The sequence below is a fragment of the Ranitomeya variabilis genome, chromosome 8 (genome assembly GCF_051348905.1).
Source record: "Ranitomeya variabilis isolate aRanVar5 chromosome 8, aRanVar5.hap1, whole genome shotgun sequence".
In the NCBI taxonomy this organism is placed as follows: domain Eukaryota; kingdom Metazoa; phylum Chordata; class Amphibia; order Anura; family Dendrobatidae; genus Ranitomeya; species Ranitomeya variabilis.
The window spans coordinates 156442646-156514734 of NC_135239.1; the positions used below are offsets into that span (position 1 = coordinate 156442646).

At 45.7% G+C, this 72089-nt stretch overlaps 1 protein-coding gene across 6 annotated transcripts; it reads left to right on the top strand.

Annotated features, from left to right (window-relative positions):
• The first annotated feature begins 921 nt into the window (after positions 1-921).
• Positions 922-29353, top strand: POLR3H (RNA polymerase III subunit H). 6 transcript variants are annotated; one of them, XM_077277960.1, is made up of 7 exons: positions 922-1058; positions 10481-10609; positions 17290-17386; positions 19834-19920; positions 23769-23832; positions 26851-27058; positions 29140-29353. In XM_077277960.1, the coding sequence occupies exons 1-7, from the start codon at positions 969-971 to the stop codon at positions 29191-29193; spliced, it is 729 nt and encodes a 242-aa protein (XP_077134075.1). In that variant the 5' UTR covers positions 922-968; the 3' UTR covers positions 29194-29353. The 6 variants fall into 6 exon arrangements, with proteins under 6 accessions (XP_077134075.1, XP_077134079.1, XP_077134077.1 ...); XM_077277964.1 differs by having other exon boundaries at positions 1034-1058; positions 10515-10609; XM_077277962.1 differs by lacking the exon at positions 922-1058 and adding an exon at positions 5199-5347.
• The last annotated feature ends 42736 nt before the right edge of the window (positions 29354-72089 follow it).

Genomic DNA, 72089 nt, shown 5'->3' on the forward strand with positions numbered 1-72089 from the left:
ACAAATGGAGTCTCTCCAACACCGGGGTGAGATCTTTCCATATTAATAGGTTCTAAATATGACGCATATTTGCACATGCTGGCGTCTTTGAAAAAGTGTTTCGTGAAAAATACATAATTACCACACAATAATGGCCATAGAGGATGCTCATAATGTTTATTGATGAGGTAGCATGATCCCATGTTTATATGGATGCATATTGGTGGTTTAATTTCATTTAATAAGCCTCTTTAGCACGCTATCATATGTACTGACAGTAGCTAAATATACACACATGTATGTTGAATAAGTAACTTTTGAAATTTGTCACATTTATGTGGATTTGACTATGTCGCTTACATGTAACCAATAATTTGGCTCCTTAAGGTACTTAAAAACATACATACAACCCTAGAAAGAAGGAATTGTTCTATCTTGACAAAAGGCAATTTAATAAGGGTATTTTTTGACGGTGCCATACAGGGCATGGGTATTTTACAGACAGGGGCATACCCATAAATAATCATAAGGAGTATTAGTGGATGCCATACATATAGCCGTTCCTTATAATGTGGCATTGTCTGTGTGTATTCTAACATGGTATAAGGAGTTATACAAGGTCACCATCTGTACTCTAGGGTCACAGATAGTGACTACTTAGCACTGTCAGCATATCTATTTTTACTCCTACCTCTTTCCCATTTCTGTGTCGGTATAGGGTTCACCACTGCACTAGGGTTTTTTCCCCTCCCTTCCCTTGTTTGACTTATGTTTTGTACGTGATTTGATTTTTATACATACCTAGTAAAGGTTAAGTTTTACATTTATATCCAATTGCTATTCCTATTTGATTCTTGTTGGATTTCCTACCCTGCTCTATAGCTGGTATACAGTATAGACTACCATGGCTGGTGCAGGGTGGTACGGCTGGTATACAGACTGGTACGGCAGTTGCAGGGAGTAACGGCTGTTATAGACTGGCACGGCCGATGCAAGCAGGTACGGCTGGTATGCAAACTGGCACGGTCGGTGCAGGCAGGTACAGCTGGTATACAGCCTGGGATGGCCAATGCAGGCAGGTACGGCTGATAATAATCTTTATTTATATAGTGCCAACATATTCCGCATCGCTTTACAGTTTAACAGTTTCAAACACAACAGTCATAGGTAACAACGTTAACAATACAATAATTAAAGCACAATAAGACGACCCTGCTCGTGAGAGCTTACAATCTACAATTAGGTGGGGGAGATACAAAGTACAGGTGCATATTTACAGTGATGTATTTACAATGATGGTCCAGCCATCTTCAGGGGGTGGGGGATAGATGGAGATAGTGAATTGGGCTACACACGTGCCCTTACACATAAAATGACTTTTATTAGGGAACGTGATAGGCCCCTCTGAACAAATATGTTTTGAGGGGGCGCCTGTGCAGGCAGGTACAGCTAGTATGCAGACTGGCACGGCAGGTGCAGGGAGGTACAGATGGTATACAGACTGGCACAGTTGGTGTGCGACACCCTCTAGGGCTGTGGGGTACTCGGAACAGAGTCCGGACAATTCTTAAAGGGATGGTCACGGCAGCGGTGACCCGGTCCTTGGCCCTGGGCACGCAATAAATGGATGATGATTGAATGTTTGTAGGTGATAGGGGAATTGTTCGTGACGCCACCTATGGTACTCGGCTAGGGATAGCCGACGCTGCTTAAAGAGACCGCTGGGGCTGATGGTGATGCAGCATAGTTGGCACAGCTCTCCATAGGTAGAGCTAAGTCCCAGGGCACCTATGATGTTACAGATGGTGATGGGGGATGTAGTGCAGGGTGAGTGGCGCAATAAAGAGAGAGGACACAGCAAGGTGCAGTCTTCACGTTTTACTCACAGCCGGGAGCTGTGTCCTCCGGGTTTAGTGGTCCAGCCAACTCTCCTGTAACTTGGGGCACTTGTCCAGAACCCCCTTTGTATGTGCCTTTCCTGGCTGACTCTGCACTGGCTCTCACCATTCCTGCCCTGTGCTTCACACCCAGTGTCCCAAGCCGGTAGTCGCGGGTCCTGTCGGGCGACGTCCTCACTGTCCCCTTTAACCCTATGACTCCCTTTTCAGCTAAATAGATGTTCATGTGGCCGTCGCACTTGCAGACACGACAGCCTCCAGGTTCCTAGCTGGGACTTGTAGTTCCTCCACTAGATCAGGGGCCGGTTCCCATACTGTGAACTGGTCCCTCCACCTAGCGATGGTCAGCGTGGATGTGGGCCCCATGGGTGTTTCCACACTTCCCATGCCCCTAGGAACCCTTCTTTCCTTCTGGGAGCTTCTTTCTTTTCCTCCCTCTCTTCAGACTGCCAGGAGCTCCAAACCCACACGTCTGCTCCACTTCACTTCTCCTCATACACTCTCCTTACTGTTCATCTAACTCCTCCCCTTCTTTACTTTCTCCACCCACACCCTCTACCTAATCCCTCTCTGGCCTGGAGATGTCTAGTGATGGGTTCTGTACAGTGTCCTCTCCTTGCCAGAGAGTTGGGGTTCCACACCTCTGGCTGAGATGCAGTACCTCTGTGGCGACTGGACCCTCAGGGGAGCCACAGGTGCAGGCAGGTACAGCTGGTAGACAGACTGGCACGGCCAATGCAGGCTGGTATACAGACTGGCATGGTTGGAACAGGCAGGTACAGCTGGTATACCAACTGGGTAACCAAAGGAAAAATTGGTCAAAACTATATCGCACTTCCAATCAAACAATATACTCAAAAAACATATGAAAGCATGAACTAACTACGTGAAGATAAAAGTATATTTTATTTGAAAGAATAAATAACATTTTTTTTGTTAAAAAAGATGATAAGAGTCAAGGAGTGTCAAATGACCAGGAACACATGGGGTCTACAAACAAAATGTAGACGGTAATTATAAAACAAATATAGGGGAGGGGAGAACTGATGGCACTAAAGATAAATGTAGGTGGAAGATAACAGTATATTTCTATAGATAGTTTAGTACAGGAATGGAATAATAAGACTATTTGGAGACAAATAATCGTGGCATCCGTAGAAGGCTACATGAAAACTGTTGAATATCACAAGGGGATCTCCTAATCAGAGCAAAGGCACTGTAGCAGTCACATGACCAACCCATCAGACTCCAGATGTAATATTCAATGTAAGCAGACCCATCAGCATATACAAGCAAAGTGCAGCATGCGTAACCTGGAAATGAGGTGCAACAAACCACAGACTGACACGGCAGATGCAGGGAGGAACGGCTGGTATACAGACTGGCACGGCATTTGCAAGGAGGTACGGCTGGTATACAGACTGACATGGCAGGTGCGCTGGAAGGCACAAGCAGAACAAATGGATACAGGCAGGCAGTAGCAGGTACTCACAGCCAGGGACCTGAGAAGTACCACGCGTACTGACTAAACTTGTTGCTCAGGCAACTCCCATCAGGTGGAGATGCCTTAAATAATGTGTCTCCCAGCTGGGGACACTTTAGGATGGCATGTGCTGTCCCTTTAAGAAGGAGGGAGCGCGTGTGTGCCCTAAGCATAGTTCCTGGGGATCTGCAGGTAGTGGACAGACCTCCGGCAGTAGCAGCAGGAAGTAAGGGCCATGGCAGTGAGTTGGCGTCTCTACCGGGGAAGGGAGGAATTGTGCAGGAATGCCGACGCTACAGTAAATCACATATAATCCCAATGACAAACATTTAAGTTTATGGGTGCAAAGTGAAAAAATGTGGAAAAGTTGACAGGGTATGAATAATTTTTCAAGGCACTGTGTATGTGTGTATAGACTCTATATTATAGAGCAAGCCATTTCTATGCACACATACAAATAGCTCTACGATGCTGGTCGGTTTCTTATTCGTCAGTTTCTTATTCAGCAATTTTGTTTCTGGTTTTTTTATAGGTTTAACAATAAAAAATAATCACAATAATAACGGACAATGCAGTGATGTGCCCTGATGAGAATACACTTAAAAACAGCTACAAAAATTATAAAACTGGCACAAAAATGGGCAACAAAGGGCGTTAATCAAGGGGTTAAATGACTTTGGGCCACTGATAACACACTGCAGACAGGGAGCCCCACATCAAAATCAGGTCTCTCCAGCCTGACCCAAATGGGTTCTGGGCATCAGAACTGGCATCAAAGTGGTCAGTTGATTTGGGCCATTTGAATACGTAACTGGTGTTTTTAAGGTGTTAAAGGGAACCTGTCACCCCCAAAATCGAAGGTGAGCTAAGCCCACCGGCATCAGGGGCTTATCTACAGCATTCTGTAATGCATTCTGTAATGCTGTAGATAAGCCCCCGATGTATCCTGAAAGATGAGAAAAAGAGGTTAGATTATACTCACCCAGGGGCGGTCCCAGTACGATGGGCCTGCCGGTATCCAATTGTTCTGCTTGTGCCTTCCAGCACACCTGCCATGTCAGTCTGTATACTAGCCGTACCTCTTTGCAAATGCTGTGTCAGTCTGTGGCCTCTCTGACCTTTCCCGGCGCCTGCGCACTGCAGTACTTTGCTCTGCCCTCAACAGAGAGCACAAAGTGCACCTGCGCCGAAGCGTGAAGACAAGAAGAGGACGTCATTGTAAGAAGATGGGAGGCCCCGGACCGGACCGCAACGGGACCGCCTCTGGGTGAGTATAATATAACCTCTTTTTCTCATTTTTCAGGATACATCGGGGGATTATCTACAGCATTACAGAATGCATTACAGATTGCTGTAGATAAGCCCCTGATGCCGGTGGGCTTAGCTCACCTTCCATTTTGGGGGTGACAGGTTCCCTTTAAATGACTTTGGGCCACTGATCTCACACTAAGAATACATAGTGATGAACCGCATCAAACCCAGGTCCCTCCAGCCCGGCCCAAATGGGCTCTGGGCATCAGAACTGGCATCAAAGTGGGTAAACAATGTTCACAGAGTTGAATAAGTAACTGATGGTTTTTTATGGGTTATACTTATTCAAATCTGGGAGAATTGGGTTTCAATGAATAAGAAACCAACTTCAGTATGGGAATAGCTCTGCACCGTGTAATGCAGCACAGGCACGTGTGGTTGCGTCCATGTGTACACACATATCCAGGTCCGGGCACCTCTGCACCGCCGGCATTACAGCAGACTACGCGGCACCCAGCAGCCTGCAGCACCTGCACTGTGTGATACCAGCCCTACAGCTGCTCCGCTCTGCGCACACTCCCGGCACTCCGGTTACTAAAGTGTCCGGACTCCTCCCACACACGTGATGGATCACATGGCCAACACATCATGAAAGGTCCTTCACGGGTAGGATCCTGCGGCTTCATGAAATCGCTGACACGTGTGTAGCTGGAGGCTTAGAGGCTGCGGATCGCAGGTATGGCAGCGGCAGTGCACTGGGTGATCCTCCGGGTGTGCAACTGAAGCGGCGCTGCCCCACCGTCTGCGCTGTCGTCCACGCTGCTCTTTCTTTCTCCGCGCTGCCCCTCCCCCCGCCGTCCGTGCTGCTCTTCCACCATCTCTGCCGCCGTCCACGCTGCTCTTTTCTCTTCTGGGCTGCCCCTCCCCCTGCCGTCTGTGCTGCCCCTCCTCCTAACGTCCCGCTGCCCCTCCCCCGCCGACTGCGCTGCCCCTCCCCCGCCGTCCATGCTGCTCCTCCTGCCGTTCACACTGCCCCTCCCCTTGTCTGCGCCGCCGTCCACGCTGCTCTTTCCTCTTCTGCGCCGCCGTCCACGCTGCTCTTTCCTCTTCTGCGCCGCCGTCCACGCTGCTCTTTCCTCTTCTGCGCTTCCCCTCCCCCGCCAGCCATGCTGCCCCCCCTCCCGCTCTGCTCTTTCCTCCTCTGCGCAGCTGATTCTTTATTAGAGCGATTTTCAGTATAATTTGTAACTATCAGAATCGGTGCAAAGACGTCACGTGACATCAGAAGGGGGACCGGTTCTGGTGAGTGACTGTGCAGTGAGGACCGCAGGACCCGCTGCCATTGTACAGTTTCTCAGCACCGGATATGTCTTGTACACCCATTCTGAGAGCTGCACCGATTTTCTCACTTCAGGTATAATCCACAGTGTCCGGAGCCCCCGGGTGAATTCCCACCTTCCACCATTTTACTCCATGAACTAATTTGCCATGAATTGTGACACATATTTGGGTGCGCTCTGCGGCATTATCGCTGTGACATTCACCGTATGCAGCATACACTGTTAAATCCACGGCTATGCTGTTCAAGAATCTACATGTGGGTTGTGGCAGAAAATGGCGGTATGTGAGGGCACAGCCATAGGTGTATCCGGTCACACCGCTGCATGTATGTCTGCACAGAGGTTATGTAGAGTGTGGAGCAGATCCTCCAGAGATGGTGAGAATCGATTCCCATTCCACCTGCCCTGACAATGGTCTGCGGGCGCTGTACCACCTCTCCCCTGCCCTGACAATGGTCTGCGGGCGCTGTACCACCTCTCACCTGCCCTGACAATGGTCTGCGGGCGCTGTACCACCTCTCCCCTGCCCTGACAATGGTCTGTGGGCGCTGTGCCACCTCTCCCCTGCCCTGACAATGGTCTGCGGGCACTATACCTCCTCTCACCTGCCCTGACAATGGTCTGCGGGCACTGTAGCACCTCTCACCTGCCCTGACAATGGTCTGTGGGCGCTGTACCACCTCTCCCCTGCCCTGACAATGGTCTGCAGGCGCTGTACCACCTCTCACCTGCCCTGACAATGGTCTGCGGGCGCTGTACCACCTCTCCCCTGCCCTGACAATGGTCTGTGGGCGCTGTACCACCTCTCCCCTGCCCTGACAATGGTCTGCGGGCACTATACCTCCTCTCACCTGCCCTGACAATGGTCTGCGGGCACTGTAGCACCTCTCACCTGCCCTGACAATGGTCTGTGGGCGCTGTACCACCTCTCCCCTGCCCTGACAATGGTCTGTGGGCGCTGTACCACCTCTCCCCTGCCCTGACAATGGTCTGCGGGCGCTGTACCTCCTCTCACCTGCCCTGACAATGGTCTGCAGGCGCTGTACCACCTCTCCCCTGCCCTGACAATGGTCTGCAGGCCCTGTACCACCTCTCCCCTGCCCTGACAATGGTCTGCAGGCGCTGTACCACCTCTCTCCTGCCCTGACAATGGTCTGCAGGTGCTGTACCACCTCTCACCTGCCCTGACAATGGTCTGCGGGCGCTGTACCACCTTTCCCCTGCCCTGATAATGGTCTGCGGGCGCTGTACCACCTTTCCCCTGCCCTGACAATGGTCTGCGGGCGCTGTACCACCTCTCCCCTGCCCTGACAATGGTCTGCGGGCGCTGTACCACCTCTCCCCTGCCCTGACAATGGTCTGTGGGCGCTGTACCACCTCTCCCCTGCCCTGACAATGGTCTGTGGGCGCTGTACCACCTCTCCCCTGCCCTGACAATGGTTTGTGGGCGCTGTACCACCTCTCCCCTGCCCTGACAATGGTCTGCAGGCGCTGTACCTCCTCTCACCTGCCCTGACAATGGTCTGCAGGCGCTGTACCACCTCTCCCCTGCCCTGACAATGGTCTGTGGGCGCTGTACCACCTCTCCCCTGCCCTGACAATGGTCTGCGGGCACTGTACCACCTTTCCCCTGCCCTGACAATGGTCTGCGGGCGCTGTACCACCTCTCCCCTGCCCTGACAATGGTCTGCAGGCGCTGTACCTCCTCTCCCCTGCCCTGACAATGGTCTGTGGGAGCTGTAAATCACTTTGTATAAGTCTTTATGAGCTTTCCACATCTTGCCACTTGAATTTTTACCCACTCCTCAAGGCAAAACTGCTCCAGCTCCTTCAAGTTAGATGGTTTCCTCTGGAGAACAGCAATCTTTAAGTCTGACCTTAGATTGTTAATTGGATTAGGATCTGAGCTTTGACTAGGCCACTCCAAAACATTTACATGTTTCCCCTTAAACCACTTCAACTTGTCTTGTTGGAAGGTGAACCTCCGTCCCAGTCTCAAATTACTGAGAGACTGAAACAGTTCCCTGTCCCTGCTGGCGATAAACATCCCCACATGATGCTGCCACCACCATGTTTCACTGTGGGAATGGTGTTCTTGGGGTAATAAGTAGGATTCACTAACCACCAAAATGCTATGATGCTAATTACATGAACCAAGCAAATCTTAATGCTCGGATTGTCGTTTTGAGTAATGAGTATAATGAGAAATCCAAGCATTTTTCCGGCAGACCTTACAAGAAGGTTTGGACGCCAGTGAAAATATTGAAATGGATGGAAAAAGTGCTGAATGGAAGGAGAATAGCATGGGGAAGACCCCTTGAATCATCTCTGACTCCCATATGGCTGCTGCTAACAGTGGTGTCACACTTTTAACCCAACTTTAAGGGTATGTGCACACGTCAGGATTTCTTCAGGATTTTTTGCGGAATTCCCCAATAAAAACGCTATAATACCACATAAAAAAGCATACATTATGCATCCTATCATTTAGAATGCCTTCCGGATTTTTGGTGCAAATGTTGCGTTTTTTTCCGCAAAAAAAACGCAATCCGGAAAAAGAAGCAACATGTTCATTATTTTTGCGGATTTTTTGCAGATTTCCCATGAATTTGGAGTGTCAGGAGAAAAACGCAAAAAATCCGCAAAAAAACCCGTACAAAAACGCGTAAAAAACGCGCAAAAAATGGAAAAAAAAAACCGCATGCAGATTTCTGGCAGAAATGTCCGGATTTTGTCAGGAAAATTTCTGCAAGAAATCCTGACGTGTGCACATACCCTAAGGACTGATTATGAGTCATTCAAAATTGACGAGAGATTGACGTTTACAGGAAAAAATGTTCAGAAACATTCTTTCCTGTACAAGGACTTGTATTTAAGTCAAAATTTAAGAAGCATTGGAAAAAAATTAAGTAAATCAAAGTTTATTTTTTTTACTTAAAAAAAATTTGAAATTTCAGTGTAATTTATGAAGGAAGCAAAAACTGCCATAAAGTAGATTGGCAATGGACTCAGATTCACCCTGTATTAAACGTAAAGTAGGGCTCCATACACATTCTGTTCAAATTGCCATGCACTCCTACACTTGTAAAGGCTATGCACTAAGTGCAAAGCCTGCCAAAAATTACAAGCAAAGTCATCCATACACCATTGAAGGCAACAGCTGTAATGCCTCATTCAGATATTATGAACAAAGTGTAGTAGTGGTACTCCTACACTCATAAAAGCTTTAGACACAGTGCAAAGCCAAAAAATATAAGGAGGGTCACCCATATACCCTTGAAGGTACCAAATGGAGTGCCTAATAAAAAAAAAAAATTGTAGTTGCTGTAGTCCTACACTCATAAAGGCTTTGCACAAGGTGCAAAGCCAGGAAAGAATAATGAGGGTAATACAGTTATCCTATTCAGGTGTTCGCTGCTTCTTCTCCTTCCTTGGAAGGCTGGGGGACTGCCTCCACCTGTTTCTTGGAGCTTAATTCCCAGGTGCCTGGGCTGTAAGGCTATGTGCCCACGTTGTGGATTCGTGTGCGGATTTTTCCACAGCGTTTTTGAAAAATTCACGGGTAAAATGCACTGCGGATTAACAGCGTATTTACTGCGGATTTCCTGTGTTTTTTGTGTGGATTTCACCTGCGTTTTTACACTTGCGGATTCCTATTGAGGAGCAGGTGTAAAACGCTGCGGAATCTGCACAAAGAATTGACATGCTGCGGAAAATACAACTCAGCGTTTCCGCGCAGTATTTTCCACACCATGGGCACTGCAGGTTTGGTTTTCTATCGGTTTACATGGCACTGTAAACCGCATGGAAAACTGCTTCGTATCGGCAGCGGCCAATCCGCTGCGGATCCACAGCACAATCTGCAACGTGTGCACATACCCTTAGTGACCTGGCTTCAGGTAGGGCTGGTGCCCCCGACATATTAAAAAGGGGTCCAGCCCCCTGTGTCACCTGCACCATCGCCTGCTTCCACATTGGAGATGGGGAACCTCAAGGATAGTTTGATCTCTCAGGGGTGGTAGCCCCATCTCGAGGAGCCTCTCTCATACATGATCATTTCGCCAGAAGGGTTCACCCTGCTCCCTTCCTTCTCAGATCACACCTGCCGCATACCAGCGATGTTGCCCTCCGTTTTGAGAAACGTGACCATCTTCTAGCCATCAGCTCTTGCAGCCTTTGAGGCAAGCGTTCCATTTTTACTGCCCGCTGGTTGTACAAGATGTGATGACTGGTCCCAAACTGTTCTATGGACCCCCCATCACTGCTGCCTGTCATACGTAACTGCCTCCCCCCCGAAATTCCACCTCTCGGTACCTTGCGGCTAGCGCATGTCTCCAGCCATGGTCCTGGCTCTCCTCCTTCTCTCTTCCGACCAGCCTAGGCCCTGCAGTTTGCTCACCAGTTGCTGGATCCTGGCTCTCCTAAAACCTTGGCACAGTACTGTGTAACATATATATGTTAATGTATATGTGTTTGCACCTATATGTTATATTCTATTTTTGTGTTTTGCTTTTTTTCTGTATTTGCAGCCCAGGTCAGCTTCCACTATGTTTGTCCTTGTAGAGATGGTGGACACTGTGCGGACTACTCCATGGCAGTTTGAACGGAAACTAAATGACTCAATCTCTGAGGAACTCAACAAGAAATTGGCCAATAAGGTAAAATATATTGGCAGTTCCCTTTTGGGATGAGGATGATTGTGAGATGAATTTAGCTGCCCATGTACATGAGTTAGAGGTCAGCTGATTGCTTATGAGGCTGACCTGTGCAACAGGATCACGTGTTTTTAAAGAGAAGACCGACGTTGGCCATTGTCAGACATCTCTGGTAGCAGTGTATTTTCCAGTCTGATATTTCTCTCCACCAAAATCATCTACCGTATATACTCGAGTATAAGCCGACCCGAGTATAAGCTGACCCCCCTAATTTTGCCACAAAAAACTGGGAAAACTTAATGACTCGAGTATAAGCCTAGGGTGGGAAATGCAGCAGCTACCGGTAAATGTCAAAAGTAAAAATAGATACCAATAAAAGTAAAATGAATTGAGACATCAGTAGGTTAAGTGTTTTTGAATATCCATATTGAATCAGGAGCCCCATATAATGCTCCATATAATGCTCCATACAGTTCATGATGGGCCCCATAAGATGCTCCATATTAAAATATGCCCCATATAATCCTGCATAAAGGTTAATAATGGCCCCATAAGATGCTCCATAGACACATTTGCCCCATACAGTACTGCATAAAGGTTAATAAGGGCCCCATAAGATGCTCCATAGACACATTTGCCCAATATAATGCTGAACAAACGTTGATTATGGCCCCATAAGATGCTCCATAAAGATATTTGCCCCATATAGTGCTGCACAAACGTTGATTATGGCCCCATACAGACACTTGCCCCATATAGTGCTGCACAAACGTTATGGCCCCATAAGATGCCCCATACAGACACTTGCCCCATATAGTGCTGCACAAACGTTATGGCCCCATATAGTGCTGCACAAACGTTATGGCTCCATATAGTGCTGCACAAACGTTATGGCCCCCATATAGTGCTCCACAAACGTTATGGCCCCCATATAGTGCTGCACAAATGTTATGGCCCCCATATAGTGCTGCCCAAACGTTATGGCCCCCATATAGTGCTGCCCAAACGTTATGGCCCACATATAGTGCTGCACAAATGTTATGGCCCCATATAGTGCTGCACAAACGTTATGGCCCCCATATAGTGCTGCACAAACGTTATGACCCCATATAGTGCTGCACAAACGTTATAGCCCCCATATAGTTCTGCCAAACATTATGGCCCCCATATAGTGCTGCACAAATGTTATGGCCCACAAATAGTGCTGCACAAATGTTATGGCCCCCATATAGTGCTGCACAAATGTTATGGCCCCCATATAGTGCTGCACAAACGTTATGGCCCCCATATAGTGCTGCACAAACGTTATGGCCCCCATATAGTGCTGCACAAACGTTACGGCCCTTATATAGTGCTGCACAAACGTTATGGCCCCTTATAGTGCTGCACAAACGTTATGGCCCCATAGATGCTCCATACAGACAATTGCCCCATATAGTGCTGCACAAACGTTGATTATGGCCCTATAGATGCTCCATACAGACAATTGCCCCATTTGCTGTTGCTGCGATAAAAAAATAAAAAATCACATACTCACCTCTCTGTCGCTCAGGCCCTCAGCACTTTCAATATTCACCTACTCCTCGTTCCGGCGCCGCTCCATCTTCAGCAGTGACGCTGAGTGGCACTAACCACATCACCGCGCCTTCTGACCTGAGCGTCACTGCTGAAGATGGAGCGGCGCCAGAACAAGGAGCAGGTGAATATCGCGCAGCGCTCCCCCTCCCCGTTATACTCACCTGCTCCTGGCACTGTGAAGTCCCTGCTTCCCCGCAGCTTCTTCCTGTAGTGAGCGGTCACCGTTACCGCTCATTACAGTAATGAATATGCGGCTCCACCCCTATGGGAGGAGGAGCTGCATATTTATTACTGTAATGAGCGGTACCATGTGACCGCTCAGTACAGGAAGAAGCTGCAGCGCCGGGGAAGCCAGGGACATGCAGGGATTGCGCCAGGAGCAGGTGAGTATAATTAGACAGCCCCCGCTCCCCCTCCCCTGACGACCCCTGGGTATGACTCGAGTATAAGCTGAGAGGGGGACTTTCAGCCCAAAAAAATGGGCTGAAAATCTCGGCTTGTACTCGAGTATATACGGTACTTTTTTATGGTGGTGAGGAATAAGTGAATAGTGCCCACCCAATGGGCGCAGTTCCCGCTGGTGCCAGCTGTGCATGACAGTTGTCACTCTTGCGCTGTCAGCCCCGGCTGATTTTGAAACTGATCTGGACAGATTAACCCTTTAAAAAAATCCTTAAATACTGCTATCAATCGCTAAAGCTGTATATAATGAGTTGAAAGCCGCTGTATGGCAGGATCAAACTTCCCCCACCGTGATCATAATCATGGGTGCCTACCGTTGACATGGTACCCTGTGGTCATCTGATGACCCTAGATCCCGGTGGCCTGTAAGATCCAGCTAAAAGCAGGGTCCCACAGGCTGAGTCAGTGAGACACTGACAGTCATGCACTGCAGTACACGAGTGCTGCAGTGTATGAGACCAGTGATCAAAGTAAAAATTATACATGTCCCACAGTTGGAGTTCGTGAAAAAAAAATTGCATAAAATGTGTAAAAAAAAAAAAAAAAAAAAAAAAAAGGTTTAAAAAAAGGTTTAAAAAAGCAAAAGCAGAAAAAGTGCACTTAAATCACAAAATGTCCTTTTACCACTAAAAACGCAGCCTTTATGATAAAGCAAAAATAAGCAGAAAAACCTAATTGGTATCGCCGCATCCAGAACTACCCAATCTATAAAACCGGCACGTTATTTATTACATACGGAAAACGCCATAAAAGAAAAAAAAAAACGCACCTTTTTTCATCATACTAACACAAAAAAAGTAATAAAAAGCGTTCAAAAAGACTTATGTAAAAAAAGGTATAAATGAAAATGCCAAGCTGTCCAGCAAAAAACAAGCCCTAATATGTCGTCATCAGCAAAAAATTAAAAAAGTTACAGCTCTCACAGTATGATGATGCAAAAGTAATTACATTTTGGCTGAATATTGTTTTTATTCTGTAAAAATAGCCAAGCATGGAAACACTATATAAATCTGCTATCGCTGTAATCGTACTGACCCGACGAATAAATCGGTCTTATTATTTTTACTGCATAGTGAACGGCACAAAAAAATGTAAACAATTTATTTGCTGAGGTTTTGTTTATTCTACGTCTAAACAATCTGAATAAAAAGTGGTGATAAAAACATGTTAGGTGCCCCAAAATGGTACCTAAAAAATCTCTTTGTTTGTAGCACACAAAATAAGCCCTCAGACAGCTCTGCTCGCCAAAAAATAAAAGTTACATTCTTCAGAATATGGTGATGGAAAAATTATTTTTATTAGAAAAAAAAAAAAAGGCATTTTTACTGTGTGAGAGAAGTAAAACATGAATTTTTTTTTACATAAATCTGATACCGCTGTAATCGCACAAACCTGAAGAATAAAGTTGTGTAATCACTTATACCGCACTAGGGAAAAAATAAATAAATAAGAGCTATTCTTGTACTGCTGTCTATTTGTTCATTCTACCTCCTAAAAATCGGAATAATGCTTAAATCACATTTATCCTGTGTATAAATGCCAAAAACCACGATTCAGACAACACCCACCAAAGGAACCGCTAGCCTACGAGGCAGAGTCACTTTCTATTCTGTCCGGTCTGTGTTCCGGCAGTGTCCCATCATTTTACGTGTCTTTTTAGCGTGCTAGTGTAGTCGACCAAAGTTCTGTTAAAAAAGGTATATGGTAGTCGGCTCACCTGGGAGGCAGAATTCCCTTATGTCTACAGCTCGCATGAATGAAGGCTGAGCAACCATTCATGAACCAAACGAAAAACAGATTAAATCCAGCAACCAACTGTGTCCAGATAAAATATAGCTTTTAATGAGCCATATAGAAAAGGAGAAAAAATATTACAATGGTGTTCCACAAAAAATGAACGCAGCACATTGCAGCAGCATACACATAATGCAGCGTTATAACCAACACGTTTCGACTACTGTCTTAATCATGGTATCATAATAAGCCTTATTCTGGAAACTTTCAAAAAATTATGTACCCCAACATTTTGCCAATAAAAACCCAAACTCATCCTGCATAAAACCAGCCCCCACTCAGGTCCGTCATCTGTCACTGGAACTATAGGGGGTTCTCATGTCACTGGTAGAACAAACTCTGGGAAAGTGACATGGCTCCCATCCCCTCAAATAAAATCCAGTGAATTCTGAGCTCCAAATTCCAACTGCATCCATCGTGAGCCTAAGCCACAGTAAGCGGTCACATGTTTGGCATTACTGTAGTGGGGAGGGTAAACTTAACAATTTACGGGGTTCGGATCAATATACGGGGGCACTATACAGTATGGGACACAATGTATAGGAACTAGACTGGCAGATTTTCAATTCTCCAGCAAAAACCCTGGCGTGGATGTTACTAAATAGTCACTGCAGCCGTAGATGAATTCATTGAGAGGTTCAAATTCTACAGTGGGGTCACTTTGGGGGTTTTCTGCTGACAATTATGTGGGGGCAGCACCACGTTTGGGAGAAATTGCGCAATAAATTGTGGGGTCCAATTTCACCTAAAACCCTTGTGTACCTGACAAATTTGTAAAAATAAAAGTAATTACTGTATTTTTCTTGATTATAAGACAAATTTTTTGGGGAAAATGGGGGTGCATCTTATAATGCGGATATACCTTATCCAATACCATTGCCGCAGCTTGGGAAGGGGGTGTCCGGTGCTGCTTGTGTCCGGTGCTGCGGGGGTGTCCAGTCCTGCGAGGGGCTTTGGCGGCATTTTGTGAAAGGCCAGAGTTCCCCGCAGTTCCATAGTTTCCTATGCGGTGCATGTGCAGATGGAGATCTCGGTACCAAGATCTCGGGAGATGAGCAGCAGCACCGGACACCAGCAGCATAACCGGACACCCGAAGTGGCGCATCACACATCGGAACATCCCCTCATCCCAGCCTGTGGTCTGCAGCATCACCCCACTCCTGCCTCCTCCAGCAGCAACCTTGGGACCCCGCTTCACCGCCGCCACTACCCCGGGAAGCAATAAGACGCATGGATTATAAGAAGCACTACCATTTTATTAAAAAAAAAATTCCTATTCTCCTCAAAATTTGGGGTGCGTCTTATAATCTGGAATATACGGTACATTTTTACCACTAAAATGTCATATTTCCATTTCCCAATATTATAAAATTCTGTGAGGCACTGTAGGTTCAAAATACTCACCTCACCCCTAGATGAATTCCTTAAGCAGTCAAGTTCGCTCTATGGGGTCACTTGTGGGGTGTTACTGGTGTTCTGGCACCTCAGGGGTTCAGCTTATTGAGCACACAATCTATTCAGACGGCATCTGCCAAGTAGCGCTTCTTCCTATCCAATCCCTGCCGTGGGCTCAAACAGTAGTGTACTGCCACATATGGGGCACTGCCAGCTTCAGTAAAGATTACATAAATTGTGGGGTCCAAATTCTCCTACTATCCCTCATGTAAATATAAAAAAATATTTTAGTGGGAATTTTTTTTTCCACATCTAAATGTTATAAAGTTTTGTGAATTACATGTAGGTTAAAAATGCTCAGTACATCCTTAAATGAACGCCTTGAGGGGTCTAGTTTCCAAAATGGGGTCACTTGTGGGGGGTTTTCTGCTGCTTTAGCATGTCAGGGGCTCTGCTAATGCAAGGTGGTGTTCCCAATATATTCCAGACAAATTTACGCTTCAAAAATCAAATAGCGCTCTTTCCTTTCTGAGCCCTGCCATGCACCCATACAGCCAATATTGACCACGTATGGGGTATCTTTGTGTTCAGAATAAATTGTGTAACAATTTTTGGGGTCTGTTTTTTCCTATTATCTATAGTGAAAATTACAAATTTGGGGCTAAAACAACATTTTAGCAGAAAAAACTTAATGTTCACTCTCAAATCCACATTTTAAAAAATTTGGTGAAGTACTTATGGATTCAACAAGCTCAACACCCTTGATGGGTTTAGTTTCCAAAATGGGGTCACTTGTGGGGGTTTCTTCTGTTTTTTTTGGTACCTCAGGAGCTCAGTTAATGAGACATGGTGCCTGCAATCTAGTTCAGCCACATTTACATTCCAAATACCAGAGACATTTGACCTCAGAATTGAAATTTAGGCAACGAGCAGTAAACTAGAGGAGGTTTTATCAAATTTTTAATGTTGAACTGTACACCTCTTGTAAAAGTAACTGCAGTTTGGAGTAAAACAAAACCTTTTTTCTTAAATTTTTTTGCCTCTCTATTGCGCATATATTAGCATTCAAAGTATTTGGCCCATGTATGATGCTGACCAATCATAAGCGCTAACACTGAATAGGAAGAACACGCCCCCACTGTAGCTTAGAGCAGGTTTCTCAGTGTGTGAGATGTACTGCCACAGCCCTGGTCTCCTGGTCTAACCTCCTGTATGAGTTGTGTGGGGGGAGGGGCAGCACAGCTTCAACTTGCTTAACTGTTCACAAGAGCAGTGATTTTCACAAGGGGTGCCCAAATTTTTACATGTCACTGTAAGCATGGGTGCTCATCTACAGATAGACAGGAACATTTGGTGAAAGGTCTTCTTTAAAAATCTTTGTTCTTGAGAGGATTTTTAATAAGTGATAAATTGAAAAGTTGCCTGTTTTTACACGACCCACTCTTTTCAACCAGGTGGTGTATAATGTGGGCCTCTGCATTTGCCTGTATGATATCACGAAGTTGGAGGACTCCTACATTTTTCCTGGTGATGGAGCTTCTCACACCAAAGGTTAGTCCTACATGTTATATCTCTGTTCTTTTTCTCAGACAAACCGACCATGAAGAGACAGTCTGGGATGAGCTGCAGCCCTGGCTTCCCCTTCATGTTCAGCTTGTCTGAAGATGGAGATGGTGACGTCGGGCATCACGTGTCATTCCACCGCACCACAGCCCCGGGGAGAGCGAGTGCCGATGTCGCTGGAACTGCACGGGAGGAGAGTATAGGCTGTAATATTTTATCAGGACCGAACATCTAGTTTAAATGCCCTAGTAGTGGACAGTCCCTTTAACAAAACTCTAGAAACATTATCTCTGTAACCTACCCAGCACCGTTTCAGCAAAGAGAAACACCGTCCTGCAACGGCTTATTGTCACATCTGATTTTTATTTTTACGCGTTCATTTTCTCCTCCCCTTCAGAGAGCCACGTCAAAAAAATAAATAAATAAAAAAAAAAAAAATAAAATTTCACTATAACTTTTCAGATTTTATTTTTACACCGTTCATTGTGCAGGTTCCTTCTTTAGGCCCATACGAAAACCGAACTTATCAGGAATTTTTTTATTTATGTAGTGAAAAAAAAAACATTTAAATTTTGTTAAGAATAGTTTGTGCCGCCATTTTCTGAGAGCCATACATTTTTTTTTTCTTCTTCCATTGAAGCAGCGGTTTAGGGCTTGCTTTTCCATGTGTTCAGCTGACGTTTTTATTGTTACCCTTTTGGGGTACAATGTTTTGGCGGCTGATGAATGGCAGTTCTGGTGATTTTTGCTTTACGGTGTCATCAGCACTTGGTTTTCAAAGAGGCTACCAGAAGGTTTCTATTCACTGAGAATGTATCTTCAGGACAGGGCCCTTATAAAGTATATTTGTAGTCACTGGTGGCTTGTGTCTGTACAAGAGGAAAATCGCTTATTCTCCATTACACAAGTTGTATCCTGCGTTCTTCACTAGTTTTCCTCCGGGAACTTTTTATTTTTCAGTTGTCTCTGAGCTAGTAGGTAAAGTGTAGCTGTCATGATGTCTCCCAGACATGAATGATTCCTACACACGGGTCGCTGTATGTGCTCGTCTTTTACTCGGCTCCTCACTCTGCTCCTCACCTTCTTCTCTCCATAGACTGGGGTTCCATACCAGCTTTTGCATTTGAAAGTAGCTCCTGTCAATTGGGGACCACTGCTGTATAACCATACATGACTGTGCAATACTATGTATTCCGCTAATAAACTGCATATATAACTGATGGTTCCCACGTCCCGTGTGTGAATGAGGTGCTAGTGGACATGTCCGACCATTGCTCCATAAACAATCTGTGCACAGTACAGGGGATTAATGGCTGCACACAGGGCTGTGGAGTCGGTAAGCCAAACCTCCGACTCCTCAATTTCCATAACACCAGCTCCCGACTCCACCATAATGGGCTCCAACTGCCCTGCCATGGCTGTGGAGTCAGTAAGCCAAACCTCCAACTTCGACTCCTCAATTTCCATGACTCCGACTCCACCAAAATGGACTCCGACTTCACAGCCCTGGCTGCACATGCTCACTAGCACTTCATCCAGACAGGAGGCTTTATGTCCGTCGCTCCCTGGATCTGCGGGGGTCCTCAGTAGTTGGATCATACCTTTCTCATCTACCCAGTAAGTATGTGATGTATGTTAGTTACAGGAGACCACACCTAGTACCTCTACCATTTCTCTATATGAGGAATGCTTTCATTACATTGATTCTCTGTACGTAGCTGTCGCCTTATGGATTTGTTGCTTGTTTCTGTTACCTAAACTGTGAATATGTTTTTAAAAAGTATTTTATAATGGATAATTAGTAGTTATTTGTTCTGGTGGGAAACTTTGGGACATGTATTTCCTGTAGCAACCAATTAGATCCCGGCTCTCGCTTTTCAAAGGCCTTTATTTTAAAAGGAATGGGTCACCAGATTTTTGCTGTTCCATCTTAGAGCAGTGTAAAGTAGGGGCAGAGACACTGATTCAAGTGATGTCACTTACTGGGCTGCTTGCTATAGTTTTGATGTAATCACTGTTTTCTCTACTGCAGATCTAGCAGTCTTCTGAATGCTGAGCCCTGTATAACCCTGCCTGACCACTGATTGGCAGCTTTAAGTCTATGCACAGTGTACCCACAGAAAGCTGCCAATCAATGGGGGTGGAGTTAAACAGAGCTCATGAATATGGAGGACCACCTGGCAGCAGGTTTACTAGTCCTCTAGTGATAATCTCCTGCTGATAAAATCACTGTTTTATCTAAACTACACCAAGCAGCCTAGAAAGTAATACATTGCTGGAATCAAAGTTTCTGTCACTACGTTATGCTGCTGTCAGATTAGGTGGCAAAAACCTGCTGACAGATTCCTTTTAAATGATAGCTAAGACATGATTGGTCACCATGGGTAAGTCCTTTGATTTTCCTTTGTCCTGATTTTCTTGTTTTCACTTTTTAGTCCATTTCCGATATGTTGTCTTCCATCCTTTCCTGGATGAGATCCTAATGGGAAAAATCAAAGGCTGCAGTCCTGAGGGAGTTCACGGTGAGTGACGGACCATCATTATGGATCACAACCTGTATGAAGAGGCCTGTAATAATCCGGGGGCCATGATCATAATTATTCACCACTGTAAAATGTATCATCGGGCTGCTTGTGAAATAACTATTCTGAAAATGTTCCAAGCAACGCGGTTCATGCCCCTGTTTAATGACTCTGATACACTGAGATCCAGTATTTCATGTACAGTCATGTGAAGGGAGGGACACCCCATGGAAAGGTTCTGACAATGTGCGTACGTGACTGATCTGTATTCACACAATATATCAAGACGTTTATTAAACAGGGAGCGTCTCCTACTTTTCACATCGGCAAGTTGAAGTCTTTTTCCTTTGTAGATGATTGATGTCCAGCCCCTTGCCGCCTCTTGCAATGTTAACGCATTGGAGAGATCTTTGGCTCCATGAATGGTGATACATTTTTAGCAGCAAAGTACAAACCTTAAAAAAAAAAAAGTCTGAGGTTTTAATTAAGGCTGTGTTCACATCCAAAGGATAGGTTACTTGACATATGGCAGAAGAGAGTGGGAGAATACACCCCTGAAAAGCTTTTTTTCAGCTGTTTTTTTTTAAGCAGAAAAAAGTCCCAGTACAATATTCACCCGTCCCATTAAATAAAAAGTTTAATTAAGGGTTATGATTAATCATTAAGGGTCTGCAGCTGTGGTGGTAAGTAGACATTTTCAGGATTAACTGTGTGTTCGGTTCCTTTCATATTGTCTTCAGTCACCCATATGGTGGCCCTGTCGAGGCTTACGTACGAACCCCCCCACAAAACGGGTTTCAGACATATGTGCTAACTGGGCCATATACTATAATGGTGCAGACACAGTGACCGTGTGCGCTGTCGTGCATCGTTTGTGGCCGTGTACACCTACTGGAGGCAGTCTACTACGTCAGAGTGCCAGTATGGGTATATGTCCGAAAATTATGCACAGCAGAGCACTCGTTCACTCTGTCTGCACCATTGGCGCATACATCCGAACCCCATTTTGCTGGGGGAGGTGGATATAAGTCCCAACGCAGCCACTGAACAGGTGCCTGAAAACAAGGTGAAAGCACCCAAACGCACATTTAGTCAATGTTTACTTGCCACCATCAGAGTAGAATTGTTGAGATCAAAATGACATTTGATTCGTGAATGTGAAGAGCACATTTTCCAGAATGTGTGATCCCATATTTAATGAAGGCATATTTGTGGGGTCACAAGCTGTAGAACTGATGTGCGCTGTGCCGTGGGCTAGCTTGACACTTATACCGTGCCTACACTGAGCAATACAGTACAAACCACAAGTTTGGACCCACCTCATATAAAGATTTTTCTGTATTTTCATGACTGAAAATTGTACATTCACACTGAAGGCATCAAAACTATGAATTAACACACGTGGAATTATATACCTAACAAAAAAGTGTGAAACAACTGAAATAATGTCTTATATTCTAGGTTCTTCAAAGTAGCCACCTTTTACTTTGATGTCTGCTTTGCACACTCTTGGCATTCTCTTGATGAGCTTCAAGAGGTAGTCACCGGGAATGGTCTTCCAACAATCTTGAAGGAGTTCCCAGAGATGCTTAGCACTTGTTGGCCCTTTTGCCTTCACTCTGTGGTCCAGCTCACCCCAAACCATCTGGGGTTCAGGTATAGTGACTGTGAAGGCCAGGTCATCTGGCGTAGCACCCCATCACTCTCCTTCTTGGTCAAAAAGCCCTTACACAGCCTGGAGGTGTGTTTGGGGTCATTGTCCTGTTGAAAAATAAATGATGGTCCAACTAAACGCAAACCGGATGGAATAGCATGTCGCTGCAAGATGCTGTGGTAGCCATGCTGGTTCAGTATGCCTTCAATTTTGAATAAATCCCCAACAGTGTCACCAGCAAAGCACCCCCACACCATCACACCTCCTTCTCCATGCTTCACGGTGGGAACCAGGCATGTAGAGCCCATCTGTTCACCTTTTCTGCGTCGCACAAAGACACGGTGGTTGGAACCAAAGAGCTCAAATTTGTACTCATCAGACCAGCACAGATTTCCACTGGTCTAATGTCCATTCCATGTGTTCTTTAGCCCAAACATGTCTCTTCTGCTTGTTGCCTGTCCTTAGCAGTGGTTTCCTAGCAGCTATTTTACTATGAAGGCATGCTGCACAAAGTCTCCTCTTAACAGTTGTTGTAGAGATGTGTCTGCTGCTAGATCTCTGTGTGGCATTGACCTGGTCTCTAGTCTGAGCTGTTGTTAACCTGCGATTTCTGAGGCTGGTGACTCGGATAAACTTATCCTCAGAAGCAGAGGTGACTCTTGGTCTTCCTTTCCTGGGGCGGTCCTCATGTGAGCCAGTTTCTTTGTAGCGCTTGATAGTTTTTGCCACTGCACTTGGGGACACTTTCAAAGTTTGCCCAATTTTTCGGACTGACTGACCTTCATTTCGTAAAGTAATTATGGCCACTCATTTTTCTTTAGTTAGTTGCTTTTTTCTTGCCATAATACAAATTCTAACAGTCTATTCCATAGGACTATCAGCTGTGTATCCACCAGACTTCTGCACAACACAACTGATGGTCCCAATGGTGAAAACCATTCTCGGTGACTACCTCTTGAAGCTCATCGAGAGAATGCCAAGGGTGTGCAAGGCAGTCATCAAAGCAAAAAGTGGCTACTTTGAAGAACCTAGAATATAAGACGTATTTTCAGATGTTTCACACTTTTTTGTTAAGTATATAATTCCACATGTGTTAATTCATAATTTTGATGCCTTCAGCGTGAATGTACAATTTTCATTGTCATGAAAATACAGAAAAATCTTTAAATGAGAAGGTGTGTCCAAACTTTTGGTCTGAAATGTACATCTGGGGTTTTGTGCATGTTGGAGGGAGGCCGTGTAGTTTCTTAGTTCCTCCAACTGCTCTACACAAGTGAATGGCTCTGGCTGGATTCCCGTATATATGAATCTGATCTACAAGAATGTTACCGAAAGCGTTTTGGAGAAATCTACTGATGGTGTATAAATAATGGAGTGTAACGTCACTAGAAATCCATGGTTTGGATTCTCACCTTGTCTTTTCCCCGTGACTCTTTCCTGCTATCAACTAATTTCACCAAGCTATTTCAAATATGGAAATCCAGTACTAAAGAAAATGGTGCCCGAATGCCTGGCTGCTTACTGATGGACCCTCAAACTAATCAGGGGCTAAACACTCTAGAGACTTGGCCAACTAACATTTCAGGTGGCGTGCGCAAGTTTTAAAGGGAGTCTGTCATCAGGTTTTTGCCACCTAATCTGAGATCAGCATGATGTAGGGGCAGGAACCCTGATTCCAGTGATGTGTCACTTACTGTGCTGCTTGCCATAGTTTTCATATAATCTTTGTTTTAACAGCAGGAGTTTATCACTAGGGGACTAGTCCTGCTGCCCTGTCATCCTCCATGTGCATGAGCTCTGTATCTCCGCTCCCTATCACTGATTGGCAGCTTCCTGCCCATGCACAGTGTACACATTACACATGAAGCTGCCAATCAGTGGTGTGGGCGGAGCAATACAGAGCTCAGCATTCAGAGCACTGCTAGATCTGCAGCAGATTAAACTGATTGTATCAAAATGACATCAAGCAGCCCAGTAAGTGATACATCTCTGGAATCGGGGTCTCTAAAATGGCTAAAATAGCATTTTAATGTAGTAGCAGTAAATCTGTGACAACTGGATGCTTTCTATAAACATTTGGTCCTCTGAAGAAATGCTTTTTTATCTTGGGAGGAAGCATTGACCTGTTGTTCCACTTGGCATCTGCCTTATTTTGTGTCTTTCTGGGCAGTAATTCATTCTTATTTCTCCTCAGTTTCGCTTGGCTTTTTTGATGATATCATTATACCTCCTGAGTCCTTACAGCAGCCTGCAAAATTGTATCCTTTTTTTAAACTGTCAGTTTGATGGATATGAGTGTAATTATATTGTTGGCGTTATTAGTAAATGTCAACAATAGTTTGTTTGTTTTTGTGTTTTCATGTAAATTTTGCTATGTATTCTGCAGCAAAATCCGGGTGAAATTGCAATAGCAAATACAAATGATTGTTCTACACAGCCTGCGTTTTTAAATCTGTGTTGCAGAAAAAAATGGATGGTTCCTTACTGAGAAATCCACACAGAAAGACAATGGCTGTAAAAACTGCTCCCTTCTTCTGACACCACTACCAGTTTCTCTGAAAGGGATCATTAGTGGGGCAGTGAGAAAAGCAAAGTGACAGACAGTAACTGCTGATTTCACCTCTCTGAAATGAATCCTCATTGGGGGTGCTGCTGTTTCACTACTTCTATCACCATCCACTGATATTCGTTTCAGAGCGGTAATAGATGCTCTGGGGCGACACTGCTGTCACTCACACTGCTTCTATCGCCGCCCCCTGTTGACAATTCAGCGATGCCAAAAGCTGTGGTAAGTGACGGCAGCACCTTCCACTGGTGACGTCTTGTCTCAGTTGGGGTGGTAAAAGCTGTGGAGACGTGACTGTATAGCTATCCTCCTATGACATCCCTTTTGAGACTACCCTCAAACTAAACATCACAGGAAGTAACGGGGGGAAAAAAGGACATACAGGGTTTAGCAGGGTAAGAAGAATAGTACAGGATGTTAGAATAAAGCCGATTTCAAAAGTGGTTAGGGCTTCAAGCACCACTTCAGAATTGTTGATTTTTATTTTTTTTTTAATACAGTGCTGGAGTGGTGTTCCTAATCTAAGTTCCCTGCCCTACTCTCATACTTGCCCACGGCCGTCTTCACCTCCTGTTGCCCCTTCTCCTGTTGGTCTCCGGCAGTTTGTGATCTGCCGTATTGCTCTAGTGTTTCATGGAGCGAGCCGGAGGTCCCAACTCAATACAGGTCTATGATAGCCTCGTCCTGGCCTTGTTCTAGCTCTCGTAGACTTGCATTGAGAGCTTGTGATATAACTTATGACTTCCGACCGGTCAGAAGTTACAATCACTAGTTGGCGCGGCAGGACAGAAGCGGCGCTGCAAAAAGGTGAAGATGGTGGCAGAGGAGTATAATACTCAGGTCAGGGACCATACATTAAAAGCACCATTTCAGCGCTGGAAAAAAATGCAGGAGTGGTGCTTTAAAGATAAATATTCATAAAGCGCATTACAGGTATCAGACAACCCCTTTAACTAGCAATCATTTGTGCTATAGCACATGGCCTTTGGGCTCTTCTCCACACCAGTGCTACAAGCTGTGCGGCCATATGTTTATGTATGAACATGGATTTAAAACTTGCTCACTCCCAGCAGCCACCATTTAGGGTACATGCCCACGATCCGGAGTTGCTGCGGGTTTGATGCTGTGTATTTTTGCAGCGTCAAACCCGCAGCGGCCAGATGTGACAGCATAGTGGATGGGATTTATAGAAACTCCATGTCCAATATGCGTCCATAGTCATCTGCAGCTCACCCACGGAGACTGACATGCAGCGCGTCATTCCAGACCGCAGCATGTCTATTTCTCTTAGGGAAATGGTTGTCTCCGTATGAGAAACTTCACCAATAGAATGTGTTGGATGCGGTAAATCTGTGTTCAATAGACAGCTGCGGTTTGAATGCAGAGAGCATGAGCTGCTACTTCCGGATTGTGTGCACCCAGCCTAAAAGTAGCGTGGGGATCTTGCTGCATGATGTCTTATCACTGACAAAAATGTTTGTCTTCCCCTTGTCCCCATTTTCCTCCCATTCCCTTTTCTTGCTAAGTGTTGCGGTGACTGCTTAGACAATATATAGCTTCCTTTACCATTCTAAACATAAAGGGAAGCTGTCAGGTCCCCCATGTCCTCCAACCCAGCAGCATCACCTATGTATGATTAATAGTGATGAGCGAGTGTACTCGTTGCTTTGGTCTTCCAGAGCACGCTCGGGTGATCTCCCGAGTATTTGTTAGTGTTCGGAGATTTAGTTTTCGTCACCTCAGCTGAATGATTTATGGCTACTATCCAGCCTGAGTACATGTGGGGGTTGCCTGGTTGCTAGGGAATCTCCACATGAGTTCCGCCTGTCTAGCAACCGTAAATCATTCAGCCGAGGTGATGAAAATTAAATCCCCGAGCACTAACAAATACTCGGAGATCACCCGAGCGTGCTCTGGAAAACCAAAGCAACTCGCTCATCACTAATGATTAAACTCCATCCCTAACAGCACTGTATAACGTAAATCAGTCAAATAAATGCTATAAAAAACCATTCATAATGAGCCGTTACCTATGGTAATGAGGGCTCTGACTAGTCAATGGGACGTTAGTTGCCCCAGACTAGCCAGCCTTCATTCCATGTTATCACAAAGCTGTGGGCCTGGTAACATACCGTAACTTGCACAAACTGCGCCATCAACAGCTCATACAAATCTAGCGCATGTGCACTGCTCATGCCGGCAGCGTCACTGTGTCTGTGGAGCTGCGTGTACACTTCCCGGCTTCAGAGGCATACCGCACATGACCGGAAGCCATCTTCAGAACTTAAAGTCATCCACACTGCGTCTCTAAAGCCGGGAAGCGTACAGGCGGCTTCAGAGACGCACGGATGCTGCCGAAATGAGCGGCGCACATGCGCTAGGTTTGCATGAGCTGGCAATGACCATTCTGTAATGACAGCTGCAGATTAATTTATTGGTTAGTAGTATGTTGTAACTGTTGATAAAATGTAATCCAAATTAATTTATAGCAAAAAAAGAATGGAAAAACATTGTTCTGGTACAGGAGTACCTCTCCATTGAAGTGAATAGGATTCAGCTACAAAAGCATCAGCAACCTGTGTATGAGTTTGCCACAGTTTATGGAATAAATCGTCCATATTGTTTCCAATCTTGGGCAACCGGATTATGGAAAGACCCTTTAAAATGTTTAAAGATAAGCCGGTGTTTTTCCATTACATGTTTACTCCAGTGATGAGGCAGAACAAGTCTGGGTATGGGAATATGAAACTGAAGAAGGAGCTCATGACCTGTACATGGATATTGGTGAAGATATCAGGTTCCGTGTGGTAGATGAAACCTTTATAGACACCTCTCCAACTGGACCAAGTACTACTGAGTCCTCCTCTGCCACAGCTACAGAGGAGCCACAACGCAAAGAAGCACCATACACATTAGTGGTAAGATGTGACAGCATGGATATAATGAAAGGGTTGGTTCAGTGCCTAAAATGTCCTTTCTGAATATCTATTTTTACTCCCTTAACACTTTTTAATTTTTTTTTATTATACAATACCCTACATTTCGAACACCTACATGTGTTTGTTTGTTTTGTTTTTTTAATTCTTGTGACGTTTTGTTTGAGAGGTATCTCAAACAGGTTGTCACAGTAGGATGGGGCTGCACTCACTTCTCTGCAGCGTCTATCACCCATTTGGAACAGGATGTCACGAGGGTCAGCGCTGCTGTTAGGCCGGTTTCACATTAGCGTTTTGAGGAGCTGCGGAGGGCTGCGGACTTCTTCCATGAAGCCCCGCCCTCGGCCACACCTCCGCCACTAGCTCCGCCTACTTCTGCATGCGGCCTGCGTACCTACCTTTAACATTAGGTACGCAGGTCGTGCGGCTGTATGCGGATGCTTCTGCATGCGTCATTTTGACGTGGAGTAGGCGGAGGTAGCTCCTCAAAACGCTAGTGTGAAACTAGCCTTACTTACTACAGTTTCTTACATTGCCACCCTCTGAAGAAGTCCTAAAAACATAATGATAGAAGCAGAGTGCAGGTGCTGCACTCGCCTCTCTCGTGGATTCTGTCTCCACCGCTGCTGCTTCTAACTGTGAAACAAGACATTGTCAAGGGGCGGAGATAGAAGCAATGAGTGACACCAGTGCCCCCACAGCTTTTAATAGTGCCCTCAAATGAATCATCATGGGGTGGGGATAAAGCTGTGAGTGACACCAACGCTGCCCCACTGCTTCATTATCTTCAAACTAATCATTGGAGCAGTGATAGAAGCAGTGACTGACACCAGCATCGATCCCCTGATGGTGATTCGTTTGAGGGGGATGAGGGGCAGCACTGGTGTTAATCACTGCTTCTCTCGCCGACCCCTGATGATGTCTTGTTTCACAGAAGCGGTGACAAGGACACAAGAAGGCTGCTGGCGCTGCGCTCTCTTTTCCCACAGCTTCTATTACCATGGATCCAGGACATCTTCAGAGGGCAGCGATGTAAGAAACGAATAAATGACTGCAGTGCCACCCCATTGATGACATCCTATTCCAGGAGGGGCGTTAGACGCTGTAAGGAGTGAGTGCAGCCTCCTGGGACGTCATGTTTGAGACTCCTCCTAAACAAAACGCCACAGGATGTTAAGTAGAAAAAAAAAAAAAAAACACCTTTAGGGATTAGCTAGGTGACAGAAGTGTATTGTATAATAAAGCTGATTTACAAAAGTGATTAGAGTGTAAAAATAGATATGTAGAAAGGACATTTTAAGTACCGTGATGCCATCAGTTTCCAAATAACAAATATGGCGTTTGCAGTGGCCTTCAGCAGTCCCTTAGCTGCTATGCCAACCTTTCTGCCACCTACCATTGCGGTTGCATTACGGAGAGACATGCCAATTGGAGCCAGTGCACACACAAACATTATCGCACAATTTAAATGCTGTAGTCATTGATTGAAATGGTTAGTCAGCAGCGATTGGATATCGCTTTGTTTGCTGTTACAGCAAGATGTCGGCTGTCTGCCATTAGTTATGTCATGAGTAAAGTGCGGGCTCATTTCCTGAGCCTGCTCCCATACACTGACAACCGGAATTTGATGTTCCATTACCCCACATGTCAGTAAAGGGTTGAATCAATAAAGGGCAGTAAAACAAAAATGTCTCTGAGTGCACAAAATCATACAGTGGGTACGGAAAGTATTCATACACCTTTAAATTTTTCACTCTTTGTTTCATTGCAGCCATTTGGTAAATTCAAAAAAGTTCATTTTTTTTCTCATTGATGCACACTCTGCACCCCATCTTCACTGACGAAAGCAGAAATGTAGAAATGTTTGCAAATTTATTAAAAAAAGAAAAACTGAAATATCACAAAATTTGCATGAAGGGGTCTTTGCGTATGTGCTTAGTGATCTTTTGACCGTGTCTTATTCTGCTTACACAACATTTTGGTATGGAGGTGTCGCATTATTCATTTGACTTTTTTATAGTGATGCAATTCTAAATCTTGACACTTCTTTCACACTTTCTTAGGGTTCCATAAGTGAGCCTGGACTAGGTCTTCTGTCCTGGTGGACTAACAACTGAAGATTAAGGAACCTGTTTGCAGCCTTCACATTTTCTCCGACTTGATGGGGGGGACAAAGTGCTTTTTGCTTATCTATTTTGTATAAGTATTTATTAATTTAACAATTCTGATGACTTTTGTGGAAAAGCTTATGTATTGTAATAAACTTCTGCAATAATTTTTCATGTTTATGTATTTTTTTTTGTTGGGCTAACAACCAGGATTGGCCAGTGTAAAGAACCATAAGGAAAACCATTGTCTTCCTCCTGTCCCCCTGCAAGGAAAGTTTGACTTGGAGTCAAAGAATATAGTGGGGAATAGAAAAGGGCTAGGACTAGACCAGTGCGGTGCTGTCAGTAAGCCAAACTTCTGTTCTTCTACACTCCAACACTATCACTAACATCTTATTGAATGGTTCATGCGTGATAATTACTGATAACGAATGTCCTGGTAATTACAAATGTTCTGGAAATAATGGCATGGCTTTGGAGCAGCAGCATGAGTACGCAGTACAAAGAACCTCACATATGTTTATTTAGCCAACCACGATCTCTCCTGACTCCCCCGTACTCGGAAATGTTTGACTTGGTGAAGTGTTCCTGTGCTCTTTGAGATCCACAGCCAGAGTCATCGGCTGTTCGAAATCTTAATTTGCCAGATCGTCTCCCCCAGCCCCCCTACATCATCTGCCGCGGAAGAGGAGCTGTACCTTTATCAAACTACATTAATCAATAGTAAAGGTGATTGTAATGCATCTTATCAGAGAAATCTTCTTTCTTCCCCACTTATCAGAAACTTCTTCCACTCTCACCTTCCTCCTGAAGTGGTCACAGACAGTCCATTATCCTCTGTGGAGAGGAGAAGTGATCAGTGGGGAAGAGAACAGCGAAAGGGAGACAGAACGATATTGTGCATGATTCTCTAATAAGTGCTTTACCTCGCATCAAAGCTTCATTCAGATCAAGACAGCTCAGCTCTGCTGTATAATGGCCTCCATGTTACTGCAGCTCATCTCTGAGCTAAAAAGTGAATGAAAAGCAAAAATACCTCATGTCTGTGCTGAGCTGTATGTAGGAGAGACCACTACACTTTCTCTCCTTCCTGCTCTTAGTGGATTGCAAGTTGAGGGGAAAACTGGTGAAAATAAAGACTATACAACAAAATGGCCAGAAATTGTTACCACTCATGTACACACAGGACCATTTATTCCGAAAATGTCTTTGAAAGAACAGTTACCCTTTTAAGACTTACTTGATATAATTTATAAAACAGTAATTTTTCAGTCAGGGAGAACAGATTGAAAGATTTCATCCATATCTTTCCTGATGAAGAGAGTGATATGGCCATATAAGAAGTTTGGAGGGGGTGGATATTACTGAATGATTTCCTTTTAACAGTTTTATTTTCTTTTTGCACAAATAATCAAATTGAATGTTTAAATTTCATCTTTGCTTTAATTCTAGTAAAGCACCAGAGTTCTTCAATACCATTTTGAATACCTTGAGGAATGATGGGGTTTTTTAACCTCTTAGTGACCAAGCCAATTTTGACTTTTTTTAAAATCTGACCATTGTCACTTTAGGTGGTAATCTCTCTGGAATGTTTCAACAAATCCCAGTGATTCTGAGACTTATTTTTTTTTCACGACAGTGGTGAATTTAGTTCAATTTCTTTTGTGTATATTTGTGAAAATAGTGTGAATTTTTCAAAATTTTCCCCAAAATTCCAACTTTAAAACTTGCAATTTTTATGTGCTTAAACCAGGACATGCTGTACAAAATAATTAATAGACTACACAATATCACGTATATACAGTACATACGTATATACAGGTTCGTGCTGGAAAGGAGCCAATTGCTAAAAAGGTGTCCACAAACTGATATGTGTGAGCACCAGTCTAAATTAAAACATAGTACAGACGCCTAAAAAACTTAGTCTTATATAAGTGATCGACCACAAGTAAAATCAAATAAAATAGCAGAGCTAACCAGTGGTGACCAGCCAGCGGGCAATGTTAGTGTGTATCGGTAAAAGAGATTTTCTCTTACCCGCCGTGCTGAAGTTCTCCGGAATATAGGTAGCGTTGTCCTGCCATGCAGCAACGGGTCTAATCCAGAATTAGATGAAGTCTTTATCAAAGCTAGTGGCTGCCCCAGCCGGTGGCAGCCACTACTCATCAGATTGCAGGTGGAAGCGGGGTACAGCTACGCCAACGCCGCGTGTAGTAAGAGCGGTAGGTCTGGCTGGTCTGCAAGACCTGTGTGATGTAGTGACCCACGTGACCACTACTGCAACCCGAGTGAAGTGTACGGAGTGCGGTAAGGACCTCTATCCTACGCGTTTCGCAGACACCGGTCTCCTTCCTCAGGAAATTTATCAATTCAGTTGTTATTTTATACTTTTTTTTTGCATGGTTCACCTTGGGGTAAAAGTGATAAGACAGAATTAGTCTTCAGGTCAGTAGTAAGGCCCGATATAATTCTGGTATGGTTCTAATGCTACTTTTAGGGTATGTTTCCACGGTCAGGATTACATCCAGATTAGCTGCAGATTGAACGCTTTGTAGAGCCACAGCGTTCAATCCGCAGCGTCCAGATGTTACAGCATAGTGGAGGGGATTTTATGAAATCCCGTCTCCACTATGTGTGCGAAGATGCATCCGGCGTCCCTGTGTTTCCGGACATGCGACGCGTCTTTTTAGAATGCAGCATCTCTGTTTACCTTGCGGCGACGCTCCATCTCCACAAGATAAATAACACTGTCCTATGTATAGGGTACGGGATTCCGGATGTGTTCAATGAACACATCCGGAATCACCGCGCGTACAGAAGGGGGCGGCACTTTGGGCGGAGTGGGATTTCCGCTCCGTCCAAAGCGCCGACTGTACTGCCCGTGGACACATACCTTAACATACTAAAAACTATATTTTACAAAAATTGATTTGTTTTTGAATTCTCATATACTATGAGCTGTAACTATTTTTTTTACAGAATGAGCCACATTAGGGCTTGTTGTTTTGCGTTACTGTTTGGTGTTTTCATTTATACCATTTTTTTTACATATCGTTTATTCAGGTTTTTGTGTCACTAAGATGACAAAAGCTACATTTTTGGTGTTTTATTTTATTTTTTCATGGTGTTCGCCAAACAGAATAAATAACATGAATGTTTTAAAGATCAGGTCGTTGCATACGCAACGTTACTAATAATGCATACGTTTGTTTATTTTTGTTTAATGCAAATGTTTGTGAGGATTGTTTTTTCTTTTTTTCTTTTTTTTTTTTTTACACATTTTCCTTTTTTTTTTTTTTACTTTTTCACTTAGGGCTCATACTCACTTGCGCGAGACTCGTATGAGTCTCGCACGGCAATACCCGGCGCTGCACCTAGCACAGAGGAGCGGAGCGTGCGGCTTCATGTATTCCTATGCGGCCGCACGCTCTGATCTGAGTGCTGGCAGCAGCGCCGGGTATTGCCGTGCGAGACTCATCCGAGTCTTGCGCAAGTGAGTATGAGCCCTTAGTCCCACTATGGGACATGAATATTTTTTTACTGTGATCACTGATATCATGCATTGCAGTACTCGTGTGTTTGAAGGCTTACTCACATACATTTTGGCAAACTGCAGTTTAGCTTTTTTATATCTTAGGGTTTTGTGTGAAATTATTTCCAATTTGACTTTTTTTTTCTCAGTTTTTTGTGTATTTCTACCCAGCAAATAAACATGTGTATAACAAAACATGTGTAACTGCAGTAATTTTATGGGAGAAATACGTCATTTTCTGGAACAATTTCAAGAGTGCCAACGCTTTCAGCCATGACTGTATATCCCCGATCCTCATACATATGTCCCTTATTCTGGGCCCCATCCTGGTATATACAGTGGCATGTCAAAGGTTGTGCACCGCTGGTCAAAATTACTGTTATTGTGAACATTGAAGCAAGTTGAAGATGAAATGATCTCTAAAGGGCCTATAGTTAAAGATGACACATTTCCTATATATACAAGACTCTTGTTACCGTTAGAAAATAATTTTAAAAAATCTTACCATCGGGATCGTCATCCACTCTGGTAGTGTCTGGAGAAATCACATATCACTCGCCTTCCTGGATTATCCTGGTGTATATGTCCTTTATCCTGGTGCCCATCCCGGTGTATATACACTGCTCAAAAAAATAAAGGGTGCACTAAAATCCTACATGCTAGATATCACTGAATTAAATATTCCAGTTGCAAATCTTTATTCATTACATAGTGGAATGCGTTAAGAATAAAACATAAAAATTTAAATCGAAATTAATATCCCATGGAGGTCTGAATTTAGAATGATGCTCAAAATCAAAGTGGAAAATCAAATTACATGGAATCGGTTTCTAACCGTTTGTGCAGGCACATGCACATTTGTGGCCTGCTTGAGGTCATTTTGCAGGGCTCTGGCAGTGCTCCTCCTGTTCCTCCTTGCACAAAGGCTGAGGTGTAGCGGTCCTGCTGCTGGGTTGTTGCCCTCCTACGGCCCCCTCCATGTCTCCTGGTGTACTGGCCTGTCTCCTGGTAGCGCCTCCATCCTCTGGACACTACGCTGACAGACACAGCAAACCTTGCCACAGCTCGCATTGATGTGCCATCCTGGATGAGCTGCATTACCTGAACCACTTGTGTGGGATGTAGAGTGCGTGTCATGCTACCACGAGTGTGAAAGCACAACCAACATTCAAAAGTGACCATAACATCAGCCAGAAAGCATTGGTACTGAGATGTGGTCTGTGGTCCCCACCAGCAGAACCACTCCTTTATTGAGTGTGTCTTGATTCTGCTTAGAAAATCATCCAGGTCTTTTGTAAATGCTGTTATAGTGTCTGCCATTACTACCTCTTGTGGTCGGCATTCCACAGTCTGACTGTTCTAACTAAAAAGAACCCTTTCCTGTTTAGCTTCCGAAATCACCTTTCTTCTATCCATAATGAGTGCCCCTGGTCCTTAGTAAGATCTTTGGAAGTAATTTGTCATACGCCAGTACTTTGTACTGGCCACACATATATTTATACCGTACATATAAATGAGATCTCTGAGGCATATTTTTTTCTAAGCTAAATAAGCCCTACTTTCCAACCTCTCATCATATGAGAGGCTTTTTATCCTTTGTAATAATCTAGTTGCCCTAATAATCTAGAATCTTCTTTTTTAAATGTGGAGCCCACAATTGGATCCCATATTCTAGCTGTGGCCTCACCAGTGATTTATAGAGGGGGTGATAATTAATGATCCAGATCTTTTTCTTGAGATACTTGATCGAGCATCGGGGTGCTCAGGTACAGTACAGACCAAAAGTTTGGACACACCTCATTTAAAGATTTTTCTGTATGTTCATGACTATGAAAATTGTACATTCACACTGAAGGCATCAAAACTATGAATTAACACATGTGGAATTATGCTTAACAAAAATGTGTGAAACAACTGAAATAGTGTCTTATATTCTAGGTTCTTCTAAGTAGCCACCTTTTGCTTTGATGACTGCTTTGCACACTCTTGGCATTCTCTTGATGAGCTTCAAGAGGTAGTCACCGGGAATGGTCTTCCAACAATCTTGAAGGAGCTCCCAGAGATGCTTAGCACTTGTTGGCCCTTTTGCCTTCACTCTGCGGTCCAGCTCACCCTAAAATATCTCAATTGGGTTCAAGTCTGGTAACTGTGGAGGCCAGGTCATCTGGCGTAGCACCCCATCACTCTCCTTCTTGGTCAAATAGCCATTACACAGCCTGGAGGTGTGTTTGGGGTCATTGTCCTGTTGAAAAATAAATGATGATCCAACTAAACGCAAACCGGATGGAATAGCATGCCGCTGCAAGATGCTGTGGTAGCCATGGTGATTCAGTTTGCCTTCAATTTTGAATAAATCCCCAACAGTGTCACCAGCAAAGCACCCCCACACCATCACACCTCCTCCTCCATGCTTCACGGTGGGAACCAGGCATGTAGAGTCCATCCGTTCACCTTTTCTGCATCGCCCAAAGACACGGTGGTTGGAACCAAAGATCTCAAATTTGGACTCATCAGACCATAGCACAGATTTCCACTGGTCTAATGTCCATTCCTTGTGTTCTTTAGCTCAAACAAGTCTCTTCTGCTTGTTGCCTGTCCTTAGCAGTGGTTTCCTAGCAGCTATTTTACCATGAAGGCCTGCTGCACAAAGTCTCCTCTTAACAGCTGTAGAGATGTGTCTGCTGCTAGAACTCTGTGTGGCATTGACCTGGTCTCTAATCTGAGCTGCTGTTAACCTGCGATTTCTGAGGCTGGTGACTCGGATAAACTTATCCTCAGAAGCAGAGGTGACTCTTGGTCTTTCTTTCCTGGGGCGGTCCTCATGTGAGCCAGTTTCTTTGTAGCGCTTGATGGTTTTTGCAACTGCACTTGGGGACACTTTCAAAGTTTTCCCAATTTTTTGGACTGACTGACCTTCATTTCTTAAAGTAATGATGGCCACTCGTTTTTCTTTACTTAGCTGCTTTTTTCTTGCCATAATACAAATTCTAACAGTTTATTCAGTAGGTCTATCTGCTGTGTATCCACCAGACTTCTGCACAACACAACTGATGGTCCCAACACCATTTATAAGGCAAGAAATCCCACTTATTAAACCTGACAGGGCACACCTGTGAAGTGAAAACCATTCCCTGTGACTACCTCTTGAAGCTCATCAAGAGAATGCCAAGAGTGTGCAAAGCAGTCATCAAAGCAAAAGGTGGCTACTTTGAAGAACCTAGAATATAAGACATAATTTCAGTTGTTTCACACTTTTTTGTTAAGTATATAATTCCACATGTGTTAATTCATAGTTTTGATGCCTTCAGTGTGAATGTGCAATTTTCATAGTCATGAAAATACAGAAAAATCTTTAAATGAGAAGGTGTGTCCAAACTTTTGGTCTGTACTGTATGTTTGTTACTCGAATGAATATTGCAGGTGCTTGAGCGCCATGCACGAATCCTCGCCACACATGTTTCACGGTTGTTAGACAGCCAATAAACAGGTGGGGATTGCCTGCCATACACGGTAATGCTCGGTAATGCTGTAGCCATGTTGGCTACTGGCATTACTTTGATTGACCGGCCGCATCGTGTCATCAGGTCTTCTATAAGACCCAGTGACATGATGTCCGGCTCACTGTCCTATGGAGGCAGTTCAGGGAGAGTTGATTTAGGAGGCATAGCTTAGATTAGAGCAGGCATATAGGCAGTGCTTACTTGAACTTGTATAACGCTGCTGCACCATTAAAACAAAAGTCCTTTTCAGGGCTACATATTTTAATTTCTCTAGTAAAACCGCTGTTACCTGCATTCAGTGTACAGATAGCTGGTGGAGGAGGGATAGTTTTGGATTAGAGGCATATAGGCAGGGTTTATTGCCTTACAGTCCTTCTAAAGATATACTGCTGCGGAATCCTACAAACAAAAGTCCTTTTCAAGGCTACATATTTTCTTTTCCCTACTAATACTGGAAAGTTTACATTCATATATTATATGCTTAATTTAAAATGTGCAAGGTGTGCGGTAAGGGATGGGGAAGTGAAAAAAAGAGAGACGAACAAGTACACGAATGCCAGATCACCTTAAAAAATATAAATTTATTTGTAGGGATAAATAGCACACCAGAGCAGTACACAAAACATGAAAATTAATTAAAAAGACTATAAGCCAAAGCAATAATGCACATACAGTAGGTGAGAGAATATAATAAGACTAAGACCTAACCTCATTAGCCAAGCAAATGTGAATAACACACAATGTGTCCATAGGTCATAAAAATAGGCAATATATCAATATACAAAAAACTGCAATAATCCGAATGTTTGAGTTACTAAAGATATTCTATCTATAGCTGCAGAGGAACATAATAGTGATCAAGGCTAAATGAACCAAGTACCTGAATAGATATATAATGCAAAAAGAGAAATAGCTTACCAGATGATAGAGGTCAAATTTATACCTTTGGATAAGGCAAACGATAGGATTGAAGACCCTATGCATATCGCCACACCTGTTTTTGCTTCCTCAGGGGTTAGAACATATCTTTAGCCTTATACATTCCGATTATTATTGTAGTTTTATTATATTCTCTAACCTATGTCCATTATTGTTTTGCTTATATCCTTTGTAATTGTTTTTAATGTGTTGTGTATTGTTCTGGTTTGCTATTTATCTATACAAATGAATTGATATTTTTATAAGGTGATCGCCTGGCATGTGCATATGTCTTTTCTCTTTTTTGTTTGATCAGTTACTTAATTATGCGATTATCATAGGACATACTATTAGGTGGTGCCCTCATACTTATCGTCATTAAGGGACAGGGAAGTGGATGTACTCCTGATGGTGCACATAGAGGCCAAGGCCTTGGGCCATGTGAAACTTTGCCTGGTGTAGTTGCAGCGCCCCCACTGCCGCAGGGCCGAGGGGTACCCGGTACCGGGCCTCTGAGTCTCTGTTCTGGGGTTGTCACGGTGGCTAGACCCGGTCCGTGACCCTGCTGAGGGGCGTACAATAAATGTGGAGATATGGGGATGATGTTATGGTGCAGTGCAGGTCGCAGTAAATAACGAGGACACCAGGTTGCAGTCTCTTTACCTCTTTACTGAAGGCTTCAGGATCCTCAGTCCGGAATACGGTTAACCAGGCTGCGCAAGTCCGGCCGGTCCGATGGCACCTCCAGAGTTCCCTTTGCAGGTGGAAATCTGTGCCTACCTTCTAGCGCTTGTGTGTTGTGGTCCTCCCCTGCTGTGCTTACGGGATAGTCCCCACAACTGTTGTGTCTGTTTCTGAAGTTCCCTCACAACTCGATTATGATGTTCTGCTTCGTCCCCCAGATGATATGGCTAGGACGCACCCGTATGACGGGTAGGCTCGGAGCTCTTCCTGGACTCTAGTGTCGCCCTTCTCCTGTTGTTGCCCCCTGTGTCTTCATAGGTGATTTGTGTGAGACAGCCCGCCTATAGCTGACTGCCCTGCCGTAGGTTTGAAGTTAGGCCTGGAGCTCTATACTTCCTCGGCGTTCCGGCCACCGGCTGCGCGCCTCAGTAGGATGTTGCCTCGTCTTACAGCACGACTCCTACTGGTGTTTCTCCTTGTTGCGTTGATCTCGTTTCTCACTCAGCACAATAAACCTCGCTTCTTGTCCTTTCTTAGGGTACCGCCGCGATCAGGTGCAGGCGCGGTACCGTACTCTCAGTTCGCTAGGCCTCTGTCAGGATCCCACCCCTGACAGGGACCCCCCTGAGTCTCTCCCCGCAACACCCTCTGCCACAGGATGTTGCCTGTTCGATTCCCAGTCAGCTTCTGTCTAACTTCCTGCCTAACCCCCAGTTTTACCAGATTGTGAGGAGTGGCCTAATACATAGCACCCTTAGCTCCCCCTGGAGGCCAGACTGTGAAGTGTATTGGTGTCTGTGATACCTGGTCAGGTGAACTCCTTCAGTGCCATCAGACGTACCATAGCCCCCCTTAGCGGCGGAGCATCAGTACTGCAACGACCAGGACTCTGGGGCGCTGCACTCCCCCCCGGTTAAATCCAGTACTCCTGGACTGGGAAGAAAACAACAATACATGTCAGCAAAAAGACATACAATTTTGAAATGCAATAACAATAAGCAATTTTGAACAGAGCTTCCCTTTATGGGAGGTGAGGACACTTGAACGTTACAAACATAGTTAAATACTTTAAATAACATACTATAAATAACTTTTCTTACCCAACCGGGTATTCTACTAAGTGCAAATTTTTGAACAATAATTTAACGTTGCCTTTAAGGACGTACACGCTGAATCCACAAAAGACCTTCTTATAAAACACTATAAGACTCTTCAACTTTTTCTTCATTTTCCATCTTTACATCTGCAGGACCGCCTGTCTACTTGCCCAGGCCTACCGCCTCTCGTTCTATTACAGGACCGCCCCTTTCTGCCCGGGCCTACTGCCTTTCTGCTGCTATACACAGTATAGAACTTATCTTCCATCTCTCAGTTCAGGATCACCGAGCCATCTCTGTATGGCTCCTAGGAGGACTCACTGATTAACCCCGTCTGGGTTCACTTCCTGTCCTCATTCTTCTAGCAACATCATTAAACATCTCTCACAATTAACTAGCTCACTACATATAACCTTTTTATACGTAAGCATTATTAATACTTTCTTTTAAAGCATCATCATTCTTTAAGTGCTATCGATGAACGTCCCCTTTAAGAAGGGACCAAGTCTCTATGAGGTAGTGCAACTTCTCAAGCTGCAAGTCCGTGTGCAGCAAGGACTCCGGTACTGCTTCCAGGAACAGTTTCTTCGCAAAGAGTCCTTTCTTTTATAAAACCAGTAGAGGGCACCTTTAAGAAGGTGCAAACTATTTACAAGGAGTTTGTAATCATGCAGTGTTCATGATCCAGCAGTTCTTTCAACAATGATAAAACAGGAAACAAAAACAAAAAGCAGAAGAAGGGAACCCAGGTAAACAAAGGGATCCCTTTAAGAGTTACCCTGACCGGGTCATAGCAGCAAGAGGACAAACAGTTAACTATTTACATGTTTGGAAGATTAGAACGTTTAATTGAACCACTCAGGAGGCAGCACAGGCGGAGGCAACCCCTTTGGGTATCGCCCGCCGCCTGGTACTGCGTAAGGGGGAGTGCTGTCCCATCTGGGGGTCTGCATACCCACCGTCTTCCGTTCTGGGGCAGCTGGTGCACTGACCACCTGAGAAGACGCCCCCTTGGCCACGACAGTGGTTGAGGTGACAATGTTGCAGGACGTGGTTTTGATGATGGTGTACGTCGGAGTGACCTCGGTGGTCTTGGTGATGATCATGGGCTGACCACAAGGGGGCACCTTTGCTACGGGGGTCAGCTTCACTGGCACCTCAGTCGGGGGTGTCACGAGGTTTTGCTCCTTATGGACATTCAGGGCGAACCACCCCTTTTCCCCAAAGTGCCTGGTGTAAGTAACTTCGTCCCCCAGGTAGAGATCCCGGTCTGGGTGGCCCTCTCTGAGATGAGACTCCACATCCCGCCGGTTGACAAAGACTTCGGCGTACAGGCCCGGCTCTTTTATAAAGCCCCAGCCTCTGCGGAGCTTGAAGGCGACAACGGTGCCCTGCCTGCGCGGGGCCTGGTGAGCGATGGGGTCCTTGCGGGCCCGGTCCTTGACCGCCAAGTCCTTTTGGTGGTAGGCCTCTAGCCCGGCCTGGTACGCCCTTTCCTTCTCCTCCCACTGCTGTTCCAGCTGGACCTGGTATTCCTCCCAGCTCAGGGCCTGCACCATCTCCCCTTCCCGTGTCTTCTCTCCGGGGAACCCCATGAGGTTGGGTCCTAGGTTCACCAAGCGGCACACTGTACGCTCCGCATGGACCTCACTCAGCGGGGTAATCGGTGGAATCGGGGCTTTCAAGAAGTGTTCCATACCCGTTGTCTCCTCCCACGGTAACAAGCGCTGGAGTCTATGGGTCCCAGGGAGAGGGGGTGCCGCGACGGGGCCTATCAACAGACCCTCAGCCAGCGGGACAGGGTCGGCGGACTCACCAGTCGGTGCGTGCCCCTCCTCCTCAGTCGGCTCCGCTGGCGGTATGGTCAATGGGAGCGTCGGCTGGGGTTCCGGCAGCAACGCAGGGTCCAACGTTAGAAGGTCCTCCGCTGGCGCCTCCGTCCACAGCTGGAGGAGTTGTTCGATCAGGCTCTCTATCTCCATTTGCAGGAGGCCGCCCCCAATCGCGGAGAGCTGGCCGCTGGGTTCATCTGGGTGGCTGGGGGAGTCTTTGGCTTCAACCCCGCATTCCTGGTCTGAGCGACTCGTCATGGCGTCCTCCGCATGGGTCGCTTCCTGGTCTTTTTCCCGCTCCCTCCTTCGTGGGCGGTTTCGTTTTCTCTGTCTCCGCCCACCATTGAGAATCAGGAGGCGGATCTCGGCTGCTGACGGACACGTCCTCACGGTGCAGAAATATTTAGACTGGGCGGCCATTGTCTTTCGCGCTCTTCAGCTGGTCCACGCCTACTCCACGCCCCTCTTCTTCTCCTGCGCTCTCCTCAGCACTGTAATGGCGGCGGTTTTTGGCGGCAAATGGCACTGCACAGTCTTTGCAATAAGTCACAGTCCAAGCACAACAAATCACAGTTCCAAGGCACACATGACCTGATTCTTCAGGCTTAAGTACATCCTGTTCGTGACGCCAAGTTGCAGCGCCCCCACTGCCGCAGGGCTGAGGGGTACCCGGTACCGGGCCTCTGAGTCTCTGTTCTGGGGTTGTCACGGTGGCTAGACCCGGTCCGTGACCCTGCTGAGGGGCGTACAATGAATGTGGAGATATGGGGATGATGTTATGGTGCAGTGCAGGTCGCAGTAAATAACGAGGACACCAGGTTGCAGTCTCTTTACCTCTTTACTGAAGGCTTCAGGATCCTCAGTCCGGAATACGGTTAACCAGGCTGTGCAAGTCCGACCGGTCCGATGGCACCTCCAGAGTTCCCTTTGCAGGTGGAAATCTGTGCCTACCTTCTAGCGCTTGTGTGTTGTGGTCCTCCCCTGCTGTGCTTACGGGATAGTCCCCACAATTGTTGTGTCTGTTTCTGAAGTTCCCTCACAACTCGATTATGATGTTCTGCTTCGTCCCCCAGATGATATGGCTAGGACGCACCCGTATGACGGGTAGGCTCGGAGCTCTTCCTGGACTCTGGTGTCGCCCTTCTCCTGTTGTTGCCCCCTGTGTCTTCATAGGTGATTTGTGTGAGACAGCCCGCCTATAGCTGACTGCCCTGCCGTAGGTTTGAAGTTAGGCCTGGAGCTCTATACTTCCTCGGCGTTCCGGCCACCGACTGCGCGCCTCAGTAGGATGTTGCCTCGTCTTACAGCACGACTCCTACTGGTGTTTCTCCTTGTTGCGTTGATCTCGTTTCTCACTCAGCACAATAAACCTCGCTTCTTGTCCTTTCTTAGGGTACCGCCGCGATCAGGTGCAGGCGCGGTCCCGTAACGTTCTCTCAGTTCGCTAGGCCTCTGTCAGGATCCCACCCCTGACAGGGACCCCCCTGAGTCTCTCCCCGCAACACCCTCTGCCACAGGATGTTGCCTGTTCGATTCCCAATCAGCTTCTGTCTAACTTCCTGCCTAACCCCCAGTTTTACCAGATTGTGAGGAGTGGACTAATACATAGCACCCTTAGCTCCCCCTGGAGGCCAGACTGTGAAGTGTATTGGTGTCTGTGATACCTGGTCAGGTGAACTCCTTCAGTGCCATCAGACGTACCATAGCCCCCCTTAGCGGCGGAGCATCAGTACTGCAACGACCAGGACTCTGGGGCGCTGCATAGGAGCACAACAACATACTCATCCACGAGGCCGTTGCTGAACAATTAGTTCCGAAATTTCCATCTGACAATGCTGGCTGTAGAGATCATAGTTCCTTGGGCAACCAAGGAGGAGAGACAAGGGAGACACACACCAGGTCCAACATAGGCAGGGAAACACTAGCAAAGGTCTGGGATAATTTCATTAGACCCTCACAATGACCAGGCCCTGAGGCATGGGCTGGTTTTGGAATATGATGAAGGAGTTCCTAACCGACCATACCAGCGTCCTCCTTGATTCCTCTGTGCCATACAACTATTGGGTATCCAAGCTGGACACGTGGCATGAACTATTCCTCTTCACCTTGGAGATGCTTGCCTGCCCTGCCACTAGTGTTTTGTCAGAGTGGGTTTTTAGTGCTGGGGGGGGCATGATTCCTAAAACTGAGGACAGGCTGACTGTTATAGAAATGAACAAGGCCTGGATGGATTAGAATTGAACCAGACTTCTCAACCTCACTGGATGACAGCAGAGGAACATAAAGCCAATTCAAATGTTCCTTTTTTTCTGGTGTATTCCTACCACCCCTTCCCATTCAAAAAAGGGTATACGGTTCATGATTTCTTCTTTTTCTTGTCCTCCTCCTCCACCATCCTCCAAGATATCAACAGAATCATCATATTCCCTCACTCGTAATTTTTAGAAGGTCATCAGGCAGCCCTCACTGTTGTGGATTCTGTTTGCGGGCTCCCTCTGGTGGTTACTGCTGGTACTGGGTAACTTTGGTGGGTTGCGGCCTTTGGTTTCCATCTGTCCATCAGAAGCTGGGTGTTTCCTATTTTACCTGGTCTCTCTGTCATTTCCCTTGCCGGCTAGCAATGTGTTCAGATGTGCTCTGTTTGGTTCCTGCCTACCTGCTCCCAGATCTTTCAGGATAAGCTAAGTGCTGATTTTCAGTTGTTTGTTTTTTTTTGTCCAGCTTGCTTAGAATGTCTCTTTGTTAGCTGGTTGCTCTAGTGGACTGAGGTTCTCCCCATGTGCCATGAGTTGGCACATGGGTTCTTGTAATCTCAGGATGGTTTTTTTGATTAGGGTTTTTTGCTGACCGCTCAGTCCCCTTTTGTGTCATTCTGCTTTCTAGTTTTCAGCGGGCCTCTATTTGCTAAAGCTATATACATCATCTCTATGTATGTGCCTTCCTCTCATTTCACCGTCAATACATGTGGGGGGCAACTATATCTTTGGGGTTAATTCCTCTGGAGGCAAGTGAGGTCTTTGTTTTCTCTGCAGTACTAGTTAGCTCTTAGGCTGGTGCGTGGCGTCTAGAACCAACGTAGGCACGCTCCCTGGCTATCTCTAGTTGCGTTTGTCAGGCGTAGGGCAGCGGTCAGCCCAGGTTCCATCACCCTAGAGCTCGTCCGATATTTATTATACTTTGCTTATCCTGTGCTATCCCTAGCCATTGGGGATTCATGACACCTCACTCATAATTTTTAGATGGTCATCATGCGGCCCTCACTTCAAATTTTTAGAGGGTCATAATGCTGTCCTCGCTCCAAATTTTTAGAGGGTCATCGTGTGTCCCTCGCTCCCAATTTTTTGAGGGTTATCATGTGGCCCTCAGTAATAATTTTTAGAAGGTGAACAGGTGGCCCTTGCTCATAATTTTTAGAGGGTGAGCAGGTGGCTCTCACTTGTAATTTTTAGAGGATGATCAGACGGCCCTCGCTCCAGATTTTTAGAGGGTCATCATGTGACTCTGGTTCTTAATTTTTCCAGGGATTGTATGATGCCTTCCTTCATAATTATTACCGGATGTATATGAGGCCTACCTATACAATTCTCTTACATATATATGTACACCCTCAGGGTTAAATGTTTTTCAGTCCTTGCACTTAGTGCATAGGCTTTACCAGTCTAGGAATCTCACTCCTTAAAAATTAGCAAAAAATGTTTTCTGGGGCCCTCCTCTACATGTCTTCCAGGGTGAATTACAATCCCTCCTAATTTTTGGCAGCACTTGCACTTAGTGCATATGCTTTATGAGTCTAGAATTCCAGATAAGCAAAACCCCTGGGGGTACAAGAATCCAATCAATCTAAGTAGTGGTAAGCAGGATTAGATAGAGATAAAATATAAATTTAATATTCAAGATTAAAATATGGGTAGCCAATACCTCGCAGTGATATATACAGACATTACAGTGATCAAGAGAACCAGTGCTCAATTAAAAAATTGTTGGATCTTACTGTGGCACCCCAGGAGTCCAGGTACCACAGTGGTATTGCCTGCCTCTCGGGGAGGGTGATGCCATGCCTGGAATCGAGGGGATCCCTTTAACAGGTAACATGTACATTCAACACTTTCTGACTCCAGGCCAGAAAGGGCAGCTCTAGACCCGGTTTCAGGGGAGCTTCCCTAGATATATATTCTGGCTGGAGAAGGAGTTAGAGAAAGAGACTAGTCTGTAGAGAGTGTGAGGGGAGAAGGAGCAACGCAGAAGTGAGGAGCTTGAGGGGAGCTGCAACTGAGCTCCCTCCAAGCTGAAGCGCAGGAACCGGACATCGGGAGTCTGAGGCTGTGTGGGACTGTATGCCCCACAGCAGAAATCGGAGGGCAGGAGATTTCAAGTTTCATGTCCACAACTACACCCGAAGGCACAGCAGCATATAGAGCCCGGAGTCGATGCAAGTAGGGACACCTGTAAAAAGGCTCTCATGGCCTGCCATGCGGGTACTGTCCTACTTATAGGAACGACAGAGAGAGGACCTTGTGTGAAGCCTCAGGCAGCAAGGGACGCACACTTCAGTGCAGTAAGGAAGGCTTTAACCCCCACCTGACTAAGGGGACTCCAAATCGCTTCCAGGCTGTCCGGATCCCAAGATAACCTGTAACCTGTGTCTTGGACCGTGAATGCATCAGTAAAAAGGTAAAGAGACCGCAAAACCTGTGTTTTGCAATTCCTTTCTGCACCCTAACATCCATCATCCTTTACCAACTATACCGGGAGCCCTGGGGACTAAGCTTTACCTGTGAGAAGCCATTCCAACTCTGCTGCAATTCCATCAGCCCCAGTGGACCCCCTTCTAAGCAGCGTCAGTCATCCCTGACCGAATACCACAGGTGGCGTCACGAATATTTTCCATTTTTCACAAAACTTCCCCTTTAAAGACCTTCCCTTTAACTTGGACGGCCAGGGCCACAGACCGGGTCACTGCCACCGTGACTGCCTCTTTAATGACCACCGGATCCGGCCCAAGTACCCCAAGGCCCAAGCGGGCGCTCCATTACCTTTAGAAGTTTTTGTTCAGCAAAAACATAATGCAGGAGAGAGAAAGGGAAATAAAATCAGACAGGTAAAACTACATTCCCTGTCATACCCAATGCAATATCTCCCATCCGGACAAGGACAGTGACCAAGTGTGACCTATCCCTCTAAAAAAAATGTCCTCGTACAAACTCTCCCTCTGCATTTTATCACCCTGTAGTGGGGTACTCCGCAGGGGAGATGAATGTACTGTATATAAAAGGAATAGACTATGAAGGTTCTTGCTGATGTCAGATCACATATTGTGCATATAATCATTTTGTTTGATCTTATCCATATATTCATTAAAAAAAAATCCGTTTGAAAATGGCGCTGGCCGCTATATACTGTAGCTTGGGAGCCCAGTTAGTAACATGTATGCAGTGAATAAGGACATCAATCAGAAACGGGTCTCCGGTTACTAATGTTTGCAGATTTTAATGGACTTTAAATACAGAGAAATTTTATACTGGATCCTTTACTGGATTTATACAATTTTTTAGGATTCTTATGGGGATCAGGTGACAGTAAAACATTTCTACCCTCCCAGATCTTTATAAAAAATACACTTTGTGCTCTCATCACTTAATTTTGGGTGTGTACAGGAAATTTGAATACATAAATGAAGGAGTCCACCCAAGTCTCTATGCTCATTACTAGAGATGAGCAATATTATTCGGAAAACGTTTTTTCTTTAATAACTTAATGTGTGTACTTTACGGCAGACAATAAGGGCGCTGAAACCATCTACAACGTCATTGTCATGTCCCACGACTTGAGAAATCATTTAATGTTTGCATTGTTTGTGTTCCATCCTTTCTTTCTAGGCAGAAGTTTGCCTTTCCCTTTATTTTGTCCCAACTCTCTCACTGTAGTCCTGTGATGTATGTTTGTTCACGCCCTTATTCTCCATTTTGTCATCATCCCCATATCTGTATGCATCCTATTACATGTCCTCTGTTGAATATTCCTTTTTACCTGCTGCTTTCATCATAATACAAGAATTTCAGTTAAAGCAATCCTCTTTTCCTGGAGTCTTCTTACATGAGATCGTGGCTGAGTTAAGCTATCTGATAAATCGGTATGAACGTGAGTACAGGTCAATACGGAAGCGCCCAAAAGAATAGGTCTATCCAGGCACCACTGCGTTCTACATACCCATGAGTCAGAATAGTAAAAAGGAATATCCTGCCTTCAGAGACAGTAACTCAAGGTCTGTGCTGAACCTCAGTGGAAAAGGACATTTCCCAGATACACAGTAACCCAGTTCCCAGCCAGACCCCAGCGTGCATAGAAGCACACACTGCAGATAAACAGTGAGAAGTATAACCCTCATCATCCACTCTTCCTGCCTGCAAGCAAATCATGTCTGAAGCGAGGTATACAATGTCCCTACCAGACTTACAAACACAGGAAAGAGACCTAGATCCCCATCCACCAGCTAGTGAAAGAGGAAAACGTACAGTTAAACCTACATGGAAAGTCATGGAGAATTTAGAGACTGAAAAATGTGTTGTATATAGTGATGTGTCTTCACTATGGGAGAAAGTGCTGAGTCACATAGACACTGTATCAAGGCCTGCTTCTCATGAGTTACCACTTGAGGGAGCCCTAGAACAATTATGCACAGCATACCAAAGGTATATGGAGAAGACTGACCAATACATTACTCTCCTGAAGAAACTGAATCTGCCAGAGACTTTAAAAGAATTGCAAAGTTTCCAGCAGCTTAATTCTGAAAGGGACTGCACCGTACGTGACATTAAAACCAAGATAGAGGCTAAAATTGCACGGACACCAGATGCATCATCTCGCTCATCCAAATCGTCTAAGCACTCAAAACGCTCATCTAGGTCAAGTTCATCAAAATATTCCACTCTCAGCCAGCAGCTTATAAGGGCACGTGCTAAGGTAGAAACGTCTAAGATACAAGCAGCCTTTGCGCAAAGGAGAGCAGATATGGACGCAGCCACAGCACAAAAGAGAGCAGAAATGGATGCAGCCACAGCACAAAAGAGAGCAGAAATGGATGCAGCCACAGCACAAAAGAGAGCAGAAATGGATGCGGATGCAGCACGCAAGGAAGCTCTGGAGAAGGAATGTGAGCACGCAACAGCCATGGCGGAGTTAAGGATCCTGGAGCGAGCTATCAGTGGGAGTCAAAGAGACAGCATCAGTTTGTGTGAAGTGGAGGTGGAGGACCCTATTGAACGCACAAGAGACTACGTGCTAAGCCAAAATGGCGAACCGCAGATCATCACTAACACTTCTGGTGGCGTTCATGCTTCTCCAGGACACCAGGATGCCGATCCACTTACAGAACCCTACACTCAAGGTCAGTACAATGCTCCCAAACTTGAACTTCCTTCGTATTCCAGTATGCGCCAAGACCCTGCATCTCATCAAACTCCACAGGCTATTATCTACACGCAACCCAATATACCGGCAGGTCATTATACTCTTGACAACCGCACAGTGCCAGCTCCGCATGTAGCAGAGACTATACCCACCAAACCGGTTGCTGGACTAAATGCATATGCCACTCCATACTTACCCACGTTTCAAGTCCAAGACGTCTCCACTCCTATGTACAACACCGCTCAGCCCACATTCGTGCATCCTAAGTCAGAAAGAACAGACATGTCCGACTTCGCAAGGTACATGATTCGCCGCGAACTTACTAAAACCGGTCTCACAAGGTTTGACGACCAACCTGAAAATTACAGAGGTTGGAAAAATGCCTTTAGAACCGTAGCTAGTGACCTCGGCATCACTGCTGCCGAAGAGCTGGACCTGCTAATCAGATGGCTAGGACCACAATCCACCGAGCGTGTCAAGAGACTCAGGTCTGTACATATCAGTAATCCAAGGGCTGGTCTCATGGCTGCATGGGAAAGACTAGAGAAAAACTTTGGCAGTCCAGAAGCCATAGAGGACGCACTGTTCAAGCGATTACAGAGTTTTCCAAAGATATCAAGCAAGGACAGTTCAAAGTTCCTAGAGCTCAGTGACTTGCTGTTAGAGCTCCAGCTGGCCAAGGCAGACACCCACCTACCTGGCCTCAGCTACCTGGACACTGCTCGTGGAGTAAATCCCATTATCTCCAAGCTACCGTACAACGTGCAAGAAAGGTGGACTACACTAGGGTCAAAATACAAGAAAGACCATCAAGTGTCATTTCCTCCATTCTCCTACTTCTGTGAGTTTATAAAAGACGTGGCAGAGCGCAAGAACGACCCAAGCTTTTCTTACCAAGAATCCAGTGGCCCAGCTTCACCTCCTTCTAAATACGTGAGCGCACGCTCGAATGATAGAAACCGCAGGGGTCCAGTGTCAGTGAAGAAGACGGATATTCTTCCCTTACCAACATCACCCCCAGACAAGAGTAACAAAGGTGAAAAGATAGAGAACCCAAATCGTGAGTGTCCCATCCACAAGAAGCCACATCCCTTAAAAAAGTGCATCGGCTTCAGGAAGAAACCGCTCCAAGAACGCAAGGAGCTTCTAAAGAAGTTCGGGGTATGCTACAGATGTTGTGCTTCTACCGAACACCTTGCTAAAGACTGTAAAACTACAATTAAGTGCATGGAGTGTGACAGTGAGGACCACGTACAAGCACTCCACCCATTCCGTCCTGACTCTACACTTACTCCTTCCCCCACCACGAGCCATGGCGGGGAGGACGCAGCTCAAACTGCAAGCCATACCACAATATCTTCTTCATGCACAGAAGTCTGCGGAGAAGACCTCTGGGACAAGTCCTGTGCGAAGATTTGCCTGGTGAACGTATATCCCAACGGTCACCCAGAGAAAGCCGTGAAGGTGTACGTCCTTCTGGATGATCAGAGCAACCGATCACTTGCAAGGTCAGAACTCTTTGATATGTTTAACTTAAAGGGAAATGCCTACCCTTACACCTTAGGTACCTGCAGTGGTGTTACAGAGGTTTATGGGAGAAGGGCCAGTGGTCTTACAGCGACATCTCTCGAGAACACCGTCGAGATACCGTTACCTACACTGGTCGAGTACAACCAGATTCCATCCAATCGAGAAGAGATCCCAACGCCAGAGGCTGCTCTTCATCACCAACATCTCAAGGGGATAGCAAACAAGATACCAGCCCTCAACAACAGTGCAGATATCCTGATTCTGCTAGGCAGAGACATCCTCCGGCTGCACAAGGTGCGTCAGCAAATTAATGGACCACACGATGCACCATTTGCCCAACGCTTAGATCTAGGCTGGGTAATCATAGGCAATGTTTGCATACACAAGATGAAGAGACCTAACAACATCTCCTCTTACAAGACACACATTTTGTCAAATGGTCGCAGCACCCATATCCAACCATGCCCACATCACTACTGGGTGAAAGAGAAAGTGAGCAACACCAAGTGGCAACAGGAATCCTTCAACAACATGAACACACTCCAGTCCTGGGAAGAAAACCTCGGGTCATCAGTGTTCGATTCCACAAGTAATGACAACAAGTTGGCACCCACAAGGGAAGATAAAGAATTTATAAAGGTTATGGATAAAGAATTTGTTCAAGACGACTCCAACAGTTGGGTAGCTCCTTTACCCTTTCGTTTCCCAAGAGTGAGGTTGCCGAACAACCTGCAGCAAGCAACTGCAAGGTTCTCATCCTTAAAGCGTACCCTAAAGAGGAAACCAGAGATGGAGAAGCATTTCATTGACTTTATGCAGAACATCTTTGACAGAAATCATGCTGAACCTGCGCCACCACTGAGGGAGGGAGAAGAATGTTGGTATCTTCCATCCTTTGGTGTCTATCACCCTCGCAAGCCTAATCAGATCAGAGTGGTGTTTGACTCCAGTGCTCAGTTTGAAGGCCTCTCTCTCAATAACCTGCTCCTAACTGGGCCCAACCTGAACAACAGCCTCCTTGGAGTATTGATCCGCTTCAGACAAGAACCTGTTGCCATAATGGCCGACATTCAGCAGATGTTTCATTGCTTCATTGTGAAAGAAGACAACAGAAACTATCTTAGGTTCCTATGGCACAAGGACAACAACGTCAACAATCAGGTCATAGACTACCGGATGAAGGTCCATGTCTTCGGCAACAGTCCCTCACCTGCTGTGGCGATCTATGGACTGAGACGGACAGCCCAGGAAGGTGAGAGAGAGTACGGTTCCGATGCTCGGCAATTTGTAGAGAAGAACTTCTACGTGGACGATGGGCTCAAGTCCTTGCCCACAAGCGAAGACGCAATTGACCTACTCTCCAGAACACAGGAAATGCTATCCACATCAAACCTCAGACTCCACAAGATTATCTCTAACAGTCAAGAGGTAATGAACGCGTTTCCATCTGAGGACCATGCCACAAACCTAAAGGACCTCAACTTGGGTTCCGATGTTCCTCCAACACAGCGCAGCCTTGGTCTACTGTGGGATATCAAACGGGACACCTTCACTTTCCAAGTGTCACCCTATGACAAACCCTTTACCAAACGAGGAGTCCTATCTGTCATAAATAGCATCTATGATCCTCTCGGGTTTGTAGCACCCATCACTATTCAAGGCAAGATACTGTTAAGACAGCTTACGGCCGAGAACACGGATTGGGACACCCCGCTCCCAACTCAGAAACAGCAAAGGTGGGAGGCGTGGAAGAAGTCTCTGAAGTTCTTAGAGCAACTCCAAGTCCCACGTTGTTATTCTCCAAGATCACCTTTGACTGCAATCAGAAGAGAAGTTCATATTTTCTCTGACGCATCTACAGAAGCCATAGCCACAGTAGCTTATCTGATGACCTTAGGAGCTAACAAGGTACACTGTGGTTTCATCCTGGGTAAAGCCAAGTTAACTCCAAAGCCTGCACACTCTGTACCCAGACTTGAGCTTTGCGCTGCGGTATTGGCAGTAGAAATTGCTGAAGTTGTACAAGACGTAATGAACGCGTTTCCATCTGAGGACCACGCCACAAACCTAAAGGACCTCAACTTGGGTTCTGATGTTTCTCCAGCCACACTTCTCACACAGAAGATTAGAGCTGCTACAGTTCCGCCTGCGAACTTCGATAATAAGGACATTTACAGACGTCAGTGGAGGCAAGTACAACACCTGGCTAACGTGTTTTGGCATCGATGGAAGACCAAATATTTACACTTGCTTCAAAACCGTCACAAATGGCAGACGCCCAGTCCGAATCTCCAAGAAGGAGACCTTGTTCTCTTAAAGGATACAGAGGCTCATCGTAATGACTGGCCAATGGGACTTATCACCAAGGTCCTACCCAGTGAGGACGGAAAGACTCGTAAGGTAGAAGTTAAGGTGACAAAAGGGGGCTCTACCCGAACCTTCTTCCGCCCGGTCACTGAACTCGTGCTGCTTCTACGAAAGGAGGACATCACATGAACTGAACATGCTCCTGGACGTTGTTCACGGCGGGGAGCATTCCTCCTCATTCCCCAGTTTATTGAATGTTGACATTTTCCATTGGATTGAACCCTTAACATTCCCATTGGATTCTGGGTTGGTGGAAGAGTTTGCATGTTTGCGGCTTCCCCAATCTGAAGATGGGTTTTATATACTTGAACTTATCTTTCGGTGTGATCTACGGGTCAACAACAACGAGTTGGACTTAAAAATCTTTTATGTTTATTATTGCATGCATGTTTTCTTCCTCTTGTTTTTTCAGGTTCGAACGACTTCGAAAAATTACGGACATCGTGAAATCCAAGGATTTCAGACGGGGAGTGTCATGTCCCACGACTTGAGAAATCATTTAATGTTTGCATTGTTTGTGTTCCATCCTTTCTTTCTAGGCAGAAGTTTGCCTTTCCCTTTATTTTGTCCCAACTCTCTCACTGTAGTCCTGTGATGTATGTTTGTTCACGCCCTTATTCTCCATTTTGTCATCATCCCCATATCTGTATGCATCCTATTACATGTCCTCTGTTGAATATTCCTTTTTACCTGCTGCTTTCATCATAATACAAGAATTTCAGTTAAAGCAATCCTCTTTTCCTGGAGTCTTCTTACATGAGATCGTGGCTGAGTTAAGCTATCTGATAAATCGGTATGAACGTGAGTACAGGTCAATACGGAAGCGCCCAAAAGAATAGGTCTATCCAGGCACCACTGCGTTCTACATACCCATGAGTCAGAATAGTCATGACACAAGGTCTTCTGTGATTGGCTGCCAAAGTCACATGTCCCTATCCATATAAAAAGCAGATATCTTGTTTTGTGCTGCCATTTTCTCAGTGTCACAGTGCAGAGAAGCCTCTCCTGTACTATTGCTGCCACTGAAAGTGAACTTGTCAGCTAGATAGGATCCTATCCTTTGTGATATTGATCTTCCAGCATCAAACTAGATTGTGCAAAAACTGTGTTGCAGTTTTAGAAGGCCCCATTTCGCCATCGTTTGGGAACAAAATGTGTTGCAGTGAGGAATCCAAAGGCCACATATCCTCTTAAAAATTGTTAGGCCTAATATAGGGGTTAAGCCAGGAGGCCATATTTGCTAATCCAAATAGTTTCTGATAAAACTGTGCTGCAGTCAGGAATTAGAAGGCCACATTTCCTAATTAAAATCATTTAGGCTAATAATCTGTTGCAGGCACCAGGCCGCATTTCATAATCAAAATCATTTGGCATAATAGTCTGGTGCAGGCACCAGACCTCATTTCATAATCAAAATTGTTTGAGATAACACTCTGGTGCAGGCACCAGGCCTCATTTCATAATATAAATCCTTTGTGCTAATAATGTGTTGCAGGCACCTGGCCTCATTTCATAATCCAAATCGTTTGGCCTAATACTCAGGTGAAAGCACCAGTCCTCATTTCATGATTGAAATTGTTTGGGATAATACTCTGGTGCAGGCACCAGACCTCATTTCATGATCAAAATCGTTTGGGATAATACTGTGGTGCAGTGAGGAATCAGAAGGGCACATTTCCTTTTAAAAATCTATAGGGCTATTTAAAGGAGGCCCTATTTGCTAATCCAAATCATTTGGGATAAAACTATGTTGCAGTGAGGAATCAGAAGGTCACATTTTCTCTTAAAAATCGTTAGGCCTAATATAGGGGTTCAGCCAGGAGGCCATATTTGCTAATCCAAATTGTTTATGATTAAACTGTATTGCAATGAGGAATCAGAAGGCCACATTTCCTCTTAAAAATTGTTAGGCCTTATATAGGGGTTCTGCAAGGAGCCCCTATTTGCTAACCCATGTATTTTGTGATAAATTGGCATTGCAGTGAGGAATCAGAAGGCCACATTTCCTCTTAAAAATCGTTAGGCCTAATATTGGGGTTCAGCCAGGAAGCTTTATATGCTAATCCAAATAGTTTGTGATAAAACTGTGTTGCAGTGAGGAATCAAAAGGCTGCAGCCCTGCTATGTGTAGCACAGACGAGCGGATGATCACAGCTTCTAGTCTCCCATGGAAATGATTGAAGCCAGTGAAAGGTCAAAAAAAAAATTTAAATATTAAATTTTTTTTTTAAATATAAAAGTTCAAATCATCCCCTATTTGCCCTATTCAAAATAAAACAATAAAAAATACACAGGTCAGTTTTAGCATAAAGTGAACATGGTAAAAGATCAAACAATTGTGGCATTGTTGTTTTTTTGCAATTTCACTGCACTTAGAATTTTTTCCCATTTTCCAGTACACGATATGGTAGAACCAATAGTGTAGATCAAAAGTACAAGCCGTCCCACAAAAACAAGCCGTCACATGGCCATATTGACGGAAAAATAAAAAAGTTATGGCTCTGGGAGGACAGGGAGCAAAAAACGGAAAACCCCAAGGTCGTGAAGGGGCAAATTCTCATTTGGTAGGGTGACACACTCTCTGTACTTATCCTTCTTCGCAGCACATGGTCCTGTGAACACGTGCAGCCACAAACAGAATGATCATGTTAAAATTGTTCTGAACATACGAAAGTGTGGTCGCAACATGTCTAAACAGCTATCAAACGACTGCCGATTTCCTTGATATAGCAGATCAGTGGCTGCTTAAAGCATGTGTGTACCAAATGTTACTGTACCCTTAAATTTAGCTACCTTACAGGCAGGGCTGGTTTTAGACAAAATGGGGCCACATAGTATGATGCACACCCCATAGCCCTCCATATAGTACAATGCACTACTCATAGTACTCCATATAGCATAATAGACCCCCTATAGTGCTCCATATACACACATGGTCAAAATTGTTGGTACCCCTCGTTTAATGACAGAAAAACCCTCAATGGTCACAGAAATAACTTGAATCTGACAAAATAAAAAATAAATTAAAAATCTATGAAAATGAACAAATGAAAGTCAGACATTGCTTTTCAACCATGCTTCCACGGAATTAAAAAATAAATAAAACTCATAAAATAGGCCTGGACAGAAATGATGGTACCCTTAACTTAATATTTTGCTGCACAACATTTTGAGGCAATCACTGCAATCAAAAAATTCCAGTAACTGTCAATGAGACTTCTGCACCTCTCGACAGATATTTTGGCATTGCAGTGAGGAATCAAAAGGCCACATTTCCTCTTAAAAATTGTTAGGCCTAATATAGGGGTTCTGTATTTGCTAATCCAAATTGCTTGGGATAAAACTGTGTTGCACTGAGGCATCAGAAGGTCACATTTCCTTTTAAAAATCATTATGGCTAATATAGTTACATAGTTATAGTTACATAGTTATTAAGGTTGAAGGAAGACTTTAAGTCCATCTAGTTCAACCCATAGCCTAACCTAACATGCCCTAACATGTTGATCCAGGGGAAGGCAAAAAAAACCCATGTGGTAAGAGTAAGCTCCACCATGGGGAAAAAAATTCCTTCCCGACCCCACATACGGCAATCGGACTAGTTCCCTGGATCAACGCCTTATCAAGGAATCTAGTGTATATACCCTGTAACATTATACTTTTCCAGAAAGGCATCCAGTCCCCTCTTAAATTTAAGTAATGAATCACTCATTACAACATCATACGGCAGAGAGTTCCATAGTCTCACTGCTCTTACAGTAAAGAATCTGCGTCTGTTATTATGCTTAAACCTTTTTTCCTCCAGACGTAGAGGATGCCCCCTTGTCCCTGTCACCGGTCTATGATTAAAAATATCATCAAAAAGGTCTTTGTACTGTCCCCTCATATATTTATACATTAACATAAGATCACCCCTTAGCCTTCGTTTTTCCAAACTAAATAGCCCCAAGTGTAATAACCTATCTTGGTATTGCAGACCCCCCAGTCCTCTAATAACCTTGGTCGCTCTTCTCTGCACCCGCTCTAGTTCAGCTATGTCCTTGTACACCAGAGACCAGAACTGTGCACAGTATTCTAAGTGTGGTCGAACTAGTGACTTGTATAGAGGTAAAATTATGTTCTCCTCATGAGCATCTATGCCTCTTTTAATGCATCCCATTATTTTATTTGCCTTTGTAGCAGCTGCCTGACACTGGCCACTGAATATGAGTTTGTCATCCACCCATACACCCAGGTCCTTTTCATTGACAGTTTTACCCAGAGTTTAAGAATTAAGCACATAGTTATACATCTTATTACTTCTACCCAATTGCATGACCTTACATTTATCCCCATTAAAGCTCAATTCCCATTTATCAGCCCAAGCTTCTAGTTTACATAAATCATCCTGCAATATAAAATTGTCCTCCTCTGTATTGATTACCCTGCAGAGTTTAGTGTCATCTGCAAATATTGAAATTCTACTCTGAATGCCCCCTACAAGGTCATTAATAAATATGTTAAAAAGAAGAGGGCCCAATACTGACCCCTGTGGTACCCCACTACTAACCGCGACCCAGTCCGAGTGTGCTCCATTAATAACCACCCTTTGTTTCCTATCCCTGAGCCAGCTCTCAACCCACTTGCACATATTTTCCCCTATCCCCATTATTCTCATTTTATGTATCAACCTTTTGTGTGGCACCGTATCAAAAGCTTTTGAAAAGTCCATATACACTACATCCACTGGGCTCCCTTGGTCCAGTCCGGAACTTACCTCTTCATAGAAGCTGATCAAATTAGTCTGACATGAACGGTCCCTAGTAAACCCGTGCTGATACTGGGTCATGAGGCTATTCCTCTTCAGATACTCCAGTATAGCATCCCTTAGAATGCCCTCCAGGATTTTACCCACAGTAGAGGTTAAGCTTACTGGCCTATAATTTCCGAGTTCAGTTTTTGTCCCCTTTTTGAATATTGGCACCACATTTGCTATACGCCAGTCCTGTGGTACAGACCCTGTTATTATGGACTCTTTAAAGATTAAAAATAACGGTCTATCAATGACTGTACTTAGTTCCTGCAGTACTCGGTTCAGTCAAATAAATAAGGCAGTACACTGCGGCGCTAAAACATGCAAACATGAAACATGAAAATTGAATGCATGAAAATGCATAATGCATGAAAACTGCATTACTGCACTAGAAATATGAAAAAATTAGAGCGTTTAGCGCATAAGTTGGCCAATTTATGTGTACCTGGTAGCCACATTAGGGCATCTCTCGTATACCAGGTCCTAAACTTTCCTTTCCTCACTGAGAATAAACGTCTTCATCTGAATGGGTACCTGTGAAACCTCTTCTTAGGGCTCATTTCCACATGCGAGGCACACGTCCGTATCTCGCATGTGGAAACCAAGCTCTGGCGCCGGCACTTTGGAGCGGAGCTGTGCAGCTCCATGTGTTCCTATGCGGCCGCACGCTCCGCTCTGGAGTGCCGGCTCCACAGCTTGGTTTCCACATGCGAGATACGGACGTGTGCCTCGCATGTGGAAATGAGCCCTTAGACTAAAATTCTCTCTCTCTCTGTGGAGGGGTAATGGACCTGTTGCGATTAAAACACCTGCGGCTAAGAGGCGGAGTGCTCAGTCAGAAGGCTAATGAATACAAATTTAAAAAAACTGACCGTCACATCCAAACATAGACTAAGTGTGAACAGGTGCTGAACCTAGAGTCACCAACTCGTATGCAGTCAAATAAATAAGGCAGCACACTGCGGCGCTAAAACATGCAAACATGAAGCATGAAAATTGAACTGCATTACTGCACTAGAAATATGAAAAAATGAGAGCTTTTAGAGCATAAGTTGGCCAATTTATGTGCACCTCGTAGCCACATTAGGGCATCTCTCGTATACCAGGTCCTAAACTTTCCTTTCCTCGCTGAGAATAAAATTAAGAAATTAATATAGGGGTTCAGCCAGCCCAGCAGTCACTATTTGCTGATCCAAATAGTTTGAGATAAAACTATTTGTTGCAGTGAGGAATCAGAAGGCAATATTTCCTAATAAAAATCATATAGGCTAATAATCTTGTGCAGGCACCAGGTCTCATTTCATAATCAAAATCATTTGGGATAATAGTTTGGTGCAGGCACCAGGTCTCATTTCATAATATAAATCATTTGTGCTAATAATGTGTTGCAGGCACCATATCTTATTTCATAATCCAAATCCTTTGACCTTATACTGAGGTGCAGGCACCAGACCTAATTTCATAATCAAAATCATTTGGGATAATACTCTAGTGCAGGCACTAAGCCTCATTTCATAATATAAATGTTAGAATCTATTTAGTTTTGACCATCCGCCATCTTGTTGTGGTTTTCAGGCTGCTGGTCTTTTTCTTCTGGTGCTGGGTTTGTCCTAGGTCAGGTGATTGCATCACCCTTTATTACCCAGCACCTGCCTCCCAGTCCTTGCTGGACAACAGTGTTAATCCGCTAGTGTTCTGACTTGGTGCAGTCATGTCGGACGCTGTTCATACTAGGGCGTTCAACAGACAGCGGTAATTCCGCTTTTGTCCACCATGTGCTCAGTGGCGTCGGCTAGATTTCATCTAGCTGGTCCGGGGTTAATTTAGCTGGTGCTTGGATTGGAAGCTGGGCCACGCCCACTACCTTTAAATAGTTCTTCTGAACATTGGGCGTCGCCGATTATAGCTTCTGTCTTGTGCTTGGTTATCTCGGTCTGGAGTGGTGAGCTAGGAGTTGGAGTGTCGAATCTGGTGGTGTATTTCCCTTTGTCTTATTTTCTCCTTCCTATATTTGTATTTGTTTTGCCCTGTGCACTTATTGTGTATTCCTGAGTGACTGCGGCGTGGTGCATATTTTTCCGTTATCCTTGTCTGTGCTTACTGTGGGTATTGGTGTGTGGTCTCTTCACTGGGTGGTGGGTGGAGGTTTCAGCCTAGGGTTGAAACAGGAGACAGGGTGAGGATGGAGGCCCAGACATGCACACCATCAGTGTAAACTCTGGGAGAGGGTCAGTCAGGGTTTCCCTAGTCTGAGGGAAATCGCAGGGGCCCGGGTTATTAGCTCTTGCCTACCTAGGTCTCCCGTGACATGTGCCTTGTTAGCGTTCTGTGTTTGATTTTGTGCAGTTCTGGGATCTCTAGTTCTGTCAGTTTTGTTTTTGGTTTTCCATTCGTTTCTGCGGCTGCCTCTATTTTCCTACTAGGAGGTTATCTGTTTTTGTTCCCAGTCCCTAGATCTTTCAGGGACCCCCTTCCCCCTACCTGTAGGTCTTCGTTTGAGTCTAGCCTAGGAAATGTTGGTGGGTCTATTCACAAGGAATAGGTCGCCCACTCCATCGTAGTCCTAGTACAGGGTCAGCTTTACCCCCCTTCTACCCTAGTCGTCAGATGCAGATCCGGCACAATAAATCATTTGTGCTTATAATGTGTTGCAGGCACCAGATCTCATTTCATAATCCAAATCGTTTGGCCTAATACTCAGGTGCAGGCACCAGTCCTCATTTCATAATTGAAATTGTTTGGGATAATACTCTGTTGCAAGCATCAGACCTGATTTCATAATTAAAATCGCTTGGGGCAATACTCTGGTGCAGGCACCAGACCTCATTTCATAATAGAAATCGTTTGTGATAATAGCCTGGTGCAGACACCAGACCTTGTTTCATAATCATGAAGTGGACGAGGGCAAGGCCGCCCATGCATATCCATGATCTGGCCCAGCAAAACTTCCACACTCAGATTCCATCTTAACAAACGTATCTTTACTGTTAAACATTTTCATTAACAAAGGGGAACACAATAATAGACAGTACAAAATATGCCTATTCGCAGAAATAACGTGTAATAAACTTTCCCTCACTGTCCCTATCCACACGTTACCAGTTCCTTTGTTCCAGGAGGTTATCTTCCCACGTCGCAGGCCTGTTTGTCAACGCTGCAGAGAGACGCTCCAGCCGAGGAGAAAACAACAGGGAGTAAACAAAACTCTGTCTCTCAGGTCCAGACTGTAATCCTTGTGGTTCAGCAGGTAAGGGTGGGGTGTTCGGCCTCTCAACAGAGGACCCGCTTACAGTTCATGGGCTCCAGGATCTGTGAAGATGTCACCGCTGAGTGCTCCGCAGTGTGGGAGCTGGGAACAATCTGGATGTCAGCTTCCAAGAGAGAGGGGTTATCCAGGCAATCCTCTATATCGCCTCAGCAGGAGGACACCAGATCACACAGACTTCTCTCTGTACCGACTGGTTTCCCGGGCTCTTCTTCTTCTCTCCCTCCTTCCTGGTCACATGACATAACAGGGGGGAGTCTAGCCAATACAGTTTGTTTCTCTGTAATCACATTCGGCATAGGTATAACTTCTGGCCACACGGGGGCAGTGTCTGTCACAGATTCTATGTCAATGATAACAGAACAGTCACAGCCGGCCAGCTCATTACACGCCCCCCCACTTGAAGGTTGGCAGTCCCTGTCAACGACTGTCTCCAGGGCGGCGATGGCTGTGGAGGTTGTAGGACCCGGCTGTGAAAAGGGCCACACATATTGGTCTCTGTAGGACTGTCCCGGGGGCACTCCTGCGGTGGTCCTCGCTATCCGCCTAACGGGTGCTAGTCTCTCTCCCCGATCAGTTACTCCACTCTCTGCCCCAGTCGGTAAGTCAGTCGAGGAGGTAAGGGGTGCAGACGTGTCAGTCAGGCGAGCAGGGGTAGGGATGTTTTCCACTTCTACATCCCCGGTATCGGTGTCTCCCACAGTATTAGTGACATCCGTCTCTCTAGGCATTATAGGAGGGGAGTCAGGCTGAGAATGACAGGGGTGCAACATGTTACAGTGCAGGGTGCGAAGGCTGCCGCTGTCTTCGCCTTGTACTTGGTAGACGGGGCCACCAGGGTACGGGTGTCCAATGATTCGATAGACTTCGGTGTCCCACTTGGGCCGGAGTTTTCCTTGTGGTTTCTTTACACGAACTAGGACTAGTTGACCCACACTCAGTAGGTCTTCTTGTACTGGAAGTGGATCAGTGTGGACCTGGTCCTGGATCTGCTGTTCCACCAGCCGGTATACAGTTTCCATCCTTTGACGGTGTGCTTGTAGCCAGGAATGATAGGTACCACAGGTGCCTTCATCAGAGTTAGACAGGTGTAGCTCATGGATGCCTTTGCCTGGGCGGCCAAAAAGGAGGGTGTAAGGCGTGTATCCGGTGACAGAATGGACTTGATTGTTATAGGCCCACAGCAGTTCTGGGAGGAATCGAGGCCAGTCGGGCTTTTTGTCTTCTGCTAAGGTTTGGATCAGTTGTAAGAGAGTCCGGTTGAAACGTTCACACGCGCCATTCCCTTGTGGATGATAAGGGGTGGTCCTGGACTTCTTGATTCCATACATCTGCTGAAGTTCTTCAATGACTCGCCCTTCGAAACACGCCCTCTGATCCGAGTGCAGCCGCTCCGGACACCCGTAGACCCGAACGAAGTGTTGACAGATGGCCTGTGCAGCTGATTCGGCAGTCTGATCTTTGGTAGCAACAGCGACGGCGAATTTCGTGAAGTGGTCCACCATCACCAGACAGTACTGGTAGCCACTATTCGCCGTTCTGATCAACAGATAGTCCACCATCAACAACTCGAGGGGCCTGGATGTGCTAATGGTCTGGACGGGTGCACGCTGCTCAGTAGACTTGTGGAGTTCACATGTACGACAGCTTAGGCAGACGTTTTCAACCAGCTTACGGAGTCCTGGGCAAAAAATGAATTGCTGGGTCCACCGGAGGGTCTTGTCTATGCCGAAGTGGCCGTTCCTTCTGTGGGCTTCAGCCACCATCTCATGGGCTAGCTGCACCGGGACGACAATCTGCAAACATTCTTCCAGCATATGGGATAAAAGGGCCCTGCGATACAAGACTCCATCCTTCACGATCAGCCGATCCCATTGGGCAAGTAGGGCAGAGGCCCTGGTTGATAGTCGGGCTCTTACTTCGGAGGGTGGTTTCTCTTGTGTCTTCACATACTGTTTCAGTAAGACGTGTTCAGGGTCTCGATCTTGAAGCTTGGCCCATTCTTGTTGGGACAGGGGGGACCCCACTACGGCTTCAATCCCGCCTACAGCATACTGGCGGCTATCTTCTATTTGTTTAGCTAGCCGGGCAAAGTCGGGCAGTTCATCTTCCTCCAATTCTTCATCCCGGTTCCCCACTGGCGGGGATGAGGTCACTCTGGAAAGGCTGTCAGCATTCTGATTCTCCTTCCCCACTCTGTATTTAATTTTGTATTGGAATCTAGAGAGCCTTGCCATCCAGCGCTGTTCCATTGCCCCTAGTTTGGCATTTTCTAGGTGGGCAAGAGGATTGTTGTCTGTCACGACCAGCACCTCCGCTCCTGTCAGGTAGCCAGCAAATTTCTCTGTCATAGCCCAGGTCAGGGCCAGGAGTTCCAGGCGGAAAGAGCTGTAGTTGACGGGGTTCTTTTCGGTGTCACGGAGGGATCTACTGGCATAGGCTATTACGCGTTCCTTGTTATCTTGGACTTGGGAGAGGACCGCCCCGAGACCTTGAAGGCTGGCGTCGGTGTATAACTGGAACGGCAAGGTGTAGTCTGCAAATGCCAGAATAGGGGGTGATGTCAGAGCAGCTTGAAGCGCCCGGAAGGATCTTTCTTGGTCGGGCCCCCAGCTGATGCGTCGTCCTCTGGGACTGTTCGCGGTCCCTCGGAGGGTCTCATGCAGTGGTTCCGCAAGCCGGGCAAAGTCCTTGACAAATCGGCGGTAATAGCCCGCTAGCCCCAGGAAAGCCTGGACCTCTTTGATGGTAGTTGGTTGTGGCCACTCTCAGACAGCTGCTATCTTCTCTGGAGAGGGTTGGACACCTTCGGCCGAGATCCGGTGCCCCAGGTAATCGATCTCCTACTGGAATAGATGGCACTTGCTGGGCTTCAACTTCAGGCCGTGTTTCTTCAAGTGCTGGAACACTTTGCCAAGCTTGTGAAGATGATCCTCGAAGGTGGCGGAGTATACCACGATGTCGTCAAGGTATATCAGCGTGAATTCGAAGTTGAAATCTCCCAGACAGTGTTCCATCAGTCTCTGAAAGGTCCCTGGTGCGTTACTCAAGCCGAATGGCATCCGGTCAAACTCGTACAGGCCCATGGGAAGGATGAAGGCGGTCTTTTCTCTGTCCTTCTCACTCATGGGGACCTGCCAATATCCACTGGCCAAGTCTAGAGACGAAAAATATTTGGCCTTTTTCAGGGCGGTCAGTGACTCTTCGATCCGGGGAGTGGATAGGAGTCCCGGATCGTGCAAGCGTTCAGCCGACGGTAGTCTACGCAAAATCTCAGGGATCCATCTTTCTTTTTGACTATCACCACGGGTGCAGCCCATGGGCTCTGGCTCTCCCGCACCACTCCGGCGTGTAGCATAGATTCTAAGAGGCTTTTCACCTCCTGGTATTGTTGAGGTGGTATTTGTCGGTACCTCTCGCGAATAGGGGCAGCATCGCCCGTGGGAATCTCGTGTTGGATACTAGTGGTGTACCCGAAGTCGGTGTCATGCTTTGCAAAGGAGTCTTGGTGTTCTCGCAGTAGTTTCTCCATTTGAGACACTTCCTGTTTGGTGTACTGGGACGGGTCCAGTTGCACTTTTTCCAGTAGTTTTCGCCCAATGTCTTCATCATCTGCTTGAGCATTCATGGCTGAGACAGTTACCATCCAGCCATCTTCTGTAGATGGCGTGAATTGTAAGGGTCCCATGGGGTTCACTTCTGTGGGTAGAGCATATACTCTGGCAAGTTGCGTGCCGGCTTCAAGTGCTACACCTACGTCTGCGGTGTTGTTCAGCCTGACAGGGACTCTTCCGTTCCTCACGACGGCTAGGGTGCGGGCGACTAGTGGGTTTAGCTTACTCCCACTTGGAGCCCTCGGCTCGATTAACACTTCAACTCCTTCAAGCTGTCGGTTGGTGTTAAGAGGCAGGGAAATGACTGTCTCTTTTTCAGCGGGCAAAGTAATCCGAGTACAGCGGGGCACTTTAATGGCTGCTAGGGGTAGTTGTTCCTTTGCCATCTGTTGAAGTCCAACGGTCCAGATTACGCGCTGGAACGCCAGACGAGTCGGTTTATGTTTGGTAACTTTCTGCCAGTACTTGGGCCCTTTTCTTGTCAACAGCATAAGATCCAGGTCTTTCAAGATATTCATTCCGATTATTACTGGGGTCTCGGAGCCGAAGCCTTCCTTGACAATGACGATTCCTCGTTTCCCTAGGTCTTGTCAACAGGCCTTCGTATCCATCCAGGCGACTCCGGTTACTGGAATGGGTAGGTTATTAGCCGCAATTATCTTAATGGTGGTATCTGGATCACAAGCAGTTCTTGGTTTGAGGTACTTTTCATAAAACTGTTCAGAGATCGTGGTCACTTGCGACCCAGTGTCCATCAATCCTTGCACTGCAATTCCCTCCAGAATAACTTCAAGTATAGGACTACTCGAGGCAAGAGTACTCCGTTGCTGGTTCTGTTTTTCTACGCCCCGTTCTCTGTCCCCCCCTGCTGCTCGAACCTCAGCTGCAGGGGTGTCTAGTTTAACGACGGCCATTGTGGTGAGACCTGGCGTGGTGGCTCTGCTTGTGGATGTAGCTGATATTCTGTTCATCGTGGTAACTGATGGTTTGTTCGTTGAGGACAACGATTCGCCCTGTGGCGAGGGTCACCACATGACCAACACAGTCCCGAGTGACGGCCAGGTCGTATCCGCTGGTCTCTCTGTCGTTCTAGTGTTAACTGTGACACCTGTTGTTGTAAATCTGCTACCATCTGTTTCAGCTTCTCGGTGTCACTGTTGGGCTGTTTACTGTCTAATATGGATCTGCACGCAGCGCTTTGAGTCCCCACATCCATGACGGGTCCCCTAGAACGTTCTATGGCTTCCTGCTTGACTTCAGCGAAGGTGAGAGTCGGCGTCATCCGAATCAAGTCCTGTAGCGTACGGTTAAGATACTGGTCTCTCAGTCCTATAACGAATTGGTCTCTCAGTACCAGGTCACGAGGAGCCATAGTAGCCAGTTGTTCCCCTCTTGCACAGACTTGTTCAAGGAGTACCTGAAGGGCATTTGCATATTGGGGAATGTCCTCCCATTCAAGCTGTGTCCGTCTGAAGAACAGGTACCGCAGTGTTCCCTGGTACGTAGTAGGTCCATAGGTCTTTTCCAGCACCCGCACCAAATCCTCCAACACACGCTGCCCCCTGACCGTCTCCAGTCTGACTGTCGTCCATGCCTCCCCCTCTAGCGTCAGTACCGCCATTTCCGCCAAGGTCTTAGGGTCAATATTATACATTTCTCCCAGTATCCGCACTTGTTCCGCCCACTCTGGTACGGGGTAGTTTCGCCCGCCAAATTTCCTGACCTGGTTTACAATGGACACCGGCGGCGGTTTCTGACTGTATACTGGGCCTGGGTGGGAATCCTGCTGGGCACAGATCCTGCCGACTACGCCAGATGAAGTGGACGAGGGCAAGGCCGCCCATGCATATCCATGATCTGGCCCAGCAAAACTTCCACACTCAGATTCCATCTTAACAAACGTATCTTTACTGTTAAACATTTTCATTAACAAAGGGGAACACAATAATAGACAGTACAAAATATGCCTATTCGCAGAAATAACGTGTAATAAACTTTCCCTCACTGTCCCTATCCACACGTTACCAGTTCCTTTGTTCCAGGAGGTTATCTTCCCACGTCGCAGGCCTGTTTGTCAACGCTGCAGGGAGATGCTCCAGCCGAGGAGAAAACAACAGGGAGTAAACAAAACTCTGTCTCTCAGGTCCAGACTGTAATCCCTGTGGTTCAGCAGGTAAGGGTGGGGTGTTCGGCCTCTCAACAGAGGACCCGCTTACAGTTCATGGGCTCCAGGATCTGTGAAGATGTCACCGCTGAGTGCTCCGCAGTGTGGGAGCTGGGAACAATCTGGATGTCAGCTTCCAAGAGAGAGGGGTTATCCAGGCAATCCTCTATATCGCCTCAGCAGGAGGACACCAGATCACACAGACTTCTCTCTGTACCGACTGGTTTCCCGGGCTCTTCTTCTTCTCTCCCTCCTTCCTGGTCACATGACATAACAGGGGGGAGTCTAGCCAATACAGTTTGTTTCTCTGTAATCACATTCGGCATAGGTATAACTTCTGGCCACACGGGGACAGTGTCTGTCACAGATTCTATGTCAATGATAACAGAACAGTCACAGCCGGCCAGCTCATTACAATCAAAATCATTTGGGATACTACTGTGGTGCAGTGAGGAATTAGAAGGCCACATTTCCTCTTAAAAATTGTTAGGCCTAATATAGGGGTTCAGCCAAGAGGCCGTATTTGCTAATCCATATAGTTTGTGATAAATCTGTGTTGCAGTGAGGAATCAGAAGGTCACAAATCCTCTTAAAAATCGTTATTGGCCTCCTATTGAATGTAATGAGGTACAGATCCGTTAGTTGAACATGTATATCGCTCATCTCTACTCATTACATCCCGAGATGTATTCTATGAGATGTTTTTTTTTTTTTTAAATAGGTCACATTGTGGGTTTACTGCAGTTCTGTCACTTTGGGGGCTCCGCAAGTGATGCTCGCAAAGTATTATTGCTAAATTTGTGCTCAAAAGCCCAATAGGAATTCTCCCTTTTCTAATCATTTTGCGTGCGTGGGTAATGCCACATTCGGGAGAAATTGCTTTATAAATTGTGTGGTGCATTTCCTCTTTTTACTCCCTGTCAAAATGAAAAATATGAGGCTAAAACAACATTTTAGTGGAAACGAGTGATTGCGCACCCTTAGGGCGCGCGCTATGATTATGAACCACGCAATGGGGTGTAACCATGCAGCAGACTGACCTCGCAATGGGGTGTACCCACGCACCAGACTGGCGTATGTCCAGACTAATAGCAAACATAAATACCTGGTGTACCTCTCCTGCCACTCCTACCTTGTGTATGAAAAAGCTCTGTAGTTAATACTGTTTGGGTAGAGCTATCCGATAGCGCTACCATGAAGAAAGTGAACGGGTAGAGCTATCCCATAGCCCTATTCCTAAAGGAAATGAACGGGTAGAGCTATCTGATCACACTATTCCTCAATCACCCGATGTCACTATTCTATAGGGGAGATCGTCGTGGGACACTCGTTATTAATTGGACTACGGCGGACAGGTAGTATACGGTTTATTATTTTACGTTTTTTGCAGGCGCTGAAGTATGGTAAGTATTGTTAAATGAAGAATGTTAAAATACTTTTTTCCTAATGTGTGTGTGATTTATTAACCCTTTATTACTATTGGATTAATAACGGATAGGCGTCTTATTGACTCCTCTCCGTTATTAACCCAGCTTAATGTCACCTTACAATAGCAAGGTGACACTAACCCCTTATTACCCCATATCCCACCGCTACACGGGAGTGGGAAGAGAGGGGCTAAGTGCCATTTCCGGGGCGGCTGCGGACTGGTATTTGTAGCCGGGGGGACCAATATCCATGGCCCCTCTCTAGGCTATGAATATCAGCCCGCAGCTGTCTGCGTAGCCTTTCTGGCTATAAAATATAGGGGGACCCCACGTCATTTTTTTGGGGGGTCCTCCTATTTTAATAGCCAGTAAAGGCTACGCAGACAGCTGCAGGCTGATATTCATAGCAGGCTACAAATATTGGCCCCTGGCCGTCGGCTTTCCCCCTCTGGTACAGAAAATTGCGCGGGAGCCCACGCCGTTTTTTTATTAAATGAAACGCTCATTAAGGCCTCTTTCACACTTGCGTCAGTACGGGTTCACGTTGTGAAATTTGTGCACGACGTGGGCAGCGGATGCAGTTTTTCAACTCATCCGCGGCCCATTCTGAAGTCCGGGGAGAAGGGGGCGGAGTTTTGGCCACGCATGCGCGGTAGAAAATGGCGGACACGACGGACAAAAAAACGTTCAGTTGAACGTTTTTTCGTGCCAACGGTCCGCCAAAACACGACACATCCGTTGCACGACGGACGCGACATGTGCCCATCTGTCGCGATCCGTCACTAATACAAGTCTATGGGTAAAAACACATCCTGCGAGCACATTTGCAGGATCCATTTTTTTCCCAAAAAGACGGATTGCGACGGATTGCTAAAAACGCAAGTGTGAAAGTAGCCTTAGAAACATCGGCCTTTCTATTATATATCTATGGATATATCTATCTATAGATATATTTATAGATAAATATATCTATAGATACATAGATGTATCTATCCATATATCTGGCTGCTTTCACACATCAGGTTTTTGCCGTCAGGCACAAAGGCGAGTTTTGAAAAAAACGGATCAATTTTTTTCCGCCGGATCCGTTTTTTTTCTCACAGAGTTGTATTAGCTCCGGATTGCGCCTGATGGCCACACGTTTCATCCATTTTTTGCCGGATCCGTCAAAAAAGCTGTTTCCGCCGGACGGAAAACACATACAGAGGAACGGTTTTTCTGTCCGGCGAAAAAACGCACAGCGACGGATCTGGCAAAAAACGTATGAAACTGAGATGTGAAATGATGAATCGGGCCTCCGAATCCATTTTTTCATGCATGTTTCCATTCAAATCATGCACATTTTCCGTTTATTTATTTATTTCCAAAAACTGCATCAAAACCGCACCAAAAACAGCATCAAAACTGCACCAAAAACTGCATCAAAACTGCACCAAAAACTGCATCAAAACCTTGTGCAGTTTTGCAGTTTTGGTGCGGTTTTGATGCAGTTTTTGGTGCGGTTTTGATGCAGTTCTTGGTGCGGTTTTGATGCAGTTTATGGTGCAGTGTTGCAGTTTTGGTGCGGTTTTGATGCAGTTTTTGGTCCAGTTTTTGCGCAGTTTTGATGCAGTTTTTGGTGCGGTTTTGGTACAGTGTTGAGGCAATTTTGGTGCGGTTTTGATGCAGTTTTTGATGCAGTTTTGATGAGTTTTTTATGCAGTTTTTTGCGCGGTTTTGATGCATATTTTAATTCGCTTTTGGTGCAGTTTTTGCGCGGTTTTTATGCGTTTTGGTGCGTTTTTGAAAGCTTAATAAAGATGTGTTATTGAACAAAAAAAGATTTATGATGTCATTAGATTGTGGCCCGATTCTAACACATCAGGTATTCTAGAATATGCATGTACCCATAGTATATGTACAATGATGATTCCAGAATTCGTGGCAGACTGTGCCCGTCGCTGATTGGTCGAGGCAAAATGCCCGATTCTAATGCATCGGGTATTCTAGAATATGCATGTCCCCGTAGTATATGGACAATGATGATTCCAGAATTCGCGGCAGACTGTGCCCGTCGCTGATTGGTCGAGGCAGCCTCTATGACATCATCGTCGCCATGGCACCCATTATGACATCTACGTCGATACTGTGCCCGTCGCTGATTGGTCGAGGCGAATTCGCGGCAGACTGTGCCCGTCGCTGATTGGTTGAGGCAACCTTTATGACATCATCATCGCCATGCTGTGCCTGTCGCTGATTGGTCGAGGCCTGGCGGCCTCGACCAATCAGAGATGTGGGATTTCCAGGACAGACAGACAGACAGACAGAAATTGGATTATTGTCCAACCTCCTCTTTTATATTTGTCCAACCCACACTCCATTACACACACAGATAGACAGATAGATGATAGATGAAATGGATAGACAAGATCTACATATAGATAGATCTATAGATGCATACATCTATCTATTCATATATCTATCTATAGATATATCTGGATAGATATATCTATTGATAGATGTATGGATAGCGTAGGGTGTGTGTCCACTGTCCAGATTACATCTGAATTAGGCTGCTTTCACACTAGCGTTGGTACGGGGCCGCCGCGCTGCGTCGGCCCGACGTACCGACGCATACTCTGAAAAAAATGCCCGACGTGGGCAGCGGAAGCAGTCTTACGACGCTTCCGCTGCCCCATTGTAATGTCCGGGGAGGAGGGGGTGGAGTTTCGGCTGCGCATGCGTGGTCAAAAATGGCCGACTCGACGCACAAAAAAAAGTTACATGTAACTTTTTTTGTGCCGGCGGTGCGCCAAAACACAACGCAACCGTCGCACGACGGTTGCAATGTGTGGCACTGCGTCGCAATGCGTCGCTAATAAAAGTCTATGGAGAAAAAACGCATCCTGCGGGCAACTTTGCAGGATGCGTTTTTTCTCCACAACGACGCGTTGCGACGTGCAGTGCCCGACACTAGTGTGAAAGTAGCCTTAGCTGCACATTGGATGCTGCGTACTTGCAGTCCCATCGGATGATGCCTGCACACACACCCCAAAAGACCCCCCCGCACACACCCTAACAGTCCCGCACACACCCGCACAGCCCCCCACACACCCGAACAGTCCCTCACACACCCGAACAGCCCCGCACACACACGAACAGCCCGCAGACCCAGCACACACATACACGCACACAGTCACCGCTCACACACTTCCCTCTTCCCGAACTGCAGCGTTTCTCGGACCCACATCCGCATCTAAACTGCAGGTTTTATTTTACATCTGATGTTTTGCTGCGGATGTGCCCAACTCAATGAAAGTCTAAGGGTACAGAAACGCTGCAGTTCTGCACAAAAGAAGTGACATGCTGCGAGAAAAAAAAGCTGCGTTTCGGTGTGGCTTTTTCCGCAGCATGTGCACAACAAGTCTGCGGCTCCCATAGACTTACATTGGTTGTGCACTACACTGCGGATTTGATGCAATTCTGTGCGTCAAAAAACGCTGCGGATCTGCAATCAAATCCGCAACGTGTGCACACAGCCTTAGCATTTAGTGAACCTAGCAAAAAAGCCAAGCAAAAAACAAGTGTGGGATTGCACTTTTTTTGCAATTTCATTGCACTTTGAATTTTTTTCACATTTTCTGATACACGACATGCTAAAACCAATGGTGTCGTTCAAACGTAGAACTTGTCCCGCAAAAAATAAGCCCTCACATGGCCATATTGACGGAAAAATTATGGTTCTGGAAAGAAGGGGAGCGATAAACGAAAACAAAAAAGCTCCAGGGGTGAAGGGGTTTAGAAACATGGATATGGACATATATATAGAAATAGATATATTGATATATCTGTAAGTATCTATCTATCTGTTATCTATCTGTTATCTATCTATCTATCTATCTATCCGTGTGTAATGGAGTGTGGGTTGGACAAATGTAAAAGAGGAGGTTGGACAGAAATGACATCACAAATCTTTTTGAAGATAGAGGAGGGAGAGGAGGGAGGGGTGTGGGTGTGTTTTGGAGTGGGTGTGGTAGGTTCGTGCTTAGTGGCAGTGCAAAGCATCATGGAACTTGTAGTATTAGAGCACAATAATGTAAGAGGGTGAACTGTAGTCCCACTGAGAGAGCACTAGGACCCTGTGGTTTTTGCCTGCTGCAGCAAGGGACAGACACTGCCAGACTCCCGGAGACAATGTGTGCTAGTGGGTGGGTTCTGGTGTCCTGTGTGTAAAGTGTCAGATAAGGAAGGGAGAAAAAAGAAGAAAAGGCGGGAAGAGAAGAAGCAGCTGCAGTGATATAGAAAGAGACTGTGTGGATTTACTGCGAGTGTGTTGGAGAAAAAGCTGTTGAGAGGAATTAACTCTGTGAGAGACTTTTGTTGCTAACGTTTTCTGGAGAAGAGCTAACCTTTTATCTAACTCTGTGAGAGACTTTTTGTTGCTAACGTTTTCTAGAGAAGAGCTAACCTTTTATTTTGGAAGACTGAGACTTTACTGAAAACCCAGTACGTATTTGAGAGTCTGTGGAGTCTCGGTGCATTGAGTGGAGAAACAAGTTTGGACAGACTGCTGATATAGAGATGGACGGGTTGTTGTGGAGCATTTCTAGGAGCTACAGAAGCAGAGACAACATCGTGAGACCACCAAACTAAGTCCCCGGCGTTTGGGCTCGGCATCGGCCGACAAGACAGAGGAGCTTGCTGTAATTTATTGGCGCTGAAGATATGGACTGGCTGCAGCCTGTGCAGATTCCTGCCTGAGACGAGATCTATCTCAGGATACGGTACCATAGTCATAGA

Bases quoted from the DNA above. Each gene is read 5' to 3' on its own strand.
- POLR3H (XM_077277960.1), top strand. From the start codon at position 969: ATGCAAGCAGGTACGGCTGGTATGCAAACTGGCACGGTCGGTGCAGGC. The intron at 17,387-19,833 runs GTTAGTCCTACA...TTCACTTTTTAG, and splicing joins TGGAGCTTCTCACACCAAAG to TCCATTTCCGATATGTTGTC. The intron at 27,059-29,139 runs GTAAGATGTGAC...ACACTTTCTTAG, and splicing joins AAGCACCATACACATTAGTG to GGTTCCATAAGTGAGCCTGG.